The following is a 72,089-nucleotide window of genomic DNA, read 5'->3' as shown; positions in this document are numbered from 1 at the left end:
GAAGTTAAGTCGGTGTGCACCTTGTGTTCGACTCCGGTAATGGACTCGGGTATGGGGTGTTACAATTTTATTGGTATCAGAGCTACGGTTTAGTCGATTCTAGGACTACCGTAATACGTTTGGGTCTAGCTATACATGCCATTTTATGTGATTATTTGATAGTGTGGTGATTTTTGACGTTTGAATTTGTGTTTATTTATAGTAATGGATCCCGATCCCAACCGAGCGATAGCTGATGATGTGGAGAGTGTGGCGCCTGCTCCCGCACAAGGGACAGCGCCGGCGGACTCTCAACCTGTTGCTAGCAATCCGAATGATGAGGCTAGGCAAGCTTTCTATAGCGTGATGAATGATTGGTTCAACCAATACATTCGAACTAACACGGCTGTTCCACAACCTCCATTCCCGACTAATACAACCCCGCACCTACAATGCCTCCGTGAATCGACCAAATAAGGTCAAATAAGCCCCGATTGATAGAATCGAAAACACGGGCTCTTGAATTTAAGGCTACGGATAGCGGCGATCTTTGAGCAAGCTGAATTTTGGTTGGACAACACTATCGGGTACTCGATGAGCTATCTTGTACATCCGATGAATGCCTAAAGTGTACTATCTCCTTGCTACGCGATTACGCCTACTATTGGTGGAGTACTCGACTTATTGTGCCCGAGAGCAAGTAACTTGGGAGTTTTTCCAAACCGAGTTTGAAAAAGTATATCGATCGAGATTCATTGACCAAAAACGGAAGGAATTTCTTGAACTCAAACAAGGTTCCATGTCGGTTACCGACTATGAGCGAAAATTTGTGAGGCTTAGCCGACGCTGCTGAATGCATTTCTTCTGAAGTGATGATGTAAACGCGAAGATGGACTGAATGATGATATAAAGCGTATGTTGGCATTTTGGAAATCGAGAGTTTGTGGCTCTTGTCGAGCGGCGTGAAAAGCCGAGGAGCTCAATATGGAGAAAAGAAAAGTGAAGTGGGAGCAAGGGAGTTTCAGAAGAGGTCTTCGGGGAAGCCCTTCCCACAGTCATCAAAGAAATTTAGAGATGGCTTAGGCCGGTCTAGAGACACTTCGGGCTTTTCTAGACGAGATCGCGATCGACCCCCTGTGACCACATGAGTCACTTCGATCGCTAGTGTTGGAAATGATCGTCGAGAGAGAACGGAGTGCCAGTATTGTGGCAAATGGCATTCTGGAAGTTGTAGGTTCCGTGACCGCTCCTGTTACAAGTGCGGATCGATCGACCACTTCATTAAAGATTGCCCAAGGTTGTGCGAGCAGAATGTAGATCAGTGGGAAACCGGCGCTACCACTTGCTCGAGGTAGACCATCTAGAAATACGGGCAATGCTAGTGGTGGTCGAGAGGATCTAGAGATGCTACGACCGGATCCGAGGCTCGCGCTCTGCTAGGGCTTATGCCATACGCGACGTGAGGATGCTTTCTCGCCGGATGTTATTAGGTACTTTCACTCTCTTTGATACTAATGTGATTGCTTTGATTGACCACGGTTCTACTCATTCTTATATATGCGAAACCTTAGCATCCAAAGAAGACTTTACCTATTGAGTCTCTTGAGTTCGTAATTCGGTGTCAAATCCTTGGGTCGTTACGTCTTTGGTCGACAAAGTGTGTAAGAAATGTCCCTAGTAATTCGAGGTTCTGTTTTTGGCGGACTTGATGCTTTTGCCGTTCGATGAATTTGATGTTATTCTTGGGTTAGATTGGTTGACCGTGCATGATGCGGTTGTGAATGGCAAAAGCAAGACTATTGATTTGAGGTGCATAAATAACGAGATGATCCGAGTTGAGTCTACGGACTTAAAGGGTTGCCAATTGTAATATCATCAATGTTGGCCCGAAATATGTAAGAAAGGGTGCGAAGCATACCTTGCGTATGTACTTGATGATAAGGAGTTAGAAATAAAACCCGAATCTGTCTGCGGTGGTTTGTGAATACCCGGATGTTTTTCTTGAAGAATTACCGGGTTTGTCACTGTTCAGGAGATAGAGTTTGGTATTGAGCTTGTCACGGGACCACACTGATTTCGATAGCTCCGTATCGTATGGCACCAACGAATTAAAGGAGTTGAAAGCTCAGTTGCAAGAGTTGGTGGATAGAGGTTTTGCTCGCTTTGAGTTTTTCACCTTGGGGTGCACCGGTGTTGTTTGTGAAAAGAAGGACGGAACCATGAGGTTGTGCATTGACTATTGTCGACAATAAAGTGACAATAAAGAACAAATATCCGTTATCACGTGTCGATGATTTGTTCGATCAAGCGAAGAACCTCGGTGTTCTCAAAAATAGATTTGAGATCGGGCTATTATCGATTCATGAATCCGAGATTCGGACATACCCAAAGCGCCTTGAGAATGAGATATGGTCACTACGAGTTCTTAGTGATGCCGTTTGGGCTCACTAATGCCCCTGCGATATTTATGGATTTGATGAATCGGATCTTCAGACCATATTTGGATCGGTTCGTAGTTGTGTTCATTGACGACATCTTGGTCTATTCAAGAGATGAGACCGAACATGCGAGCACCCGAGATCGATGTTGCAAATATTACAGGATAAGCGGTTATATGCTAAGTTCAACAAGTGTGAGTTACGGTTAGAGAGGTTAGCTTCTTGGGTCATGTGGTATCTGTGATCGGGTATTAGAGTCGACCCGAGCAAAATTTCAGCCATACTTAACTGGAAGCCTCCAAGAAATATTACTGAGGTTCGGAGCTTTTTGGGACTTGCCGGTTACTACCGACGGTTTGTAAAAGGATTCTCGATGATAGCCACACCCATGACGAAACTGCTTCAGAAAGAGGTCAAGTTTGAATGGACGGAAAAGTGTCAGAAAAGTTTCGATCAATTGAAAACTCATTTGACGGAAGCTCCAGTATTAGTGCAGCCCGAATCTGGCAAAGAGTTTGTCATCTATAGTGACGCCTCCCTACTTGGGTTAGGTTGCGTATTGATGCAAGAAGGTCGAGTTGTGGCCTATGCGTCGAGACAATTAAAGCCACATGAGAAAAATTATCCGACCCATGATCTCGAATTGGCTGCCATCGTATTCGCCTTAAAGATATGGCGACATTACTTATTTGGTGAGAAGTGCCATGTGTATTCGGATCACAAAAGTCTCAAATATTTGATGACTCAAAGAGACTTAAATCTGCGACAAAGACGTTGGCTCGAGTTGTTAAAAGATTATGAGCTTGTCATTGATTATCACCCGGAAAGGCTAATGTGGTTGCGGACACCTTAAGCCGAAAATCACCGCTTGCTTTTACGAGCTATGAATGTACACTTGTCTATTCTACGAAAATCATTAATAGCCGAATTAAAGGCCAAACCATTATTGACTCATCAAATTCGTGAAGCTCGAGAAAGTTGACGATGAGTTGGTTGCAAAGCAATTTGAGTGTGTTCGGACAAGGAATCGGAGTTTCAAATTGATGATGACGATTGTTTGAGGTTCGAAGTCGTCTGTGTGTTCCAAAGAATTGAACTTATTTCGATAATTCGAACGAAGCCCATTGTAGCCGAATGGAAATCCACCCGGAGTAACGAAGATGTACAACAATTTAAAACGTCGGTTTGGTGGCATGGTATGAAACGAGACATCTTCGACTTTGTTTGAGATGTTTAATATGTCAACAAGTGAAAGCGGAACATCAAGTGCCTTGAGGTTACTTGACCGATCACGATACCCGAGTGGAAATGGGATCGAGTCACAATGGACTTTGTGTCCGGACCGCCATTGTCGACAAGTAAGAAGGATGCGATTTGGGTTGTTGTTGATAGGTGACTAAGTCACTCACTTTATCCCCGTCGCACGGATTTTCATTGGATAAACTAGCTGAATTGTACGTTTCTCGATTGTAAGATTACACGGGTACCGATTTACATTGTGTCGGATAGAGATCCGAGATTCACCTCGCGATTTTGGAAGAAATTGCAAGAAGCTTTGGGTACCAAGTTGCATTTCAAGACCGCCTTTCACCCCAAACCGATGGTCAATCCGAGTGGATAATTCAGATACTTGAGGATATGTTGAGATGTTGCATCCTCGAGTTCGATGGTTCATGGGAAGCGGTATTTACCTTTGATTGAATTAAACACAACAATAGTTTTCAATCAAGTATTAAGATGGCGCTTACGAGGCCTTATGGGCGTAAATGCCGTACATCATTGTTTTGGACCGAGCTCGGTGAGAGAAAAATTTTCGAGTGGATTTGATTAAAGATCTTGAGCAGAAAGTAAAAGTAATCCGTGAAAATCAAGATAGCCTCCGATCGTCGAAGTCATACGCGGATCTGAAACGAAAAGACATTGAGTATCAGGTGGGAGATAAAGTGTTTCTTAAAGTTTCGCCTTGGAAAAAGATACTCAGATTTGGCCGTAAAGGCAAATTGAGCCCGAGGTTCATCGGGCCATATGAGATATCCGAACGAGTCGGTCCAGTTGCGTATCGTTTGATTTTGCCCCTTGAACTTGAAAAGATTCACGTCGTATTTCATGTTTCGATGCTTCGACGCTATAGATCTGACCCGTCGTACATAATTAGTCCATCAGAGGTTGAAATTCAAGCCGATATGAGTTATGAAGAAGAACCGATTCGTATCCTAGCTCGTGAAGTAAAAGAGTTGCGAAACAAAAGGGTTCCGCTAGTGAAAGTGTTATGGCTCAAACACGGGATAGAAGAAGCTACTTGGGAACCCGAGAACTCTATGAAAGAGCGATACCTAAATCTATTTACGGTAAGATTTTTGGGACGAAAATTTCTTAAGTGGGGAGAGTTGTGACAGCCTTTAAAACGACCCTAGTCGGAATGTGGTTTCGGGACCACAAAACCGAGGCATAAAAATAATTTAAAATTTATTTTGATGCCTATAATGTGTTAACTCATGTGTGACATTTTGATGTTTTGATTTAGAGTTATAAATGTGAATTTCACTAGAAAGGACCTAGTAGTAAACTTTGAAAGTATGATGGGGAAATGTGTGATGACTAGTTGATCATGCATGCAAAAGTGAGGGTTTGCATGTCAAATTTCCCCATTTAAGAACTAGTGGCCGCCATGACAAGGGGATGGGCAAAACATGTCATGAAACATGTTTTGTAAGTGGGTTATGTTGGAATAAATAAAATAAGGAGTATGGAAAAAAAAATGTGTGTGTGAAGGCTTCTCCCCCTCCCCATTGCCGTGTGGGTAAGAAAGAAAACAAAAAAATTTGTTCATCCTTTTCATTCTCTCTTGACCGAAAATTCTAAGGAAGAAGAGGGAGTTTTGCTTCATGTTTGGTTTGGAAGAGGATTAGGAAGAGGTTTGGCTATACTTGCATCAAGATTAAGGTATGTTTGAGGTTGTGCCATGAGATTCATGTATGTTTTTAGTTGCTAGCTTGATGTTCTTATTAGCCCATGGTTCAAATCTTTGCTATGTCATGGGAATGATATTCGGCCAAGGTGGATGTTGTGTTAATGCCATTGCATGCTAAATATGAAGCTTGATAATGATACATGTGATGGGGGATTGAGGACTCTTGGATTTTCTTTTAGCATTTTTGAGTGAGACACTAAGTTCTTTGTTTAACCATGACCAAATTGAAATGGTATGGTGTTGTGGTGTATTCGGCCATGGTATATCCATAAGTATGATTCATGCATATTGCATGGTAGGTAAGATTTGAGCTTTGGATATGTGTTTATATTTGGATATAAGCAACTTGACATTCGGCCCTTGCACCTATATGTATATATGTTTGCACATGATGTATTGGTATGACATATATACTATTTCAAGGTATATATTTGCTTGTGATGATGTTTCGGTTATGAAGTTAATGATAGATGTGTATTGAGCTACAATATGTAATGCATTAGTTAGTAAAATGTATGCCATTCATGTGTGGTATTAAACATGTAATTGGCCTCAACACCAACATGCATAATCGGCCACATGAATGAGTACCTAGGTTGATGTGTTGTTCGGCCATGAGTAAGCATGTTGAAGGCTTTATCTTGACTTAGAAAATTCGGCTAAGGAAGAGTACTAACTAATGTGTTGAGTTTGATTCGTGATTTCCGTACATATGTGACTTTAAGGTCTAATGAATATATGTGGGCTAAGTACCTTGAATTCCTCTTTTCGATGCTCAAATGATTAAATCAATTTATTTGTTAAATTAAGCTCAATAGCAAAGGGGAGCTAAATCCGATAAAGGGAAGGAAAAAGTAGTCGAATAGCCGTCGAAATTGCTCGACCACGTCCGAGGTAAGTCTTCGAGTAATGACCCTACTTGAATTATATTGAAATGATTTGTCATATTATGGCGGATAGCCGAATGTGCGTAGGGACTACGTTGTAAAGTCAATTGAAATCATGCTCTTGTGTGTGGCTATTGAGCCGAAATCGGAAAGGTTTGATAAATGTTTTGTGTTTGAGCCTTAGTAACGAAAATGAAATATGGATGTGTCGTGATTATTGATATATGTGTACATGAGCATTTGAATGATACCCGGGCTAAGTCCCGAAGGCATTTATGCGAGTTGTTATATCCGGGCTAAGACCCGAAGGCATTCATGCGAGTTGTTATATCCGGGCTAAGACCCGAAGGCATTCGTGCGAGTTGATATATCTGGGCTAAGACCCGAAGGCATTTGTGCAAGTTACCAAATCCGGGTTAAGACCCGAAGGCAATTGTGCTTGTGGTTATATCCGGCTAAATTTCGAAGAAACTCGGTTTGAAGGTGAGCGTTTTGGTGCTGTAATAAATTCAATTAATATGCTCGAAAAACCCATACGAGAAGGTATGTTTACATGTGCATCGGAAAAGTCGATTCGTTTGAAATAGTGTTCGTTCAATCGACTAACGAACCTTCGGCTCTTAGATAGGTTGATACCTTGTGTGTGTTTATGATGATGAAGTGTGAAGTAAGTATGATTATGAGAATGTGTATTAATATGATTATGAGAATGTGTATTAATAAAGTGATTCATTTAGCTATGTGAACGTAATACTTTAGTCAAAGCCGATTTCATTACTTGAAACTTACTAAGCATTAAATTGCTTACCCCGTTGCTTTGGCTCTTTGTTTTCTAGATTTTGTTCGTTAGCATCGGATTCGGGATCATCGAAGTCGAAGTCATCCACACTATCAAAGCCCTTTTGGTACTCTTTATTTGAACTTTGGATATGGCATGTATAGGACTACTGTAACACCCCGTACCCGAGTCCGTTACCGGAATCGGACACAAGGTGCACACAGACTTAACTATTTTCACAGTCCATTTAGAAATTTCCAGACTAGCTGGTCACTGCGTCACTGTCGCCTTAAAAATCATATCTTGAGTTTCAAAGCTCGAAAATTTGTTTCGTAATTTTTCCCTGAAACTAGACTCATATGTACATCTAAAGATTTTTTTATAGAATTTTTGGTCAAGCCAATTAGTACAGTTTATTAGTTAAATTCTCCCCTATTCCAGGGTTCGACTACACTGACCTTCGTGCATTATGAATTGAATATCTCCTTGTACAGGGCTTTAATACTGATTCCGTTTGTTTCTATAGAAACTAGACTCAGAGAGGAATCTATACATATATGGCATGACTCCTAATTATCTCTGGTTAATTTACAATGAATTTCCAAAGTCAGAACAGGGGATCCAGAAACCGTTCTGGCCCTGTTTCATGAAAACTTTAATATCTCTTAACATATAACTCATATGACCGTTTCGTTTCTTCCATATGAAAGTAGATTCATCAAGTTTAATTTACATAATTTATTCACTATTTAATACCATTCCTAATATTTTTAGTGATTTTTCACATCCACATCACTGCTGCTGTCAGCATCTGCCTTTAAGGTAGGCTTTACCTATTTCATGATTTCCATGATTCAATTGGCCCTTTTTGCATACATAGCACAAAGTGTGATCATGATTAACCATTCCAATGGCTAATCGTTTCAAAACAATTCCATACCTCATAATGATCAACATACAAACGATTATGGTACTATGCTAAAACGATATATAAGCCATTTTCGCATGGCTATCCAAGTTTACACAAAACCGAAAGGTACATGACCTTCAACAAAAGGGTAGTCCTATACATGCCATTTCAAAGTTCAACCAAAATTGTACCAAAATGGGGGCTTTGATAGTGTGGGAGACTTCGACTTCCAAAAATCCCGAGTCCGATAGCTGACGAGCCAAAATCTATAAACTAAGAAATAGAGAAAACGGAATAAGTAATTTATGCTTAGTAAGTTTGAGCAAGAAATTCCAGCACAACAAAAGCATAGCATTCATAAAGCTAACGGATAATTTCATATGCACAAATTCTCAATATCCTACTCATTTCACATTCCAACCCCTATATTCATACATAAGGGATCATCTTAGCCAAATACCGGAAACTCATTACTCGACTAAGCGAATATTATTCGAAGGGAATTAACTAATTCAAGCACATACGAACATACCTCATTGCTGGAATTTTTCAAGCGTATTAACTGAAAATTTTACAGCAAGATCGCTCATTCTCGAATCACGTACCTTCGGAATTTAACCGGATATAACGACTCGCTCAAATGCCTTCGGACGAAGCCGGTTATAGTGACTCACACGAATGCCTTCGGACTTAACCCGGTTTAGTAACTTGCACAAATGCCTTCGGCTTAGCCCGATTTATTAACTCGCACGAATGCCTTGGATCCTAGTCCAGATATAGTCACTTAGCACAAAGCCTTGGGACTTAGCCCGGACATCATTCGAATAACCGAGCACAATTATCAATAAATTATGACACATTCAGTATTTCATTTTCATTAGCAAAACTCAAACACAAGGCACTTTTCACACTTGCAATTTCGGCTCAATAGCCACACACAAAGAGCATGATTTTAATTTGCTTTAAACATGATCTAATCAATTCAGATTTTAAGCTCTATTACTCAAGAACTTACCTAGGATGTCGTCGACGATTTCAATGGCTATTCAACCACTTTTTCCTTCCCTTTGTCGGATCTAGTTCCCTTTGCTCTTGAGCTTAATTTAACAAATAAATCGATTTAATCATTTGAGCATCGAAGAGGAATACAAGGTACTTAGCCAATATATATACTCATTAGGCATCAAAGTCGCATGTGTACGAAATCATGAATCGAACTCAACACATTAGTTAATATTCCTCTTAGTCAATTTTCTAAGCCAAGAATAGGCATCAATATGCTTGCCTCTAACCAAATGCATGCACACCAATTTCCCCTCATGTGGCGAATATGCATGTCCATGTTGAGGCCAATTATACACTTAATACCACACAAAAACAGCATACATTTTACTAACTAATGCATTACATATCGTAGCTCAATACACATCTCTCATTTACTTCATAACCAAACATCATCACAAGCAAATATACACCTTGAAATAGTATATATGTCATACCAATACATCATGTACAAACATATATACATATATATATGCTAGAGCCGAATCTCAAGTTGATTGTAACTAAACATGAACATAATTTAAAACACAAATCTTACTTTCCATGCAATGAGCATAAATCACACTTTTGGATGTACCATGGCCGAATACATCACAACACCATAATTTTGGCCATGATTAAACAAAGAACTTAATGTCTTACTCAAAAAAACTAAAAAAGAAAATCCAAGAGCCATCAATCCACCATCACATATATCATTAGCAAGCTTCATATTTAACATGCAATGGCATTAACACAAAATCCACCTTGGCCAAATACCATCCCCATGATATAACAAAGGTTTGAACCATGGGCTAACAAGAGCATCAAGCTATCAACTAAAAACATGCATGAATCTCATGGCACAACCTCAAACATACCTTAATCTTGATGCAAGTATAGCTAAACCTCTTCCTAATCCTCTTCCAAACCAAGCATGAAGCAAAATTCCTCCTTCCCTCTAGTATTTTCGGTCAAGAGAGAATGAAAATGGATGAACAAATTTTTTCTTTTCTCTTCCTCAATACACTGACAATGGGGCATGCATGAGACCATTTTTTCTTTTTCCATTTCTTTATTACCCATGCTCATTAATTTATTTTTTCACCCATGATTCACCAACAAAACATGTCTATGACATGTTTTGCCCATATTCTTTGTCATGGCCGCCATCACTTGTAAAAGAGGGGTATTTGACATGCAAGGCCATTGTTTTGCATGCATGCTTTAATTAGTCATCACACATTCCCCATCATACTTTCAAAGTTTTCTACTAGGTCCTTTCTAGTGAAATTCACATTTATAACTCTAAATTAAAGCATCAAAAATGTCACACATGAGTTAACACATATTATAGGCATCAAAATAAATATCAAATTATTTTTATTCCTCGGTTTTTGTGGTCCCGAAACCACATTCCGACTAGGGTTGTTTTAAGGCTGTCACAACTACCCTTTGTTGTTTTTCAAGTACGTTTTGTGATGTATGTGTGTACAGCCATGCGAAAATGGCTCGTAGAAGTGGAGTATGGCATTAGACCATTTGTGTTTATGTATGTATATATGGTTTCATGATGTGACTATGGACTGGAATGGAAGTGCTGGGCAATGATCAGCCTTTGGAATGGCTAAATATGATCATAGGTGAACCTATGTATGACAAAACTCTAGTTGGTCCATGGAAACCACGAAATAGGTAAAGTTCACCTGAAAACAGATGCTGACAGCAGCAGTGGTGTGGATGTGAAAAATCACTAAAAATACCAGGAATGGAATTAATTAGTGAATAAATTATGTAAATGAACCTTGATGAATCTACTTTCATATGGAAGAAACGAAACGGTTATATGAGTTGTATGTTAAGAGATATTTAGGTTTTCGTGAGACAGGGCCAGAACGGTTTCTGGATTCCCTGTTCCGACTTTGGAAATTCATTGTAAATTAACCAGAGATAATTAGGAGTCATGCCATATATGTATAGATTCCTCTTTGAGTCTAGTTTCTATAGAAACAAATGGAATCAGTATTGAAGCCCTGTACAGAGAGATATTCAAGTTGTAACGCGCGAATGTCAGTGTAGTCGACCCTTGTCACATGGGAGACTTTAACTAATAAAATGTACTAATTGGCTCAACCAAAAATTCTAGAAAAAAATATGTAGATGGAAATATGAGTCTAGTTTCAGGGAAAAATTACGAAACTGATTTTCAAGCTTTGAAGCTCAGGATATGATTTTTAAGGCGACAGTGATGCAGTAACCAGCTTGTCTGGAAATTTTTAAATGGACTGTGAAAATAATTAAGTTAAGTCGGTGTGCACCTTGTGTTCGACTCCGGTAACGGACTCGGGTACGGGGTGTTGCATTGTCAACTTTGAAGCTTGATAGTAAGTGCATTCTAGCCCCGTTTTTAATGTTCTTTACAATTTTGAAGTCCTCGTAACCCGATTTACCTATTTCTACCATTATTTTGAAGTAGGGTTCATGTTTAAAAATTTACCCATGTGTGACATGAATGTGTTTTGATGTTTCATGGTAGAAAATGGAAGTTTGATGTGTAATAAACAACTTTTACTAAGTGATTTTTCATGAAAATACCTAAAAAGGACCTATTTGTAAAAAGATGTAAAATGGGTAGTAAACATCTAATTTGATGAAAAATGTGGAATGATATGAGCATGTATATGGTTTGGCTAGGCTTGGGTAACAAAGAAATTGAATACATTTCATTTTACGAGCCTAGGGACTAATTTGTGAAAGTGTGAAACTTTAGGGGTAAAAAGGTAATTTTTCCATAATGTGATGTTTGGAATAATTTGAGTAATGTGAATATTAAGTAAGCTATTATAGATCAAGAAAAAAGAAGTACGAACCTTAATTGGGGAAAGAATAAGGTGTTTGCCGATTAAATCCTTATCTACTATTTTTGGTATCGAGGTAAGTTCGTATGTAAATAATGTAGCGTTATTTACACTTTAATTAATTTAATATCATATGAATTGTAATTTACTCTTTGAATGAATTCGACAAAGTTCGACAAGAGAGAAAATCCCGGTTGAAACTTAGGAATTAGGATGCAAATGTCATGACATTAGGTTAGTTGAGAATACGTGTAAGACCATATCTGGGATATGGCATCGATATGAGATTTCGTGTAAGACCATAGCTGGGCTATTGGCACCGATATGAGATCCCATGTAAGACCATATCTGGGATATGACATTGGTATGATACTATATGTGTGAGATATCCCGAGTATACTTTAGTAATCCAAGTGGTTCAACGGGTAACTTAACGGTCATGTTAAAGTTACGAAAGATTACGATATGTTGTGGAAGACAATGGTATGTTGCAAGTTGATACAGGTATGTACACAAAACTCATGCTTAATGAGCTCGATATGTGATGAACCCTCGATGTGGTGTGATTGAGTGAGTTATGATGTTAAGGTTTTAATAACATCTATGCTAATTTTGATTATGAAAGTTTACAATGATATTTATGATAATTTACTTCATATAATTATATGTTAAAGTGTGTTTATGATGCCTATTATTTGCGTAGGAACTTACTAAGCTTTAAAGCTTACTCCCTTTCTTTTTCCCTTGTCTTATAGTCTCACCAAGCCAGCTCGGGGATCGAAGACGGTAGGAAATTATTCACACTATCAAATTATTATTTTGGGTACTTATGATTTCATTATTTTGAGTTATGGCATGTATAGGGACTTGATCTTTGTTATGTGTCATAGTTGATTGGCCAAAAGTGTTGGCATATGTTGTTTGATAATTCATTTTGTAAATAACCATTGAAATTGGCTAATATTGGCTTAAGTACATATATATATATATATGCATATGATGATGTTTTCATGGATGTCTGAATTTGCATGGATTGAGTTGATAAGTAGGTGATGTTTGTATGTGACAGATGGTTGCATATAAATGATACATTGATATCTTTTTTATGGCTAAATTGGTTGCATGAATATACTTGGATTGGTGATGCTTGTTGTTGTGAAGGTTGATGCAAATAAGGGTGGCAAAATGGCTTGGTAAATAGCCTTATTTTTGTCCACACAGGTAGACACACGGACGTGTATTTAGGCTGTGTGTGACACATGGCTTGCCCTATGGGTGTGTGATCCAGCCGTGTGTCCTCTGCATTTTTGAATTTTAGCTTTGAATTGGCCACACGGGTAGAGACACGGCCGTGTGACTTAACTGTATGAAGGACACGGCCCAGGGACATGGGCGTGTGCCCAAGGCGTGTGTAGTCTACACCTATTTTATGAAAAATTATGCAAGTTAAATCACCTACACGGCCTAAGCAGACTGGCGTGTGACTTGGCCGTGTAACATTAAATTGTTAATGATGTCATAAACAGAGAGTTACACAGGTTAGGGACACGGGTGTGTGTGACCACACAACCTACTCACACGGGGGTGTCCTAAGCCACAGGAGCGTGTGACCCCTGTTTTGATGAAAATTTTCTAAGTTTTGGGAAACTTTTTTAAAGTTTTCGGTTTAGTCCTGAACCACTTTTAATGCATGTTTTGGGTCTCATAGGCTCGTTTAAGGGACGATACGAATGTTTTCGAAAAGTTTTAAATTTGAGTGGAAATTCATGTCTCAGTTTTGAACGTTTGTATGAGATTAAGTCCGGTAATGCCTTGTAACTTATTCTGGCGTCAAATACAGGTAAGGGATGTTATAGTTAAACAATATTTACAAAGTGATTTTTGATGAAAATGTCAAAAAGGGACCTAATTGTAAAATGTTGTAAAACGTGTGTTAAAATGTGATTAAATGGAAAATTTGGGTTGTCATGAGCATGAAAAAGGTTCGGCTAGGCTTGGGTAATGAAAAAATTGGATGAAATCCATTTTATGAGCCTGAGGACAAAAATGTAAAATGTCAAAAGCTTAGGGTAAAAAATGTAATTTTTTCCATAGTGTATTTTTGGGTTGAATTGAATAATGTGATGATTAAAAAGTTAAATTTGATATTATAGATCAAGAAAAATAAAGTTCGAGTTTAGACCGGGGAAAGAACAAGGTTGTGGACTAAATCAAACTAATAGCCGTTTTTGTAACCAAGGTAAGTTTGTATGTTAAATAAGCTTTAATATAATTGTATTTAAATGATTTAATATTGCATGAACTATATGATTGACTATGTGGAAGAGTTTAATTCTATGAACGAGTTCGACGACGATTCGACAAGTAAGAAATCCCGTTTGAACCTTAGGAATAGAGTAGGATACAAGTGACATGTCACTAGGGTTACCATGTGTTATGTGATTATCTGATCCGGGTGCTGGTCCTGTACATCTTACCGGTGGCTGAGTATACCGGCATATATTACAGTTACTCGACAGCTTGTGTGAGCAGCACCGTATAGCAATGTTTGGACTAACAGCTTGTGTGAGTAGGCCCGTCAATAGCTTTAGAGCGAGCAATTATGAGATATGAGGCTTAGGTAGCATTGGCTACATATGTGGCACTTAGCGTGCAAAATTCTCGAGTACCCGACATTATTATTCTGAGTGGTTCACGGGTATGTCAAATATGAGAATACGTGTAAGTTCATTTCGAGATGGTATAGGTATGTACTTTAAGTTATGATTATTAATTTGTGAAATGACGTTTACAAGGTAAGTTGGTGATGGAATGGATTATAATCATGAGAATTTGGTAAATTACATTATCTTATGTTATGTTATTTGCATGATTAATGTATGGTAAGGTTGCTTATTTCTTTCATACGAGCTTACTAAGCTATATAGCTTACTCCGTTTATTTTCCATGTTTTATAGTGTCACCAAGCTAGCTCGGGTTAGAGATTGTCGGAGATCGCCTCACACTACTAAATTTTTATTTTTGGTATCAATGATTTTAAACATTTTGAGATTATGGAATGTATAGGGACTTGGTCATTTTGTTATATGTGTCATTATGAATTTGGCCAAATGTATTGGCTTGTAATTGTCAAAGGTTTGATGTGACCTTTAGCCATATAACTTGGCTTATTTTAGTTGAATTGGTTGTAAGCTTATATATTATATATATGCATTCATGTGTCAATGCCTTGTTGGTGGTGTAGTTTATTAATGCTTGGCAAATGGTTGAGTGTGGCTTAATGGGTTGTTGATGAATGGTTAATATGGCTCATTGGTATGTTAGAAAAATCTAAGTAGAATTATACATAATGAAAGTATGTGTGTGGATGCCTTTGAATGTGAAATTGGCATTTTTGATTTGGCATAATGAAATGTCATGTATATTGTAGATGATGGTATCGCATTAACATGTTATAGTTATAATTGTGAATGTTTTGGTTGCTAAGTATGCGATGAATTGTGCCATTGAATTTGTGTAAGTGCAAGTGTAAATGAGGGTGGCAAATGGTTTGGTAAATAGCCTCTATTTTGTCCACATGGATAGACACACGGGTGTGTGTCTAACACACGGCCTATCCCATAGGCATGTGTTCCGGCCGTGTCTCTTGCACCTTAATTTTTAGAAATAGTATGTTCAGAATTGAGCACACGGGCAGAGACACGGGCATGTGTCTCAGCTGTGTGAGGGACACGACCTTAGACACGGGTGTGTGAAGTCTGCACCTATTTAATGAAAATTTAATTACCCATACGGCCTAGCACACAGGCGTGTGACTTGGCCCTATGACATTAATTTGTACATGCATTGCAAGTCAGAGAGTTACACGGGTTAGGGACACGATCGTATGACCCCTATTCATAGCAAAAATTTTCTAAGTTTTGTAAAATTTTTTTGAGTTGTCGGTTTAGTCCCGAACCACTTCCAAAGCATGTTTTGGGCCTCATAGGCTCGTATTAGGGACTTTATGGTTGAATGCAAATGATTTTTAATTTGGATGCAAATTATGACTTGAAATTGTACGTTTGCTTGTGTTGTAAGTCCTTAATGCCTCATACCTTGTTTCGGCGTTGAATATGGGTAAGGGATTTTGCATTTAGTGGCATCAGAGCTATGGTTTAGTCAATTCTCGGACTAACCTAGTGCGTGTAAGAGTCTAGCTATACATGCCATATATAAATTTTGATAGTGTGATGACTCCTGACAATATAAATTGTGTTTTCATCTAGTAAATGGATCCGAACCGAGAAGTAGCTGATGATGTTGAAAGTAATGCACCGGCTCCTGCTTAAGGGACAACGCCATCTGAAAGTAGACCAGTCATGATTAGTTAAGGAGGAGAGGCTAGGGAAGCCTTCTTCCAAAGGATAAATGAATGGTTTGTCGAGTTTGTTCGAACAAATCCGGCTGCCCAACATCCTCCACCCCCACCTAATCCTCAATCGGTTCTCATAGCTCCCCAAGATGTGGAATTAATTAGATTGAACAAGCCTCCAATTGATAAGATTTGAAAATAAAGGGTTGAAGAATTTAGAGCCAATGTTGACGATGATCCCAAGAGGACAGAGTTTCAGCTAAGCTCTTGCATACTGGATGAGTGCTTGAAATATGCTATAACACTACTGAGGGACTCAGCATACCAGTGGTGGAATACTCTTGTATCTGTGGTACCGAAAGAAAGAGTTACCTGGGGTTTCTTCCAAAAAGAGTTTAGAAAGAAATATATCAGTCAACGATTCATTGATCAGAAACACAAAGAGTTTTTAGAGCTAAAATAGGGCCGTATACCTGTGACTAAATATGAGTGAGAGTTTGTTAGGCTCAGTAAGTATGCTCGGGAATATGTTTCCACTAAGGCCATCATGTGCAAGAGATTTGAAGATGGGCTGAATAAGGATATCAGACTGCTAGTTGGGATTTTAGAATTGAAAGAATTTGTTGTGCTAGTCAACCGAGCTTGCAAGGTCGAAGAGCTGAGTAAAGAAAAGAGAAAGGCTAAGTTTGAGGCTAAAGACTCAAGAAAAAGACCGATGAATAAGTCATTTCAATCTTTGTCAAAGAAGTCGAGGGATTTGTATACTCGTCTGAATGCTTCAGTCACGTATCCCAACGGAGATCATGGGAAGCAGTATTTGGGTTCTAAAGCCCAAACTACATCAATAGCGAGCGTTGATAATGCTAGGTCTAATTGTAACATCTCGATTTTGGGTCTAGTCAGCATAGTGGTTTAGGGATCATAAATCCGACGTAGAAAAATTTATTTTTGTTATATTTTTATGGTCTACAATTTTATAGAATGATTTTGTGAAAATTTCTTTCAAAAATTTTGACGTTTGGGCACTCTGTAACACCCCGAACCCGAGACCATCGCCGGTGTCGGACACGAGGGGTTAACAAGCCAAGTTCACTTGTTTTGCCCATCCATTTGACATTTCCAGTCAGGCTGGAAAACTGCATCACTGTCACCTTAAAAATCATATCTCGATTTTCAAAACTCGGAAACTGGTTTCGTAAATTTTCCCTGAATTTAGACTCATATATCCATCTATGGATTTATTTCTAGAATTTTTGGTCGGCCCAATTGGTACAGTTTATTAGTTAAAGTCACCCATGTTACAGGGATCGACTGCTCTGACCTTTGCGTGGTATAACTTGAATATCTCTCTGTACAGGGTTTTAATGCTGGTGCCGTTTGTTTCTAATGAAACTACACTCAAAATGGAATCTGTACATATAAGGTATGTCTCCTAATTCTTTTTGGATAATTTATAGTAAATTTTTAAAGTTGCGACAGGGAGCCCAGAAACCATTCTGGCCCTGTCTCACAATAGCTTTAATATCTTTTAACATGTAACTCCTATGACCATTTCGTTTCTTCCATATGAAAATAGACTCATCAAGGTTCATTTACATAGCTTATTCACTATTTAATTCCATTCCTACGAATTTTGGTGATTTTTCACATTCACGTCACTGCAGCTAGCAGCATCTGTTTTTAAGGTAGGTCTTACCTATTTGGTAGTCTCCATGAACCAACTAGTCTTGCCATACCTAGCTTCATATATGATCATTTTAACCATGCCAATGGCTGATCATATGACCAACATTCCCATTTCCAAGCCATAGCCACATCATGACACCAAATATATACATACAAACCACAATTAGTCTAAGTTCATGCGTCCTTTTTCGAGCCATTTTCGCATGGCCGTACATATATACATCACAACATATTTAACCAACATGGGGTAGTCCTATACATGCCATTTCAAGTTCAACCAAGAATTTATACCAAAATGGGGGCTTAATAGTGTGGATGACTTGACTTCAACGATCCCGAATCCGATTGCTGTCGAGCGAAATCTAGAAAACTGAGAGCCAAAGCAGCGGAGTAAGCATTTTTATGCTTAGTAAGTCTCAAGGAATATAATCAACTCTAATTACAGCAATACATTCACATAGTTAAATGCATCATTTCATTAATGCACATTCACATAATCATACTTACTTCACCATCCCAACTCTTATGTTCATACACAAATAACGGCTTCATTAAGGCCGATAACTCGTTCCATCATAGGAGCGGATATTCACACGCTCTTACTCCTAGCGCAAAGCACACACCGCACTTACCTTGTCATTGGGAAATTTCACAAGTGCATTAGCTGAAATTTTCCAGCAAGCTTATAATTTTCAAATCACATACCTTCGAGTTTAACCGGATGTCGCTACTCGATCAATCGCCTTGGGACATAGCCGGTTATGGTAACCCGCACCAAGGCCTACGGGACTTAACCCGGATATCACGATTTGCACAAATGCCTTGGTCTTAGCCGGATAGAATGACTTCGCACGAATGCCTTGGTCTTAGCCCGGATGTAGCCACTAGCACAATTGCCTTGGTCTTAACCCGGTTATAATTTCCAGCATAATTGTCTTCGGGCTTAGCCCGGATATCATTCAATTTCTCATGCACACATACATCAATAATCATTGGACATACATATTTATTTTCGTTACTAAGGCTCAAACACAATTATAATCACTAACATAATCGCCTTGGGACTTAGCCCGGTATCATTCAATACTCATACACACATAAATCAATAATCAATACATCCATATTTCATTCCACATAATTCAAGTAAGGTCACTTCTTGAGGACTTACCTCGGATGTTGTCTAACGGCTTTTACGGCTATTCGATTACTTTTTCCTTCCCCTTGTCCAATTGTGGCCCTCTTAGCTCTTGAGCTAATTCAAACAAATTCAATTTATCAAAACCTCATTGTGCTAGCTTATGGCCGAATATGACAAGGAATTTAAATGGTCATATGGCCACCCTTTAGCTTGAATACACAATGGTCATGCACATTTTATACTACATCAAGCAATTCCATACAATTTATTCGAGCATCAAGGAAAAGCTAAGGCCTTCAATAGGCTACCCAAGGCGAATATACTTGTCCATGTTGAGGCCAATTATGCACTTAATACCACACAAAAACAGCATGCATTTTACTAATTAATGCTTTGCATATTGTAGCTCAAAACTTACAATATAGCATCAAGCACTCATATGTGTGCTAGGTAGAATGTGCTTACAATTTCACAATTATTCTTCAACATCTTCTTCTTTAAACAAACTTATTCATCACTTCCTTCATAACCAAAACATCATGTGCAAACATATATATACATATATGAGCATGGCCGAATTTCAAGGTGTCCATAGCCATCCAAAACACAAATTTTAACTAACATGCAAGAAGCATGAACCATGCTCATGAATGCATCATGGCCGAATATGACAATCATGCTCCTTTTCAACTTCAATCATGATAAAACAAAAAGAAAGCTCAAAATCTTACTTAAGAGTAGACAATCCATCATTGCATGCATCATCATCAAGCTTCACACTTAGCATGCAATGGCTTTATCACCATAACAACTTTGGCCAAATACCATTTCCATGGCTTAACAAAGATTTGAGCCATGGCTAACATGCACATCAAGTTAGCAACCAAAACATGCATGAAACTCCTAACACAACCTCATACATACCTTAATCTTGATGCAAACTTAGCCAAATCTCCTTCTAGATCTCTTCCAAACCAAGCATGAAGCAAAATCCTCCTTCTTCCTTAGTTTTGGCTCAAAGAAAGGATGAACAAAATTTTTTCTTTCCTTCTCTACAACTCACGGCAATGGGGGATTACCACACTCACACACATTTTTTTTTCATTTTTTATCACCCATACACCTTTGTTTATTATTTCACCCTAATGCACCAACAAAACATGTTTCATGACATGTTTAGCCCATCCTCCTTGTCATGGCCGCCACCACCTATAAAAGGGGAATTTGACATGCAAGTCCATTATTTTGCATGCATGCTTTAATTAGTCATCACACATTTCCTATCATACTTTCAAAGTTCATTACTAAGTCCTTTCTTGTGGAATTCACCCTTATAACACTAAATCAATCATCATAAAATGTCATACATGAGCACACACATATTATAGGCATCAAAATAAATTTTAATTATTTTTATGCCTCGGTTTTGTGGTCCCGAGACCACCTTCCGACTAGGGTCAATTTTGGGCTGTCACAACTCTCCCCACTTAAGAAATTTTCGTCCCGAAAATCTTACCGTAAATAGGTTTGGATATCGCTCTTTCATAGAGTTCTCGGTCTCCCAAGTAGCTTCTTCTATCCGTGCTTGAGCCATAACACTTTTACTAGCGGAACCCGCTTGTTTCACAACTCTTTCACTTCTCGTGATAGGATACGAATCGGTTCTTCCTCATAACTCATATTAGCTTGAATTTCAATTTCGATGGACTAATCACGTGCGATGGATCGGATCTATAGCGTCAAGCATCGAAACGTGAAAGACATCGTGAACCTTTTCGAGTTCGGGGCAAAATCAAACGATATGCCACCGGATCGACTCGCCGGATATCTCATATGGCCCAACGAACCTCGGCTCAACTTGCCCTTACTACGAATCGAGTATCTTTTTCCAAGGCGATACCTTGAGAAACACTTTATCACCCACCGATACTCGATATCCTTACGCTTCAGTCCGCGACGACTTTCGACGATCGGAGGCTATCTTCAGACTTTCACGGATTACTTTCACTTTCTGCTCAAAGATCCGTAATCAAATCCACCCGAAAATCTTGCTTTCACCGAGCTCGGTCCAAAACAATGGTGTACGGCATTTACGACCGCATAAGGCCTCGTAGGGTGCCATCTTAATACTTGATTGAAAGTCGTTGTTGTAAGCGAATTCAATCAACGGCAAATACCGCTCCCATAAACCACTAAACTCGAGGACGCAACATCTTAACGTATCCTCAAGTATCCGAATTATCCGCCGGATTGACCATCGGTTTGGAGGTGAAAGGCGGTCTTTGAAATGCAACTTGGTACCCAAAGCTTCTTGCAACTTTTTCCAAAATCGTGAGGTAAATCTCGGATCTCTATCCGACACGATGGAAATAGGCACCCGTGTAATCTCTGTCGAGAAACGTACAATTCAACTAATTTGTCAATTGAAAAATCCGACGTCGGGGACAAAGTGGGCCGACTTAGTCAATCGATCTACCACGACCCAAACCGCATCCTTCTTACTTGCGACAATGGCGGTCCGGATACAAAGTCCATTGTGACTCGATCCCATTTCCACTCGGGTATCGTGATTGGTCAAGTAATCTGAAGGCACCGATGTTCCGCTTTCACTTGTTGACATATTAAACATCTCAAACAAAGTCGGAGATGTCTCGCTTCATACCATGCCACCAAAACCGACGTTTCAAATCATTGTACATCTTCGTACTCCCGGGTGGATTGCCATTCGGCTACAATGGGCTTCATTGAATTATCGAAATGAGTTCAATTCTTTGGAACACACAGACGACTTTTGAACCTCAAACAATCGTCATCATCGATTTGAAACTCGAATCCTTGTTCGAACACACTCGGCTGCTTTTGCGCCAACTCGTCGTCAACTTTCTCGAGCTTCTCGAATTTGATGTATCAATAGTGGTTTGGCTTTCAATTCAGCTACTAACACACTATCGGATCGAGCAGACAAGTGCACGCTCATCGCTCAGAAGCGAATAATGATTTACGACTCAAGGCATCCGCAACCACATTTGCCTTTCGGGTGATAGTCAATGACCAGCTCGTAATCCTTTAATGACTTGAGCCAACGTCTTTGTCGCAGATTTAAGTCTCTTTGGATCATCAAATATTTGAGACTTTTGTGATCCGAGTATACATGGCACCTTTCACCAAATAAGTAATGTCGCCAAATCTTTAAGGCGAATACGATGGCGGCCAATTCGAGATCATGAGTCGGATAATTTTTCTCATGTGACTTTAATTGCCTCGACGATAGGCCACAACTCGACCTTCTTGCATTAATACGCAACCTAACCCAAGTAGAGAGGCGTCGCTATAGATGACAAACTCTTTGTCGGACTCGGGTTGCACTAGAATTGGGGCTTCAGTCAAATAAGTTTTCAGTTGATCGAAACTTTTTTGGCATTTCTCCGTCCATTCGAACTTAACATCCTTTTGGAGTAAGCCGTCATCGGCGTGGCTATCGTTGAGAAGCCTTTTACAAATCGTCGGTAATAACCTAAGCAAGCCCCAAAAGCTCGAACCTCAGTAATATTTCTGAGGCTTCCAATTAAGTATGGCTGAAATTTTATTCGGTCGACTCGAATACCGATGCAGATACCACATGACCCAAGAAGCTAACCTCTCTAACCGAACTCACACTTGCTGAACTTAGCATATAATTGCTTATCCCGTAAAATTTGCAAGACTAACCGCAGGTGTTCAAAGCATGTTCGGTCTCATTTCTTGAATAGACCAAGATGTCATCAATGAACACGACTACGAATCGATCCAAATATGGTCTAAAGATCCGATTCATTAAATCCATAAATATCGCAGGGGCATTAGTGAGCCCAAACGGCATCACTAGGAACTCATAGTGACCATATCTCGTTCTGAAGGCAGTCTTGGGTATGTCCGAATCTCGGATTCGCAATTGATAATAGCCTGATCTCAAATCTATTTTCGAGAACACTGAGGCTCCCTTTAGTTGATCGAACAAGTCATCGATACGTGGCAACGGATATTTGTTCTTTATTGTCACCTTATTAAGCTGACGATAATCGATGCACAGCCGCATGGTTCCATCCTTCTTTTTCACGAACAACACTGGCGCACCCCAAGGCAAAAAACTCGGGCGAGCAAAACCTCTATCCACCAATTCCTGCAACTGAGCTTCCAACTCCTTTAATTCCGTTGGTGCCATACGATACGGAGCTATCGAAATTGGAGTGGTACCAGGTACCAATTCGATGCCAAATTCTATTTCCGAACAGTGGTAAACCCGCAATTCTTGGAAAACATCCGGTATTCACAAACCACGCAGCACGATTCGGGTTTCTTTTCGATTCCTTGTCATCGAAAGCACGACGCAAGGTACGCTTCGCACTCTTTTCTTACATATTTTCGGGCCAACATTGCGATATTACGGTTGGCTTAAACCCTTTAAGTCCGTAGACTTAACCCGAATTATCTCGTTATTCGCGCACCTCAAATCGATAGTCTTGCTTTTGCAATTTACGACCGCATCGTGCATGGTCAACCCATCCAAACCAAGAATAACGTCAATTCATTGAACGGCAAAAGCATCAAGTCCGCGGAAATAAGAACCTCGAACACTAGGGGACTTTTCTTGCACACTTTGTTGACAAGCACGTAATGACCCAAGGGTTTGACACGAATTACAAACTTAGTAGACTCAATAGGCAAAGTCTTTTTGGATGCTAAGGTTTCACATATATAAGATTGAGTAGAACCAGGTCAATCAAAGCAATCACATTAGTATTGAAAAGAGTGAAAGCACCGTAATGACATCCGGAGAGGCAGATCCTCGGCGCGCAGATGGCATAAGTCCTCGCAGGAGCACGAGCCTCAGATCGATGGTAGCATCTCTAGATCCTCTCGACCGCCATCGAGATTGCCCATATTTCTAGGTGGCCTACCTCGGCAATGGTAGCACCCGAGTTTCCACTCGACTCACATTCATTCAAGCATCCTCGGGCAATCTTTCCTAAAGTGGTCGGCCGATCCACACTTATAGCAGAGCGATCACGAAACCAACAGCTCCCGAATGCCATTTGCCACAATGTTGACACTCCGCCTCTCTCGGCGATCATTTCCACCATCGGCGATCGAAGTGACTCGTGTGGTCACAGGGGTCGATCGCGTCCTCGTCTAGAAAAGCCCAAAGCGCCTCTAGACCGGTTCACATCATCTCGAAATCTCTTGATTGCTGTTGAAGAGACTTTCCGAGGACCTCTTCGAATTCTCCGGTTCCCACATCGCTTTTTGTTTCTCCTTTCTAAGTCATTCGACTTTACAAGCTCGCTCAACAAGTACTACGATCTCTCGATTTCGAGAATGCCAACGAACATCCTTATATCATCATTCAGCCCATCCTCGGCGTTTACACATAATAGCCCGGACGAAATGCAATCTCGCGTGTATCGGCTAAGCCTCACAAATTTTCGTTCATAGTCGGTAACCGACATAGAACCTTGCTTAAGATCAAGAAATTCCTTCGCTTTTGGTCGATGAATCTCGATCGATATACTTTTTTTTTTTGAACTTGGTTTGAAAGAATTCCCAAGTCACTTGCTCTCTAGGTACCACGAAGTCGAGTACTCCACCAATAGTAGGTGGAATCACGTAGCAAGGAGATGGTACACTTTAAGCACTCATCGGTGTACAAGATAGCTCATCGAGCACCGGATAGTGTTGTCCAACCAAAATTCAGCTCGTTCGGCATCATCATCATCCGTAGCTTTAAATTCAGTGGCCCCATGTTTTGAATCCTATCGACAGGGGCTTACTTGACCTTATTTGGTCGATTCTCGGAGGTATTGTAGGTCTTGGGGTTGCATTTGTCGGGAATGGAGGTTGTGGGACAGCCGTGTTAGTTCGAATGTATTGATTAAACCATTCGCTCATCACACTATAAAAGGCTTGCCTAGCCTCATCATTCGGATTGCTGGCCATAGGTTGAGAGTCCGGCGCTGTCCCTTGTACGGAGCAGCGCCACACTCTCCACAACATCAGCTATTGCTCGGTTGGGATCGGATCCATTGCTATAAACAAACTCAAAGTCAAATTATCAGAAATCACCACACTATCGATTCATCATTTAATGGCATGTATAGCTAGACCCCAAACACCTCACGGTAGTCCTAGAATCGACTAAACCGTGGCTCTGATACCAATAAAATTGTAACACCCCGAACCCGAGACCATCGCCGGTGTCGGACACGAGGGGTTAACAAGCCAAGTTCACTTGTTTTGCCCATCCATTTGACATTTCCAGTCAGGCTGGAAAACTGCGTCACTGTCACCTTAAAAATCATATCTCGAGTTTCAAAACTCGGAAACTGGTTTCGTAAATTTTCCCTGAATTTAGACTCATATATCCATCCATGGATTTATTTCTAGAATTTTTGGTCGGCCCAATTGGTACAGTTTATTAGTTAAAGTCACCCATGTTACAGGGATCGACTGCTCTGACCTTTACGTGGTATAACTTGAATATCTCTCTGTACAGGGCTTTAATGCTGGTGCCGTTTGTTTCTAATGAAACTAGAATCAAAATGGAATCTGTAAATATAAGGTATGTCTCCTAATTCTTTTTGGATAATTTATAGTAAATTTTTAAAGTTTCGACAGGGAGCCCAGAAACCATTCTGGCCCTGTCTCACAATAGCTTTAATATCTTTTAACATGTAACTCCTATGACCATTTCGTTTCTTCCATATGAAAATAGACTCATCAAGGTTCATTTACATAGCTTATTCACTATTTAATTCCATTCCTACGAATTTTGGTGATTTTTCACATTCACGTCACTGCAGCTGGCAGCATCTGTTTTTAAGGTAGGTCTTACCTATTTGGTAGTCTCCATGAACCAACTAGTCTTGCCATACCTAGCTTCATATATGATCATTTTAACCATGCCAATGGCTGATCATATGACCAACATTCCCATTTCCAAGCCATAGCCACATCATGACACCAAATATATACATACAAACCACAATTAGTCTAAGTTCATGCGTCCTTTTTCGAGCCATTTTCGCATGGCCGTACATATATACATCACAACATATTTAACCAACATGGGGTAGTCCTATACATGCCATTTCAAGTTCAACCAAGAATTTATACCAAAATGGGGGCTTAATAGTGTGGATGACTTCGACTTCAACGATCCCGAATCCGATTGCTGTCGAGCGAAATCTAGAAAACTGAGAGCCAAAGCAGCGGAGTAAGCATTTTTATGCTTAGTAAGTCTCAAGGAATATAGTCAATTCTAATTACAGCAATACATTCACATAGTTAAATGCATCATTTCATTAATGCACATTCACATAATCATACTTACTTCACCATCCCAACTCTTATGTTCATACACAAATAACGGCTTCATTAAGGCCGATAACTCGTTCCATCATAGGAGCGGATATTCACACGCTCTTACTCCTAGCGCGCAAAGCACACACCGCACTTACCTTGTCATTGGGAAATTTCACAAGTGCATTAGCTGAAATTTTCCAGCAAGCTTATAATTTTCAAATCACATACCTTCGAGTTTAACCGGATGTCGCTACTCGATCAATCGCCTTGGGACATAGCCGGTTATGGTAACCCGCACCAAGGCCTACGGGACTTAACCCGGATATCACGATTTGCACAAATGCCTTCGGGTCTTAGCCCGGATAGAATGACTCGCACGAATGCCTTCGGGTCTTAGCCCGGATGTAGCCACTAGCACAATTGCCTTCGGGTCTTAACCCGGTTATAATTTCCAGCATAATTGTCTTCGGGGCTTAGCCCGGATATCATTCAATTTCTCATGCACACATACATCAATAATCATTGGACATACATATTTATTTTCGTTACTAAGGCTCAAACACAATTATAATCACTAACATAATCGCCTTGGGACTTAGCCCGGTATCATTCGAATACTCATACACATAAATCAATAATCAATACATCCATATTTCATTCCACATAATTCAAGTAAGGTCACTTCTTGAGGACTTACCTCGGATGTTGTCGAACGGCTTTTACGGCTATTCGATTACTTTTTCCTTCCCCTTGTCCAATTGTGGCCCTCTTAGCTCTTGAGCTAATTCAAACAAATTCAATTTATCAAAACCTCATTGTGCTAGCTTATGGCCGAATATGACAAGGAATTTAAATGGTCATATGGCCACCCTTTAGCTTGAATACACAATGGTCATGCACATTTTATACTACATCAAGCAATTCAATACAATTTATTCGAGCATCAAGGAAAAGCTAAGGCCTTCAATAGGCTACCCAAGGCCGAATATACTTGTCCATGTTGAGGCCCATTATGCACTTAATACCACACAAAAACAGCATGCATTTTACTAGTTAATGCTTTGCATATTGTAGCTCAAAACTTACAATATAGCATCAAGCACTCATATGTGTGCTAGGCCGAATGTGCTTACAATTTCACAATTATTCTTCAACATCTTCTTCTTTAAACAAACTTATTCATCACTTCCTTCATAACCAAAACATCATGTGCAAACATATATATACATATATGAGCATGGCCGAATTTCAAGGTGTCCATAGCCATCCAAAACACAAATTTTAACTAACATGCAAGAAGCATGAACCATGCTCATGAATGCATCATGGCGAATATGACAATCATGCTCCTTTTCAACTTCAATCATGATAAAACAAAAGAAAGATCAAAATCTTACTCAAGAGTAGACAATCCATCATTGCATGCATCATCATCAAGCTTCACACTTAGCATGCAATGGCTTTATCACCATAATAACTTTGGCCAAATACCATTTCGTGGCTTAACAAAGATTTGAGCCATGGCTAACATGCACATCAAGTTAGCAACCAAAACATGCATGAAACTCCTAACACAACCTCATACATACCTTAATCTTGATGCAAACTTAGCCAAATCTCCTTCTAGATCTCTTCCAAACCAAGCATGAAGCAAAAATCCTCCTTCTTCCTTAGTTTTGGCTCAAAGAAAGGATGAACAAAATTTTTTCTTTCCTTCTCTACAACTCACGGCAATGGGGGATTACCACACTCACACACATTTTTTTTTCATTTTTTATCACCCATACACCTTTGTTTATTATTTCACCCTAATGCACCAACAAAACATGTTTCATGACATGTTTAGCCCATCCTCCCTTGTCATGGCGGCCACCACCTATAAAGGGGAATTTGACATGCAAGTCCATTATTTTGCATGCATGCTTTAATTAGTCATCACACATTTCCTATCATACTTTCAAAGTTCATTACTAAGTCCTTTCTTGTGGAATTCACCCTTATAACACTAAATCAATCATCATAAAATGTCATACATGAGCACACACATATTATAGGCATCAAAATAAATTTTTAATTATTTTTATGCCTCAGTTTTGTGGTCCCGAGACCACCTTCCGACTAGGGTCAATTTTGGGCTGTCACACACTCAATTTAGTCAAAAGGACTAAATTATAAAAAGTGCAAAACTTGAGTTCTCTAAGCTAGAGGTGTCTAATTGTTATGAAATTTTAAATTGGAGGTCCTTAAATGGTAATTAGACCATTGGTTAAGTTGTTGGACAAAAATGGACATGGTTAGGTATGTTTCTAAAGTTTTTTATTTAGGGTATTTTGGTAATTTGGTAATTAAATGAATTAAAAAGCCAAATTAAAAGCCAATTTTTGTCCATCTTCCTCTCGTGGCCAAATTTTACAAGGAGAAACTATAGGTAGGGTTTTTCAAGCTTCCAAGCTCGATTGTAAGTCCATTTTAGCCCCATTTTTAATGATTTTTATGTTTTTGAAATCCTCATAACAAGATCTATTGACATAATGAAAGTTTAAATTTGTACCCATGATGGATATTTATGTATTTTTATGTTTAAGTGTAGATTATACAAGTTTGATGTTTGATAAACGACTTTTACTAAGCGATTTTCGATGAAAATGACCAAAAGGACCTATTTGTAAAAGTTATAAAATAAGTAGTAAAAGTGTGATTTAATGGAAAAAATGTGGGCTGGTATGAGTACAATAAAGATTCAGCCAGGCTTGGGTGATGAAGAAAGTTGATGAAAATCATTTTACAAGCTTAGGGACTAAAATGTAAAAATGTGAAACTTTAGGGGCAAAAATGTAAATTTTGCCATAATGTGATTTTGGGCTGATTTGAATAGTTTAATGATTAAATAAGTTGAATGTGATAATATAGATCAAGAAAAACAAGGTTCGAACCTAGAACGGGGTAAAAATAAATATTTGACGGTTAGGTCCTTTTTGCCATTTTTATGTTGAGGTAAGTTCGTATGCAAATAGTGCATTGTTTTAATTATGTTTTAAATGTTTTATTATTGCATGAATTGTGATTAACCCTTGGACGTATTCAACAAAGTTCGACAAGCGTGAAATCCCGATTGAACCTTAGGAATAGATAAGATACAAATGTCATGACATTAGGGTTACTGAGATTACATGTAAGACCATATCTGGGATATGGCATTAGTATGAGACTTCGATAAGACCATATCTGGCATATGGCATTGATATGAGATTTTGTGTAAGACCATAGCTGGACTATTGACATCGATACGGGATTACATGTAAGACCATATCTAGGATATGGCATTGGTACAGTACCGTAAGGTTATCAGATTAGGGGTGCTGGTCATGTATGTTCTACCGGTGGCTGATTTTTTTGACATGTGTTGTGGTTACTCATCAGCTTGTGTGAGTAGCACCGTGTAGCTATGTCTTGACCGTCAGCTTATGTGAGTAGACCCAGTGATAGCTCGAGAGTGAGCACTTATATGAGATATGAGAGAGAGATGGTTTTGACCATGTATTGGCACTTAGTATGCGAGATTCCTGAGTATTTGATATTATTCCAAATGGTTCAACGGGCATAGTGATGATATGAAAGAGTAAGAGATTGATATGTAACGGTACAGGTATGTACATGAATTATATGAGAATTGGATCTATGAGATTTGTGAATTCATGTCTAACTGTGTGATTGAATATGTATTAGGCTTTTGGATCAAATTGAGTTGCATTTTGCTATGTTTATTTAATTAAATTGTGATTAAATGGTAAGTTGAGTTTTATGTTATAGGAACTTACTAAGCTTAATAGCTTACTTTGCTTACTTTTTCGTGTTTTATAGTGATTCAAAAGCTCGCTCGAATTAGAAGTTTTTCGAGTACTTTGTTTTTCCCCTTTCTAGATTCGAATTTCATTTTTCTTGATCTATGTAATATCAAAATCAACTTATTTAATCATCTCTCTATCCAATTTAGTCCTTATTTCACAAAATCACAAAATCATGAAATTCAACCACAACCCATGCTAGCCAAATTTCAATTAGGTCCCTAACAGCCCATATTTTTCACTTATTTCACATTTTAAACACTAAATTATTTGCATTTTCACTAAAATCACTTAACAAAACTTGTATATTTATCAACAAACATTCATAATCTATCAAGAAACTTCAAAACACATGCTTATTCATCAATGGATACATCCAAAAGCTTTAACAATTTTGCAAAATAGTCTCTAGGCTAGCTGACCTAGTTGCAACAATCTCAAAAATATAGAAATCATTAAAAACGAGACAAAAATCGTACCTTAATAGACAATGGAAGCTTGGCTGATCGAAAAGCCCTAATAATGGCTTCAATGCTGGTAAAATTCAGCTAAGGATGATGCTAATGTGATAAATTTTTGTTTTGTTTAATTTAATTAACCTTTAATTACCAAATACCAAAATTAACCTTAAAATTAATTGAAAATTTCAATTATGCCAAACCGTTATTAGCCACTAACATATTAATGGGCTATTTAATTCTTAAGTATCTTTACTTTAAGGTTCTATAGCTATTTGATACCTTTAGCTACTAGAACTCAAGTTTTACACTTTACGTGATTTAGTCTTTTTTATCAAATTAAGCACTCAAATGATAAAATTTCTAAACGAAACTTTCACACAATCATTCAATCATGCTGTAAACATTAGAATAATAAAAAAAATTAATATTTTGACCTCATTTTTGTGGTTCCAAAACCATTGTTTCAATTTGACTAAAAACGAGTTGTTACACATGAAGGCTGCTTAAGTACCAAGTCTTTCTCAACAATCCATCCTAGACATGTTCATTCCCATTACCACATCACTTCACTTTTAGCTAATGAAGAGGCATTGAGCTTATTTTATTCATGCTTGCAATATCTTATTCATTATGTAAAAGCAAAATATTAACTATGGAAGAAATATAAATGCCTAAAAATAAATAAATGCTAAGAAAAAGAAATTTCCCCCTTTTTATTTGTTGAATCAGCTTCTGGTTCAGACTTAGTTGATGACTCATTTGAATAAAGTATAACCATACCTTAGCCACTAGATTTAAATATTCCCTTCAACAAGAATGATTATCATACTTTCTTATAATCCACTGGGATCCCGAATTTGTAACCACATTAAGAACGTATTCAAGAAAATCCCAATCGATATTTGTCATCATGGCAGATTACTCATCCTCTTCAATATCATGTATGTTAAAAAAATCATTAATAGATTTAGAAGTAAGTGGTACCTTCTTTTTACGAACAAGAACTTTAATAGTGTTTGGTGTGGTCAAGTTGGCATAAAACTCTAGCACTAAATCTTTATCCAGGGTTGATTGTGCATCACAGAATTGCTTCCAATTTAAAGTATTAATTGTCTTCTGAAGTGACAATGGCATAATCATCTTTCCACTGCTCTTCAAATTAAAACCTTTTTTCGGCATCATGGGTTGAATCTTAAAGATAGAATCAAATATTTCCCTTGCTTCCTCATCTTGAATCACAATTGGATTCTCGGTAGAAGTACTGGAAGATCTAGTTCTTTTGCGAGACATGGTATTTTCCTAAAAGATAGGCAAAAGGAAAAAAAAATTGACAATGTGTGGTGGCTGAAGGTTATGGCGGTGATGGAATTGCAACAGCGACAAGAGTGTGGTAGCGTGGGGATTGCGAAGACGAAAACGTTACTCTGACAAGAAGATTTCGATGGCAATAGGATAGTTTTACAACAGGAAGGGAGATTTTGGGGAGATCCTTTGGGATTTGAGGCTAACGACAAGAAGAAAGAAATAGGTGGCTAGGGTTTGAAGCTAATTGCTTCAAATGGTGTGAGGAATATGATGGTATAAAATGGGTTTATATAGTGGTAAATTAAGGTAAACTTATAGCAAAACTTTAACTACACAAAGATGCTTGGATGACAAGGTAAAGAGGGAAGGGAAAAGCTCTAACACCCCTTACCCGAGTCCGACACCGGAGCTGGGCACAAGGCATTACCTGGCTTAAACGCATGCATTCAATCTTTTCTAAAATGTAAAAACTAGGTTAAATTAAAACTTTCCTATCATAGTCTGTTGATTCCTAATATGGGCTTACGAGGCCCAAATTATACTTTGGAAACGGTCTAGGATTAATTCGGTCGTTTATGAAAAATTTGGAAAATGTCACTTGGAATAGGGCACACGCCCATGTGGAAGGGCAACACGCTCGTGTGGCCTTATTGACCTGGCCATACCAAAGGACACGCCCGTGTCCCGAGCCCGTGTGAATTAAATTATAAATTCGAACCTACAGGGATTTTCACACGGCCATGACACGCCCGTGTCTAAAAACCTTAACATTCTGCTTCTGACGTCAACAACAAATTAGGGCACACAGCCAAGCCAAACGCCCGTGGCAAGAGACTGTGTCCTCTACACGGCTGAGACACACGGCCGTGTCTTTTCCCGTGTATTTACTACCATGCATACTGACTTGTAAAATTTGAGGTACAGGAACACATGGTCGAACAACACGCCCATGAGGCTAACCGTACGTCACACACAGCCTAGACACACGCCTGTGTGTCTAACCGTGTGGACGATATAAGGCTATCTACCAAGCCCTTTGCCACCCTGAAACAAAATATAATACCAACCATCATACCAAAGTCTAGCATGACATCATTTCTGGATCGAACAACCATAACTAAGATCTCTACCCATTTCACATATGATTAAGCAACCAATTCATGCATTTTACTATCCAACATTGAAATTCCCATGGTCAACCATACCAACAATTTCTCATTCATGAAAGACCTTTTTGTATTCATAAAATAACTTTCAATATTGGTCATTTTCATGGCCTTATACAAAATGAGTCAAATACTAAAGTAAGCCAACACATTTGGCCCCAAAAAAATGTGACACTAAAACAAAATTAAAAGATCCTATACATGCCATAATCAAAATAAAAGAACTAACTATAATAAGTGCTTCAAATGATAGTGTGACTAACTTCTCCGACGTAGGCAATGATCTACGAGCTACTTTGCCAGCACTATAAGAAAATGGAAAGGAAAAGGGGTAAGCATAAAGCTTAGTAAGTTGCATGAAAATAAACATCAACGATTTATCATACAACAATATGCTCATAACATTTCATAGCTTGTCCAGGAATACAATAAATAGACCTAAGTACAACTTCTCTCATTTTGATATATTGAGGAATCATCTGTTAAACTATTTGGAATATTACAGGAAACTCAATGACCCCAAACATGGGATAAGATGCCGACGCCATGTCCCAGGCATGGTCTTACACTGGCTAGTACATTAAAGTCGATGCCGTGTCCCAGACAGGTCTTACACTAGCTTTCATATATCGAGGTCGATGCCATGTCCCAGACAAGTCTTACACTAGCTCTCATTTATCAATGTCGATGCCATGTCCCAGATAGGTCTTACACTGACACATAACAAGCTGACGCCATGTCCCAGATAGGTCTTACACTATCTTGTATATCCCGAGGCTAATGCATGTCCCAAACATGTCTTACACTAGCTCTCATCTCAATGCCGATGCATGTCCCAGACATGTCTTACGTTGGCTCACATACCACCCAATGTCATGGTACGAATATCCAAGTCTATTCCAAATGTTCAACCGGAGGTCTTTACTACATTAATTTCTTTACATGCATTCTCATAATCACAATCAAACAATTTATGCAGTGTCAATTCAATCATACATCATAGCAACATAGTTGTGTTATTAACATACAACTTACCTCGGATTACAAAATGTAGGTGACTAGACGATTTACTCTACATGCTTGGCTTTCCCCCTGATCCAAGTCTGGTTTTCATGTTTCTTGATCTAAAATAATAAAAATTCACTCATTTAATCTCTAAATAAATTTAAGCAATCATAAGTTCACATTTTTGACATTATGACCATTTTGCTCTTAGACTTTCACAAAATACCCCTAGGCTCGAAAATCGATTTTTATCAAATTTCTTCAAGTATTAAGCCTAGCCAAATCCTTTTTACTCTTATAGTGACCCAGAATTCCCATTATTACACAACATTACTCTCTATTTTTGTAAACTTTACAAAATGGTCCTATTAAGGTTTTCATGAGAAGTTCTTTCACAAAAGTTGTTTACTACACAATTAAGATTCATTTTCTTCCATAAAAACTCAGTAAACATCATAAATTCTTTCATGGAAAATCCCTATACTATCAACCATTTTGCAAAATGGTCCCCCTATTAGCTAGCTCATGCCATAAGGGTTCTAAAAGTACCAAAATTGTCAAAAATAGGCATCTAAATCACTTACTTGAGAGAGAGATGAATGGATGAAAGTTCAAGCTTCCAAAACCCTTAGAGTGGCTAAAAATTTTGGTGAAGGAGAAAGGAAAAATGAAAAAGATGAAGGCTAGTCTCTCAGGGTATTATTTTATCATACAATAGGTCATCAATTTACCTAACCATTTGACCCATTGATTTTCTTGTCCCTATGGCCAGCCATGCCTCTTTAAGGGGGTTTAATTGCACTTTAAAGGCCTAGAATTATGGCTCTCTATCTATTTAACGCCTTTGGCTAGCAAATTGCAAATTTTTCCCTTTATGCGATTTAGTCCCTCTTCACAATTAGGTTCACAGACGTTAAAATTAATTCACCGAATTTTTCATGCACTAATATAATCATGATATAACACCAAAATAATAATAAAATGATTTCCCTAACTTCATATTTGTGGTCTTGAAACCACTGTTCTGACTAGGCCTAAAATTGGGCTATTATAATTTCCCCCTTAGGGATTTTTGTCCCCGAAAATCTTACCGGTGAATAGATTCGGGTATTGGTCTCTCATGGTCTCTTCGGGTTCCTACGTGGCTTCCTTGACTCCATGTCTATGCCACAAAACTTTCATGAGTGCTACACTCCTATTCCTCAATTAATTAACCTCCCGAGCCAAAATCTTAACCGGCTCTTTAGCATAAGTCATATCCGGCTAAATCTCAACCTCAGTTGGCACAATCACATGCGAAGGATCCGATCTATATCAACATAACATGGATAAATGAAACACGTCGTGAATCTTTTCCAACTCTAAGGGCAAAGCCAATCGGTAGGCAACAGGCCCTACTCTCTCGGTTATCTCATAAGGTCCTATGAAACGAGTACTCAACTTGCCTCTTTTACCGAATTTGAGGACTTTCCTCTACGGGGACACTTTCAGAAACACCCTCTCACCAACTTGAAACTCAATCTCTTTTCATTTCAAATCAGTGTAGGATTTCTGTCTATCCGTAGTGGCCTTCAAATAGTTGCAAATCACCTTAACTTTCTCTTCGGTTTCTTTGACTAAGTCAAACCCGTGAGTCTGATTTTCTTTAAGTTTGGTCCAATATAAAGGCGCTCGACACTTGCATCCATATAAAGCCTCATAAGACACCATTTTTAGACTTGACTGATAGCTATTGTTGTAAGTAAACCCTACCAATGATAAGTACTTTTCCCAACTGCCTTGAAACTCGAGAACACAACACCGCATCATGTCTTCTAAGACCTGAATCACTCTTTTCGACTGACTGTCGGTTTGTTGGTGAAATGTCGTACTAAAATTCAGTTTTGTTCCCAATGCCTCTTGCAACTTCTTCCAAAACCGCGAGATAAACCTCCGAAATCTATCCGAAATAATCGACAAAGGTACTCCATAGAGTCTCACGATCTCGAAAACATACAATTTAGCTAATTTCTCTAGGGAATAGTCAGTATGCACTGGTATAAAATGTGCCTACTTTTTTAATCTATCAACAATGACCAAAACAGAATCCTTTTTCCTTGGCGTCAAAGGCAACCCTGACATAAAATCCATGGTTACAAGGTCTCATTTCCACTCGGGAACCATCACAGGTTGAAGTAAACCCAAAGCTACTTGTTGTTCGGCTTCAACTTGTTGACAAATTAGACACTTGGAAACAAATTCCGAAATGTCTCTTTTTATTCCCGACCATCAGTACATTTTCTTCAAGTCGTTATACATTTTCACACTACCCGGATGGATAGACAAGCAACCACTATGTGCTTCTCGTAGAATCTTCTGAATAGGCTCATTGTCCTTAGGCACACAAATCCTATCTCGGTACATCATACAACCGTTGGTACCAATACGAAATTATGATCCATTTCCTGTCTCGCACTGGGCCATCTTAGCTTGCAAATCCTTGTCACCTTTCTGAGCCTCACAAATCTCTTGAAAAAACATAGGTTTAGCTCTCATCTTAGCTAGAATTGAACCATTATTAGTCACGGTCAATTCAGTATTCATAGCCCTCAAGGCGAATAATTATTTCTTACTTAATGCATTGGCGACTACGTTTGCCTTTCCGGGGTGGTAGTCAATCACCAACTCTTAATCCTTTATCAAGTCCAACCATCTTCGTTTCCGTAGATTCAGCTCATTTTGAGTCATCAAATACTTTAAACTCTTATGGTCAGTAAATACTCAGCATCTCTCGCCATACAAATTGTGTCTCCAAATTTTCAACGCGAACACAATAGCAGCCAACTCTAAATCGTGCGTCAGGTAGTTTTTCTTATGTGGCTTCAGTTTTCTCGAAGCGTAAGTTATGACCTTACCTTTTTGCATGAGTACGCACCCCAATCCATTCAAGGAGGCGTCACTATATACCACAAACTCTTTTCCCAGTTCTGGTTGCACTAAAACTGGGGCTTCAGTTAACAAAGTCTTTAGTTTCTCGAAACTATGCTAGCATTTCTCTGTCCATTCAAACTTGACATCTTTTCAGAGTAGCTATCATTGAGATCCCATTTACAAATCTTCTGTAATACCTAGCCAAACCCAGAAAGCTTTGAACCTCTGACACATTCTTTGACAGTTTCCACTCAACGATAGCCTAGATCTTGCTCGGGTCAACTCTAATTCCATCACCTGACATAATGTGTCCTACGAATCTGACCTCTCGGAGCTAAAACTCACTTTTACTAAACTTTTCATACAGTTGCTTATCCCTAAAAGTTTGCAAAATAGTTCTCAAGTGTTCTGCGTCTTCACTCGTATCTCGAGAATAAATCAATATATCATCGATAAAAACCTCCACAAGCTTATCCAAATACAGCCGAAAAATGCAATTCATCAAGTCCATAAATACCGTAGGGGCATTTTTTAAACCGAAGGGCATGACAAGGAACTCATAGTGCCCATACCTTGTCCTAAATGCGGTTTTCGGTACATCTTGCTCCTTTACTCTGAGTTGGTAATAACTGTACCTTAAGTCTATCTTGGAAAACACGGTGACTCCTTTCAATTGGTCAAACAAATAGTCGATCCTTGGAAAGGGGTACTTTTTCTTCACTGTCACTTTGTTGAGTTGTCTGTAATCTATACATAACCTCATCGACCCGTCTTCCTTTTTCACAAAGAGTACCAAAGCAACCCACAGAGGATAGCTCAGTCTCGCAAAACCTTTATCCATTAACTCTTGTAACTGGACTTTTAATTCTTTTAACTCCATTGGAGCCATCCTATATGGAGCAATCGAGATGGGTGCAGTACCGGGAACTAACTCAATCCCGAATTCAACTTCCCTCACTGGAGGCAATCCGGGTAATTCCTCCGGAAACACATCTGAGAACTCACATACCACTGGTACTGACTCGATCTTCAATTCAAATGCTTGAGTATTTAATACAAAAGTGAGATAAGCTTCATATCCTTTTTCTCAAATATCTTACTGCCGACATGTACGATATCACCACAGGTAAGTTATCTGTTCTACCTGATTCAACCCGAAGAACATCCCCGCTTTCACACTTCAACTTAATAACTTTTCTCCCACAGTCTACCACAACACCATGAGAAGTTAACCAATCCATCCCAAGGATTACATCAAATTCTTAAACGGTAATAACATAAAGTTAGCCGGAAAACAATGACCTCTAATTGTCAAAAGGCAATTTCTACATACTTAGTCAACTAACACATGTTTGCCTAACGGGTTGGACACTTTTACCACAAATTCAGTAGAGTCAACTAGCATGTTCATACGGAGTATCAATTCCATACAAATATAAGAATGGGTAGACCTTGGGTTAATCAAAGCAACAATAGATATATCATGGATAGAAAAGGCATCCATAATCACATCAGGGAACTCTGCATCTTCACTGGCATGTATAGCATAAGTCCTTGCAGATGCTCTGCCCTTGGACCTCACAACAGAATCTTTAGGTGCACCTCTACTGCTAGCCCCACTTCCCAGGTTCTTATGTGGTCTACCCTTTGAGGGAGTATTACCCGATCTCATACTTTGATCCTTATCTTTCTCAACCATCTTGGGACAGCTACGAATAAAATGGTCCAATGACCTATATTTAAAGCAGCCTTTTTCATTACCTCAGCACTTACTGAAATGACGTCTGCTGCACTCTGAACATTCTAGTCTTTTGGGCAAGCAGTACCAACACTTGCGATAGAAGTGGTTTTGGCTTTTGTTACCACGTACTGCTTATTCTTACTCTTGCTCGAGAACCCCACTGACACGTTTGATCGAGTAGGAAACTTTCTCGATCTCTTGGATGAAGTTTGATATGATTTTCCCATCTATCTTTTTTTGATTCAGGAGACTCAATGTCAACTTTTCTCTTCTCTTTGGCCAATTCTTCCGCCTTACAAGCTCTCTCGACAAGTACCACAAACTTCCTCAACTCTCAAATACCAACTAATAAACAGATGTCTTTATTCAGACCATCTTCAAACCTCTTGCGCATAATGGCTTCTATAGATACGCATTCTCGCGGTTATTTGCTGAGCCTTACAAACTCACGCTCGTACTCAGTCACCGTCATACAGCTTTGCTTTAGCTCAAAGAATTCTTTCCTCTTTTAATCTATGAACCTTTTACTAATGTACTTTTTACGGAACTCCTCCTGAAAGAAATCCCAAGTTACTCTCTCTCTCTCTCGGTACCACTAACACAAGGGTATTCCACCATTGATAGGCCGAATCTCGTAGGAGTGACACTATACACTTCATACATTCCTCTGGCGTGCACGATAATTCGTCAAATACCCTAATGGTATTTTCCAATCAAAACTCGGCCCTCTCTAGATCATCATCAATATTTGCTCGAAATTCCTGAGCCCCATGCTTACGAATTCTATCTACTGGAGGTTTCTCTCTTCTAGCCATTTCTGCTCCTTGAGGAGCTATATGAATAGGTTGAGGAATTAGGGGAGGTGGGGGAGGTGGAGTATTCGGATTCACAAGAATAAACTCCGAGTACCAAGTATCCATCAGATAGGGTAAGCTTCTCTAGCCCCTCGCCTTGACTCATTATCACAGGCCCACTATCAACTGGCACGGTCCCTTCAGCGAGAGCCGACGCATTACTTTCCATGTCATTCGCCATAGCCACATCAAGATCCATTTACTATATATAAAAACACAATTTATTGCACCAGGAGTCACCACACTATCTATAAACAATTATGGCATGTATAGCTAGACTCGCAATCATGCTATGTTAGTCCTATATTCACTAAACCATAGCTCTGATACCACTAAATGTATCACCCTTACCTGAGTCTGAGATTGGACCTGGGCACGAGGTATTACCTGACTTAAACGCATGCATTCAATCTTTTCTAAATGTAAAAACTAGGACAAATTAAAACTTTCCTTTCATAGTCTGTTGATTCCTAATATGGGCCCACGAGGCCCAAATCATACTTTGGAAACGGTTTGGGATTAATTCATTCGCTTATGAAAACTTTGGAAAATGTCACTTGGAACAGGGCACACGCTTGTGTGGAAGGGCAACACGCCCATGTGGCCCTGTTGACTTGGCCATGCCAAAGGCCCGTGTGGTTCACATGGTCTAAGCATAAGGGGACACACTTGTGTCTCGAGCCTGTGTAAATTAACTTCTAAATTCAAACCTACAGGGGTTTTCACATGGCCTGATACACGCTCGTGTCCTTCACATGGCCATGACACGCCCATGTCTTAGCCCGTGTCTAAAAACCTTAAGATTTTATTTCTAACGTCAGCAACAAATTAGGGCACACGGCCAAGGCACAGACCCTTGGCCAGAGACTGTGTCCTCCACATGGTTGAGACACACGGCCGTGTCTCTACCTATGACTTTACTACCATGCATACTGACTTGCAATTTTGAGGTGCAGAGAACACACGGTCGAACAACACGCCCATGGGGCTAACTGTGCGTCACACACGGCCTAGACACACACCTATGTGTCTACCCATGTGGACGATATAAGGCTATCTACCAAGCCCTTTGCCACCCTGAAACAAAATATAATACCAACCATCATACCAAAGTCTAGCATGACATCATTTCTGGATCGAGCAACCATAACTAAGATCTCTACCCATTTCACATATGATTAAGCAACCAATTCATGCATTTTACTATCCAACATTGAAATTCCCATGGTCAACCATACCAACAATTTCACATTCATGAAAGACCTTTTTGTATTCATAAAACAACTTTCAATATTGGCCATTTTCATGGCCTTATACAAAATGAGTCAAATACTAAAGTAAGCCAACACATTTGGCCCCAAAACAATGTGACACTAAAACAAAATTAAAAGATCCTATACATGCCATAATCAAAATAAAAGAACTAACTATAATAAGTGCTTCACATGATAGTGTGACTAACTTCTCTGACATAGGCAATGATCTACGAGCTATTTTGCCAGCACTATAAGAAAATAGAAAGAAAAAGGGGTAAGTATAAAGCTTAGTAAGTTGCATGAAAATAAACATTAACTATTTATCATACAACAATATGCTCATAGCATTTCATAGCTTGTCCAGGAATACAATAAATAGACATAAGTACAACTTACTCATCACCATCCAATGTAATTTATATAGCATATATTGAGCCCACATCTCATACATTTAAAGTAGGTACCTGTACCACTCACCACATGGTCATAACTTCTCTCATTTTGATATATTGAGGAATCATCTGTTGAACTATTTGGAATATTATAGGAACTCAATGACCCCAAACATGGGATAAGATGTCGACGCCATGTCCCAGACATGGTCTTACACTGGCTAGTACATTAAAGTCGATGCCGTGTCCCAGACAGGTCTTACACTGGCTTTCATATATCGAGGCCGATGCCATGTCCCAAACATGTCTTACACAACCTCTCATCTTTCGGTGTTGATGCCATGTCTCAGATAGGTCTTACACTGACACACAACAAGCTGACGCCATGTCCCAAACAAGTCTTACTCTAGCTTGTATATCCCGAGGCCGATGCATCTTTTTTATTAAGTGCTAAATTGATGTATCTTTTTTAAATGTGGGTCTCTATGTTGCTATTAGTCCACATGGTTAATGGATGGACATAAATGGGCTTATATTACTGGAAATTTAAATGTGTTTATAAAGGTTATAATGGTAATTAGTAAATTACATGTAAATTAAGTAAAAAATTCCAAAATTTCATTTATTTCATCCATTTTCCATGAAAATGGAAAGAATAGATAGGTTTTAAAGCTTTGGAAGTTACGGCACACACAAGGCTTAACTAAGGTATGAGTTTTGTTCAGTTTTTGATGATTTCTACGTTTTTGTAATCATTGTTAAGTGTGCTAGCTAGCCCATGCTTAAATTCATGAAATTTTTGATGATTTGATGAGATGCCATTGATGAATTAATGAATTTTGTGATGTTAAATGGTGAAATATGAAAGCTTGGTGATAAATAAACATGTTTTGTATTGTGATTTTTGAAGAATTTGCTTATTATGGACTAATTTGTAAAAATGAGAAATTGAGGGTTTGAAATGTGAAATAAATGAAATATATGGACACCAAGGGACTTAATAGATATTCGGCCAAGCTTGTGTTTAATGGGATTATGTGAATTTTGTGTATTTGTGACTTAGGGACTAAATTGAATAAATGTGAAATTATAGGGGCTAAAGTGTAAAAATACCTAAAAATGTGTTTGTGGATTAAATTGAATGTGTTGGTGTTTAAATAAGTTAATTTTGAATACATATAGATCAAGAAAAGAGGAATTTTGACCTAGATCGAAGCAAAAATAAAGTGCTCGATTGATCGACTATTATCGTCATTTTTACGTCTGAGGTGAGTTCGTGTATAACAAATATGGTTTAACTAATGTTTATATGTGTTGAAATGAATAGAAATGTGACTGTGAAGTGTGAGTATGTGAATTGTGGATTAAATATATGAGGCAATAAGTGTGCGAATAATGAAATAGCTACGCCTACTAAAATGGCACTGAGTGTGTGAGATTATAACAGCGTTGACTGAGTAAATGGCACTATGTGTGTGACGCCAATATAAATTAGGTTTAATGTAATGCCACTAAGTGTGCAATATTATTATAGCTTCGGCTAATTAATTGGCATTAAGTGTGCGAGTTCATTGAACGTTTAAGGATGATTGAAGGAATCAATGCATCAAGCATTGAAGTGATAAATGTGATAGATAAGAACGTGATGGTACAGGTATGTATGGAACCTATGTGGTTGATGATATTGAGTATGAAATAGATGAAATATTTGGTAAATGAATAATGAAATGAGTTGGATTGAATAGCATTATGAATGCTTATTATAAGTTTAAAGATGTGGTGTGAAAGTAAGATATAGTCTTGTGTAAAGATACGTAATGTGAGGAGTTGTATCAAGTGTTAGTTAATTGATTGAATTATATTTAGTTGATGAGTTAAATCATGAACTTACTAAGCTTTAAAGCTTACTGAGTGAAATGTTCTCTGTTTTATAGTGTTATAAAGCTAGCTCGGAGTCAGGGATCGTCAACGACTTAATCACACTATCGGGCATCTATTTTGGTACCATTTTGAGATTTGTATATATGGTATATGGCATGCAGAGGCTAGTGTTATCTTGATATGTTTTGAATTGTAATTATAGCCATGAGATTTGGCCTGTAAATGTTGATATGTATGGCCTTTTCAATTGGTCTAAATGGTGTGTTTGAAAAGTATGTTATATGATGTATATATTGTTTATGTGATGGCTTGATTATGAAATGTTGAAATGGCAAGATTTGTGGTATCAAATAGTTGATAAGATGATGAGTTTATGCATTGGAACTTATGCAAGTTGTAATGATTTTTGGCATATGGATTGGGTATGCTTTGGTGGTGAAAATGGGTAATGATTTGGATGGTATTAATATGACATGAAATAAGTATAAAATGGCATGTTTTGGTTGTTATAAGACATATTGGTATGATGCTATTTTGGTTGTTATGTATACTTGAGATTAGGGTGGCAAATTGACTTTACAAATGGCCTATTTTTGTCCACACGGGACTGGCAGAGATACGGGCATGTGTCTCAGCCGTGTGGGACACACAGTCATGTTACACGGCCATCTGTCCCTTGGGGTAGTCCTACATTTTGAAGTCAGTTTTGAGCGCGGCCTAGACATGCGGGCGTGTGGTCGGCCGTGTGACCCAAGTCAATTTTGACCATGGCCAAGACACACAGGCATGTCTCCTACCGTGTGGAACAAGTCAGTATGTATGCCTTGCTTTGCCACGGCTTAGACACACAGGCGTGTCTAATGCTGTGTGAGGCACACAACCTATTCACACGAGCATGTGACCTTTGTAACTTAGAAAAATTATTTAGCTTCGAAAAATTTTGTATAAGATCAATTTAGTCCCGACCCCCTTTCTAAAGCATTTTTAAGGTCTCGTTGACCTTCTAAAAGGACTATATGTGTATGAATAGCTATGATATGATGGTGTATGACTTTTTTTGTGAAATGATTGTGAAATGTTTCGATATGTCTGGTAATGCTTCTTAACCTTAGTCCGGTGATGGATACGAGTTAGGAGTGTTACATGTTGTACTGAAAAATTAAACTGAACTAGGAAAATAAACTAATTAGTACTTGGGCCAAATTGACCCTTTTTATTCAAAATAAAGAAAATTAAAATTGCAAAATTAAAATTAAAAACTTTTGGATTACTTAGAAAATTTTTTCTCAAAAAATTACATCAAATTAATATCCCAAGAAAGGTTGGAGGGGTCACAAACGGTCCCGCTTAAGTTCTAATCTCCTTAGACAGACTTAATTTAATGTATTAATTCAAGAAGATAATTTCTAAGTATGCCCTTTTATTAAAAAGAAAAGCATAAAACTTAAGGGTCTATTAGATTGAACAACGTTTCAACTCGCTCAACTTCACCTTCTCAATAATGTTTGAGACATTGACCATTAGCCTGAAACGTACCTCCACTACTGCCGTACAATTTAACAGCTCCATATGGATAAACTTTGTAGATGGTATAAAGTCCTTTGTATCGGGATTTTAGCTTTCCCAGAAATAACCTAAGTCTTGAATTAAACAACAACACTTTCTGATCTTCTTTGATTTCACGAGGTTTTATACGACTATCATGCCATCTCTTAATCTTTTCTTTTACACATCTTGGCATTCTCGTATGGAAATAACCTCAACTCCTCCAACTCGTCAAACTGTAACATTCTTCTCTCACCAGCTTGCTTAATATCCAAATTTAATTGTTTCAATACCCAGTGAGCTTTATTTTCCAACTCAAGTGGCAAATGACATGCCTTTCAGAAGACTAACCAATAAGGAGTCATTCCTAAATGTGTCTTAAAATTTGTTTGGTAGGCCTATGGAGCATCATCAAGCATCTAAACCAATCTTTTCTATTAGGTCGCACCACCTTCTCAAGGATTCCTTTGATCTCATGGTTTACCCCTTCAACTTGTCCATTTGACTGTGCATGATAGGCAATGACAATATTTTGTTTCACATCATACTTGTCAAGCAACCACTTATGCCATTTATTTACAAAATGTGATCCTTTATCGCTAATTATAGGTTTAGGAGTCCCAAACTGTATAAACACATGCTTATGTAGGAATCGCATGACTACCTTAGCTTCATTGGTTGGGTATAATTTAGCTTCAACCCACTTGGATACATAGTCGATGGCCACGAGGATATACCTATTACCATAGGAATAAGGAAACAAACCTAGAAAATCGATACCCTATACGTCAAATAATTCTACCTCCAAAATGTTTGTCAATGGCATCTTGTTCCTCCTTGATATGCTTCCAGTCCTATGGCATCTATCACAATTTTTCACATATGCATACGCATCCTTGAACACTATAGGCCAAAATAATCCTGCTTGTAAGATGTTCACTGTAGTGCGAGAACCACCAAAGTGTCCCCTACTTGGAGATGAATGGAAATGGTACAAGAGCTCATCAATTTCACTTCCATCTACACATTTCCTGATTATGTTATCTACACATTGTTTAAACAAAAATAAATCCTCCTAGAAATAATACTGACTATCATGAAGGAATTTATTCCTTTTTTGGTATGTCATTTCTCGAGGAATTGTTCCACATGCTAAATAATTCACATAATCAGCAAACCAAGGTGTTTCTTGAATTCGGTTTACCTCAAAGATATACTCATCTGAAAAATTCTCATTGATAGGAACAAATGAATGAGTTACCTCATTTTGTTCCAACCTCGTCAAATGATCGACTACTTGATTTTCAACACCTTTTTTTGTCTTGAATTTCAAGGTCAAATTCTTGGAATAAGAGTATCCATTGAATTAGCCTCAGTTTAGCATCTTTCTTTATGAGTAAGTATTTAATGGTCACATGATCGATAAAACTGTAACTTTGGTAACTATAAGATATGAATAGAACTTGTCAAAAGCAAAAACTATAGCAAATATCTTTTTCAGTTACCATGTAATTGAGTTAGGCTTCTTTCAAGGTTTTACTTGCATAGTAGATAGGGTGAAATACTTTTTTCCTTTTGTGACCCATCACAGCTACAACAGCAAAATCATTTGTGTCACACATCAACTCAAAAGGTGAGTTCCAATCAGGTGTAACAATTATTAGAGTTGAGATTAACCAGCTTTTCAACTCTTCAAAAGCTTCCAAGCATGCTTTGTCAAACTCAAAAAAAGTGTCTTTCTCTAACATCATACACAAAGGTTTAGAAATTTTTGAAATGTCTTTTATAAACCTTTGGTAAAATCTGGCATGGCCTAAGAAACTCCGAACTCCTTTCACACTAACTAGAGGTGGTAATTTTTCAATCACATCCACCTTTTCTTTATCAACTTCAATTCCTCTTTTGGAAATTTTATGCCCTAGGACAATTCCCTCCCTAACCATAAAATGACATTTCTCCCAATTAAGGACAAGATTTGTCTCATTGCATCTTTTAAGTACCTTATCCAAATTACTCAAACAAACATCATAAGTATTACCAAAAATAGAAAACTTATCAATGAAAACCTCAACAAAATTTTCTACCATATCAGTAAATATTGACATTATGCATCGCTAAAATGTAGTAGGTGCGTTACATAAATAGAAAGGCATTCGCCTAAAAGAAAATGTACTGTACAGGCAAGTAAAAGTGGTTTTGTGCCAATCTTCTTGGGCTACAACTATTTGGTTATATCCTGACTATCCTTCTAAAAAATAGTAATATTCATTACCTGCTAGTCGATCTAACATCTGATTCATAAAAGGCAGCGGAAAATGGTCCTTCTGAGTTGCTTTGTTCAATTTTCTTTAATCAATACAGATTTTCCAACCCGTGACAGTTCGTGTTGGGATTAACTCATTACTTTCATTCTCGACAATCGTGATTCCACCTTTTTTTAGTACACATTATACCAAACTTACCTATGAACTATCTGAGATGAGGTAGATAATTCCCGCATCTAATCATTTGATCACTTCCTTTTGAACTACCTCTTTCATGATAGGGTTGAGTCTCATTTTCCTATGAATCCTAGCTCTTTCGCCCTCCTCTAAGATAATTTTATGCATACAGAAAGAAAGGCTTATACATCAAATATCAACTATGGTCCAACCGATTGCCTTTTTAAATTTCTTTAAAACTTCGATCAGTTGCTCCTCTTTGTGTTTGGTTAATTCAGCTGAAACAATCACAAGAAAAGTAGAACAGTTACCTAAATAAATGTATTTTAAAATGGGAAGGAAGTACCTTAAGTTTGAGTTTGGGTGGTTCCTCAATTGATAACTTTGGTTGTGTAAATTCCTAAATATCCAATCCTAATGGTTCAAACCATGTTGGTTGAACATAATTCTTCAAATAGGCTTCCATCAAATCCATGTTTTCATTACATTTTTCATCTTCCAATGGCTTAGACCATAAAGTTTTCTCTAATGAGTTTTCAAAATTGTTCTCCCATTCTATAGAAACTAAGGTTTCTAGCTCCTCCATTTCTGAACATTCCTTCATTGGATCAAGAAATTTCAAGCTTTAAGAACATTAAATGTTACCTGATCATCCTGAACTCTCATCATGAGTTCTCATTTTTTCATGCCTATCAATGTTCTTCCCGTGGCTAGGAAAGGTCTCCCTAGGATGATCGACACTTTCTTATCTGCTTCAAAACCTAAGACAATGAAAGCAATAGGAAAAATGAATTTATTGACTCTTACCAAAACATCATCGATCTTTCCTTCGGGGTTGTTAAAGATCGATCTACCGATTGAAGTGTCACAGTAATGGGTCGTACTTCGCCTATTCCCAACAGTTTGAAAATAGACTTGGGTATCAAGTTGATGCTCGCTCCTAAGTTGCACAAAGCTTTACGACATTAAGATTCTCTGATATTACAAAATATAGTAAAGCTTCCAAGGTCCTTCAGTTTCGGAAGAAGCTTGTTCTGTATGAACGCACTACACTCCTTCATTAAAGCGACAGTCTCATACTCATTAAGTCTTTTCTTCTTGGACAGGATGTCTTTCATGAACTTCACATAATTGGGCATTTTCTCTAAAGCCTCCACCAATGGATGTTGATGTGAAGTTGCTTTAGAACGTCCAAAAACTTCTTGAATTGCACCTCTTGTTTCCTCTTATTTGGTTGGAACTTTTGAGGATATGAAAGTGATAAAACTTTGGGTTGGACTAGAAAACTTTTCTAAGGAGATAAATCTGCATCTAAAGAATATGTTAGTTTTTCAGAATTCACTAGTTTAGGTTTTACCTCATCAGACTTTGTAAGTTCTAGCTCAACTGGTGTAGGAATTTCAACTGTTGGTTGACTTCCCTCCTTCTCAATGCGTTCATCTTCAATCACAACCTCCTTGGGTTCCAAAGTCTTACCACTTCGTAAGTCAACTACTTTGTAATGTTCCTTTCCCAAATTGCTTATATTTTCTATATCACTCGGTAAGGCTCCTTGCGATCGGTTATGAAGTTCGACAGCTAATTGACCCATTTGGTTCTCCAAATTTTTCAGTGTTGCTTTTTGGCTTTGGATTAAAGCGTCATTCTTCGTCATGTATGCCTTCAACAAGTTCTCCAAACTATTGGATGACTCAGCTTGTTGTGGTTTTGGAACTTATTGATTGAACCTTTAGGATTGGTTGGGTTTATACTGTATGTAAGTGTTGTTCAGTCTATTTCCTTGGTTACTCCAAGAAAAGTTTGGATGGTTGCACCATGAAGGATTGTAGAAGTTGGACTGTGGCCCATATCCACTTTTATTTTGGTGTTCGTTCCCTATGTAATAAACTAACTAGGGATTTGGTGGACAATTCTTGAAAGGATGACCATCCCTACAATATACGCAGGAAACAACATCAAATTAACATGGTGATTGAGTTGCAAAATTATTCAAACCATTAGCAGTAAACTATTTCAACATTGAAGAAATAGAAGATACTTGAGCTGAGATGATGTAAGTGCGTCCACTTCGTGCACTCTGGCTACTCATCTTCCCAAAGTTGCTTGATTTGTTAGCCATTGATAGTTGTTACTAGCGATCCTCTCAATGATCTTGTAAGCCTCATTATAAGACTTAAACAAAATCGCACCATTTGCAGAAGCATCTACCATCAACCTTGTATGTGCGTTGAGGCCACTATAAAATGTCTCCAACTAGATGCACTGTGGAATCCCATGATGAGGGCACTTATGAAGTAATTCTTTGAATCTCTCCCATGCTTCGTACAAAGATTCGTTGTCCAATTGTTGAAAAGTGGTTATCTAATTTCGTAACTTAGCTTTTTTGCTAGGTGGGAAATAATTAACCAAAAATCTTTCTACTAATTCTTGCCATATAGATATTGAACTTGGTGGAAATGAATTAAGTCATGCTCGTACTCGATCTTGCAACAAGTATAGAAACAACTTCAACCTCAATACGTCTTCAGTCACATCGGCTATCTTAAACAAATCGCTCACCTTCATGAATAATCGAAGGTGAAGATGTGGATCTTCCATGGGCATTTCACTAAATTGGACCACCATTTGGAGCATTTGAAACATCACTGGTTTCAGTTCAAATTGCGGTGCCTCAATCTCCAGTCTCCTAATTCCCAACTTTAATTCATTGAAGAGTGGCGTAGCGTACTGTCTTATGGCACAATCCCTATCATCAGCAATAAGGATTGGATTGTGAACATGATTGGCTCTATTTCATTGTCCATCATTTTGATTTCCAAGGTGTATCTCGGCTTGTCTTTGAGTTGATCTTTCATGTCTTCTTTGTCTAAATGTCCGCTCAATCTCAAGGTCTACAGATAATAAATCAATAATTCAATCTATGCTCATAAAATCCTAAAAATAAAATCAAAAAAATTAAAGAATACAGAATAAATTAGTAAGGTTAGAAGTGAGATAAAAATGAAATAATAACCAAATTGAAAATAATAATATAACAAAAATGATTATGGCAACAATCCTCGGTAGCGGTGCCAAAAACTTGTAACGCTCAGTTTGTGCAAGCGTACACAGTCTTTATCAAGTAATAAGTAAGTAAAAGAGTTACCGTCTCCACAGGGACTGTGTATGTTAACCAATATATTGCAAAATCAAAGTTAACAATTTGATAATAAAAACACAATATCTTGAGTGATAGGTGATTAACTAAATTAAATTATCTAGATGCAGGATTGATCCCTAATGCAATTTAAACTAAATGCGAAGTATGAAATGAAATGTACAAATGAATTTATCAAAAACACAAATTTCAACAATCAATAACATGAATAGGCTAGGATAATTACATCAGTCGACTTAGCTTATTTTTATTATGCTTAACAGTGTTCAAAAAATTATTCCATGGCAACTCGATCTTTCATGAGTTTGGAAACCAAATTAAGTTCTTTCAGAATATTTTACTTGGTAAACCATGCATTTTACTTATCATATTAAACTAAGGGTTTCTTAGGATTCATGTGAAGTAACAGGGATGGATTAGGTTTGAAATAGTTTAATCACATAAACCTAAAAACTGTGCATGATAATAGAGCTCTTTAAAGTTATTATAAACCTTTAATTTAGACGGGTTAGGATCTAAATTAAGTATGCACATTTCAATTATTGTTTCCACTAGTCGTCGTTTGGTTAGGATCGCTTAGCTAATTCTAATTCATCCAATCACATATGAATGAAATACATACTTGAGTTTAATTGATAACATGAACGACTGAGGCACAAACACTATAGACATGATTTAAACAAACTTCATTAAATAAATGCAATCATCCTAGCTAAATGGAATTAAGCTATCACTGTTGATGACAAGATAATAAAGCACATTGCAAACATGATTAAAATCAAAATAACAAAGTAAAGGAAGAATAAACTCTGTCGAATCAGCAGTCTCATGAACTCTGATTGAAGATGTTTTCCTTTGATCCTTGTATTGCTCCTTTTTTAATGGCTCCTCAAGGTGGTCGACCAAGAGAATAATATTATCAAGGTTTTTGGCTAAGGAAGAAAATATGGGATGCTACCCATAAAAATAAAGAGAGGAGATGAGAGAATGAATGATGATTAAGAGATGTGAAGAATGAGGGATGTAGGGATGAGGGATTATTGAAATGGGAAATAAGTGGGGGAATTTATACTTGAAGTAAATGGTAGAGTTTACTAAAAATAGGTATTGGAATCCCTCTATTTTCTCCATTTGTAACTCCCCTTACCCGTATCCAATGCTAGGATAGGGTTTGAGGTATTACCAGACTTAAACATAGACATTCATACAAAACTGGGCCATAAAATTTGGACTAAATCAAATTCATCCAATCACATGCATATTGTACCTTATACGGGCCCACGAGGCCCAAAACATACGTTAGGAGTGGTTCGGGACTAAACCAAAAACTTTTGGAACTTTTACTACACTTAGAAAATTTTCATACTTTGAAGAATCACACATCCGTATGGGTAGGCCATGTGATCATACACACGCTCGTGTGGCTTGGGACACGCCTGTGTCCTCAACTCATGTAACTCTCTGTTTATAACGTCATGCAAAATTTGGGGTCACATGACCAAGTCACACGCCCGTGTCCTTGGGGCCTTGGCCTTCACACGGCTGATACACACAGCCGTGTTTCTGCCCATATGGCCAAGAAAATGGCTATTCACGAAGCCATTTGCCACCCTCATTTGTACACTCACATGCACACTTTCAATACCACTTAACATGGCACAATTAAGCTACCAGCACAACCATAATCAAGGCTTAAACATATCAAAACAATTATTTACTGTTCATAACAAAACTATCCACTTGAGTCACAGTCACTAAATTATTTATATCTTGAGCTATAGAAATCTAAATTAAGATCCGCTTGATTTTTCCGAAACTAGACTCAAATATCTTCCTACCATAAAATGTTTAGAATTTATGGTTTAGCCAATAAGTACAGTTGATTCTTCAAATTCGTCCCTATAACAGCCTAGTTTTTAGCTAAATCAGAACAGTGGTTTTGGGACCACAAATCCGAGATTTTAAATTTATTTTAAATTTATTTTTAGTGTTTACAGCATGTGAATATATATGTGTGAAAATTTTGTGTGTTAATTTTATCGTTTAAGTGGTTAATTTGAGAAAAATGACCTAATCGCGTAAAATGCAAAAGTTGCATGCCATTAGTTAAAAGTGTCTAGTTGCTATGACTTATTAACTGCAAGGTACTTCTAATGTTATTAGACCATAATTAAGGTTAGTGGACAATTATAACCATGGTTTAAGTGATTTTTAAGTTTAATTAGTAAGGTTAAATTAGTAAATCAATAATTAAGTTAAGTAAAATAATAATATGGTATCATCTTCATCACTTGCTATTCTCCACCGAAAATAAAGGTTTGAGTAGCCATTAGAGAGCTTGAAGCATTCTGCACTTTCAATTGATAACATATCAAGAAAAGAGGAGTTCAGATCGATATCGGGGAAAAACTAAAGTTACCGACTAAATGATTCAATTTGCCATTTTAGTATCCTAGGTCAATTTGCCATTTTAGTATCCTAGGTAAGTTCGTACGTGATAAATGTTGTTACAATTACGATGATAAATCGACTATGTTTGGCACTTAGTGCGCATTTCAAAATAGCTTCGACTATAAATAGCACTTAGTGTACGAATTGGAATAGCTTCGGTTATATGAGGCACTAAGTGTGTGATACCGAGATAGCTTCAGTTTAATGTGGTGGCACTAAGTGTGCGAGATCGTTATAGCTTCGGCTAATCATTGATGCACTAAGTGTGCAAGCTCTTAAAGCATTGAAAGACTTTTGAATGAATCAATGTGTTAAACAAAGAAGTGAGAATGAAAAAAATAAATAGGGGAAAATTCAGGTATGTACGATACCTATGTGGTAGTTGAGACTATGTGTATGAAATTTGATGAATTTATATATATATATATATATTAAATGGTTATGGATTAGAATTGAATGATGATATAAAAACTACTAAGTATTTACTAATTGATGTTTTGTATATTATGAATTGTTGAGTATTTTGGTACGAACTTACTAAGCTATGAAGCTTACTGTGTGTTAATTGTCGTTGTTTTATAGAGTATCGAAGCTAGCTCGGACATCAGGGATCATCGGGAATCATTATCACACTATCGAATCAACTCGTTGGTACTTTGAAGCTTTGTATATATGGTATATGGCATGTATAGGCTAGTGTTATTTTGGTATGTTTCGAGTAATGGCGTTAGTCATGTGATATGGCTTGTTAATGATGTAAATGTTGGTGTGGATATGACAATTTAAGTTGGCTTGAATTATGGGTTTAATATGTGATATATGAGATGTATATAATGCCTTATGTGTTGTGCCTTGATTATATAATGTTGAAATGGTAAATTTTGTGGCATGAAATAGTTGTTGATGAAATGCATTTAGAAGTCATACAAGTTTAATGATTTTGGTATATTTTAGTTATGGAATTGAGTAGTTGAAATGTTGTGTAAAGATGACATAATATGTGTATAAATTGGTTGGTTTTGGTTGCTTATAAATGTCTTGAAATGGTACCATTTAGGTTGATTTGTATGCAAGAGAAAATGGTGGCAAATTGGCTTTGCAAATGGTCTATTTTTGTCTACACGAGAAGAAACACGAGTGTGTGTCTCGGCCGTGTGCGACACACGGCTATGTTACACGGCCACGTGTCCCTTAGGGTACCCTTTGAATTAAAGTTAATATACCCTACAGTTTTGACACGACATAGACACAGGGGCGTGTCTATTGGCCGTGTGTGGCACATGGGCTGGCACATGGGCATGTGGTTGGCTGTGTGACTCAAGTCAATAACCTCCCTTAGATTTCACACGGTCTGGCACACAGGCGTGTCCTCGGCTATATGGTACAAGTCAGTATGTATGCCCTATTTTCACACGGCTTGTGACACGGGCGTGTCTAGTGGCCGTGTGCTTCACAGGGGCGTGTGACCCTGTAATTAAAGAAAATTTTTAAGTTTCTTAAAGTTTGTAAATGTTATCAGTTTAGTCCAGAACCTCGTTTTAGCATGTTTTAAGGTCTCGTATGACCTTATAAGGGATAGTGCGAATGTTGTGAATAGTTTATAATAATTAATGCAGTAATGTATTTGAATGATGTGTATTATCTGGTAACGTCTCATACCCTATTCTGGCGATGGATACAGGTTAGGGGTGTTACAGTCCATGTTCTGCTATTTGACAGTTTCGATCTTTCTTCACTAAAAATTAAGTATCTCTTAGTACAAGATTCGGATGATTTTCTAGTTTATTTCTCTTGAAATTAGACTCATTAAGAAATTAAACATATAAATTTAAATCCCCAAGTATTTTTATACAATTTTTAATGATTTTCCAAAGTCAGAATAGGGGAACCCAAAATCATTCTAATCTTGTCTCATAAAAATTCAAGTATCTCATAAAATGAAATTCTTTTGCTTGCACCGTTTCTTCTATTTAAAACTAGACTCAATAGGATTTAATTTAATATTTTATTCAACCTCTAATTTGATTTCCACTATTTTTGGTGATTTTTCAAAGTTATACTACTACTGTTGTCCAAATTTGTTTTAATGCTAATTTTACTCTTTCATGATTCCCTTGTACTAACTTTCATTAACATAACATTATGAACCACATTACACAATGACATTGGCATAGGTATATGAGTAACTAATATACTTGCAAACCATTAGACAATATAAGCCAATTTATATGGGTACATACGAAATCAAATCCTTATTCATTACAAGCCAATACATTTGGCCATATCATAATGACACATACACAAAATGACTAAGTCCCTATGCATGCCATAGACTCAAAGGTTTGTGTTTATTTACCCAACACGATAGCTTGATAGTGTGATAGAATCTCTAACGATCTCCAACCCGAGCAAGCTGAATAAACCTATGAGAGGTAGGAAAGAAAAAGGGGTAAGCTATATAGCTTAGTAAGTTCATATGCAAAGAAATAACAACTTTTAACATTCATTTACTTTATCCTTCCATAAGGGTATTATTATTACAATTTCCATTAAATCTCATGATTACCACTTACTCATTCATAATGCTTACTCTTTTATCTTACAAACACCAATTGTATGTCTTGGCATTAGACTAGCAACCATAATCTCCCCATTATAGCATATCAAATTATTAACAAGTTATTTCAACTCACTTAACAACATGCACATCATTTACGAGAAATCATAATTTCAACATCTAGATAAACAATCTTTCACATATCTATAGCTCACTTCTCTCTATGTTTTCATAATGACTTTAATCGACGATTATGCTTATCTTTCCTTTTTCTCGTATCCATTAAATCACAGTTTAAGTATGTACATCGTACTATATCACAACTCAATTAGGCTCATAAGCCCAACACATGATTATTTTCAAATCTTATCATGCATCCATTCATCATAAATGTAGATCATTAGTCACAAGATTATTAATATTTCACAAGCATAAATTTCTCGTATGCATTCTTACCACATATTCATAGTATATCGAGTCTTTTACTCATGAGTTATAAGTATGTACCTGTACTGACTCATAGCACATTCTCATATTTTCTCATCATTGAATTACTTGTCAAATAACCCACTGATTTACCCGTTGAACACTTAGAATACTATCGGATACACAAAAAGCTTGCACAAAGTGCTTCATACGTAGTCACATGCTACCTCATATCACATATAACACATTGCTCGCTCTTGAGCTAATAACAGGCCTGCTCACACAAGCTGACAGTCAGGAAGTAACTACACGGGCTGCTCACACAAGCTGATAGGTGCCCAACACACATGGCGGGCAACCCAGCCACCGGTAGGACGTACATGACTAGCACTCGGATTCACATAGTCACATATACACATAATCTCAGGAGCTCATAAACACATAGTTCCCAGTAACATGTCACATTATATCCTAGATTATTCCTAAGGTTCAAACAGGATTTTTATCGATATCACATATTTGTCGAACTCGTTCACAATGTCATTCTCATAGACTATAACATCGTTCATACACTTGTCATAAGACCTAATCGTCAAATACGCATTTTTCCCCCGTTCTAGGTCCAAACCTCATTTTCCTTGATCTAAAATATCACATTTAGCTTATTTATTAGTCACATTATTCATTATGACCCAAAAATCATATTATGGAAAAATTATATTTTTGCCCCAAAAACTTTATTGTATTTACATTTTTACCCCTCGGCTTGTAAAATGAAATTTATTCAATTTCTTTGTACTTTAAGCCTAGCCGAACCATTTTCATAACTATAACAGCCTACAATTTCCACTATAACACACTTTTACTACATATTTTATAACTTTTACAATTTAGTCCTTTTAAGCATTTTCATCGAAAATCACTTAGCAAAAGTTGTTTCTCCAACCATAAACATGCATAATCTACCATTAAACATAAAAATGCACAAATTTTAACATGGTTCAAACCCTATACCTTCATCAAACTCAAATAAATGGTAGAAATAGGTAGATCTTGTTACGAGGATTTCAAAAACGTAAAAATCATTAAAAACGGGGCAAGAATAGACTTACAATCGAGCTTGGAAGCTTGGAAAACCCAAGCCATGGTTTCTTCATGTAAAATTTGGCCAAGGAAGAAGATGGAAAAGAAATTTTGGCTTTTATTTTGTTTTAAATTCATTTTAATTACTAAATGACCAAAATGCCCCTAACTTAAAAATATTCTATTTCACCTATTTCATGTCCATTTTCGTCCAAAAAATTAACCAATAGTATAATTACCATTTAAGGACCTCCAATTTAAAATTTCATAACAATTGGACACCTCTAACATTTAGAACTCAACTTTTGCAATTTTTACAATTTAGTCCTTTTAACTAAACTGAGTGCCCAAACGTCAAAATTTTCGAACGAAATTTTTACAAAATCATTTTGTGAAATTGTAGACCATAAAAATATAATAAAAAAAATTTTTTCCTCGTCAAATTTGTGGTCCCAAAACCACTGTTTCGACTAGACCCAAAATCGGGTTGTTACACCATTGCTTGGCAAGCCATTTTATGGAAGAAGATGCATGATGGTTCCTTTATTTGAGCATAGAATCATGCTAAATTTAGGCATGGGTTGGACGATTTCAAGGGCAATCTTTTTGTTTTGATTTCAAATGATTTACAAATGTAGGGACCTTTAGTAAATATCCCAAAATAGATTTTTGAGCAGCCAACATGCTTCTGCCGAATTTGGGCTAGACTCCCCCTTATTAGACGGTTCTATAACCCATTAAATAATCAGACTTGTCCACCATGTAGCATCATTTTAAATGGGTCAAAATAACACATTATTGACCCATTTAGCATGGTTTTCCCATCCAACATAGGAAATACATAGCTCATATTCATGCAACTTTATAATAAGCTCTGTATTGAATCAACTTCATGGTCCCACTTCATAATTAAGTATAATACATTAATAAATAACATGAAATAATTTAATTTATGCACAAATTTGCTGAAATAAAGCACAAATTTGCATATTTTATAAATTCATGTTCATTATTAAGGTTTAAGCAAAATTCACTAAATTAATTATCAAATACTTAAGATTTGTAACAGCCCATTTTCAATGAAATTGGAACAGTGGTTTCAAGACCACGAATCTGACCCAAAAATATGATTTATTTTTATTTTATTATATGGTCTGTAATATGGTAGATATGTCGTGTGAAAATTTTGATATGAAAATTTTATCAATTTAGGGCTTAATTACGAGAAGGACTAAATTTCATAAAATGAAAAAGTTAAATTCTAGTAGCTTAAGGATCAAATAGCTATGGAATTCAAAACTTAAGGTCCTCATATGGTAATTAGACCATTAAGAAAAGTATGCAGATTTTCTTGGTGACTCATCCATGGAATTATAGAAAAAGGGCAAGGACTAAATTGGAATTTAAAATAATTAAATTAATTAAAAGATGTTAAAAGAAAATATCATCTTATTATTTTCATCTTTGACCTAAAATTTTATGGAAACCCTAGGAGAGAGAGGGGAAACTTTTAAGGCTTAATTGGGTAAGTTTTCATGTCCCATTTTTATTAATTTTGGTATTTTTGAAATCGAGATAGCTTAATCTCTCTATTTGAGGGATTAATTTTAAATGTTATCAAGGTATGAAAATGATTCATGGATGTGTTATGCTGAAAATTAGAAATTTATGGTAGAAAATGAAAGATTATTGATAGATAAACAGCTTCTACAAATTGATTTTTGATGAAAACAGGATTTAGAGACTAAAATGAAAAGTTGTAAAATTTGATGAAAAATTCTAAAATTTTGTATAACACCCCTTACCCGTACCCGAGGTCGGGATAAGGTACGAGGTGTTACCGGATAAACATACAAACATTAGACTAAAATACAGGCCATAAAATTTCATTCATATTTCAAAATGTTCATTCACTTACACATAGTCCCTTATTTGAGTCTACGGAGCCCAAAACATACTTTAGAAAGGGTTCAGGACTAAACCGAGAACTTACGAAAATCTTGAAAATTTGATGCTTTAAGGTTCCACACGCCCGTGTCCCAAAGTCGTGTTCCATACACGGCTGAGACACATGGTCGTGTCTCTTCCTGTGTGGAATATACCTAGGCTATTTTCCAAGCTTTGGTCAACCTTAATCTCTTACACACTTATACATTTACACCAAGATTATCATCTGACCAAATATCTTCAGCTTAATCATCAAGCATTTATATTTAAAGCTAGATCATATCTTTATAAAATACCAAATTCAGATGCGTATAATAACATGTTTGCCTGAAACATTTCAATTCAACTCCATATCCAACAAGCATTACATTGAGACTAGTCATATATATATATATACATGTCATGATACATATCATTCTCTTTCTGTTTTCTTATAAACACATATCATTTATTTCATTATATCAATATTTTATATACCATAGCTTCCATGTATTCCACATATATTTATTTTCCTCCTCCTCCTCTCCATTCCACATCCTTAATGTATATAGCATTCTTGTAAGTACGATTTCACAATTTACTAATAAATGCTCACATCAAACAGTCCACACGATTCATAGTCACTTACTTATTTATAATTCGAGCTACAGAGATCCAAATTAAGATCCGTAAATTTCCCCTGAAACTAGACTCACATATCTTTACACCATAAAATTTTCATAATTTTTGGTTTATCCAATTAGTACAGTTTATTCATTAAATTTTCCCTGTTTCACTTTTCGATGATTCGACCTCTCTTCACTAAAAATTAATTATCTCACAAGATCAGAACTCGGATAATGTCTTGTTGATTTATATTGAAAATAGACTCATTAGGAATGTTAAAAATATAAGTTTAAGCCTCTAATTATTTTTATCCAAAATTTTGTAATTTTCCAAAGTCAGAACAGGGGATCACGTAATCATTCTGAACCAGTCTCACAAAAACATAAATATATCAAAATATAGAACTACTTTTCTTTCTATGTTTCTTTTATATGAAAATAGACTCATTAAGATTTAATTTAATACCTCATTCAGTCTCTGATTCAATTTCTACTATTTTTGGTGATTTTTCAAAATCACATCACTGCTACTGTCCAAAACAGTTTTATTGCTAATTCACTCTTTCACAATTTCTTTGTATTAACCTCATTTTAACATACATATCACAAATCATTTTCACCACATTTCATACATCACAAGTATAGGCCCATGATTACAAGGTCACCATAAAATCATCCTCATGTATAACTTACTTGTTTATAACCTCACCACATCCTGGTCACTTAATGAACACATCATTCACATAATCAAGTTCCCGCACTTATTCATCACAAAACTCACAAAGCAATACATAGGGAGTCTTCCGTTGAACACTTTGGATCAATCCTCGATACTTGGTGGTTTCAGCACATAGCTCCACCCATCATAGAGTTCGGCTCTCTTGTACAGATGGTGAACACTCAGTACCACCCATGTGACCTAGCCAGTTTATCTCATAGCTCTCTTGTCTACATGGTGTCCTTCACCTGGAACCACGCATGCGACCTAGCTACATATATCCCGTAGCTCTCTTGTACACATGATGTGCACTCAGCACCATACATGTGACCTAGCTACATACTATCTGTATCATCCAATCTTTCCGAAGGTTCAACCGGGATTTCTCTCTCTTTTCCAACAATTTCACCAATCAAGTAATTATCCACAAACATATTTCCAATATTATTATAAAATATCATAATACAAGTAAAATTGATGTATTACTTACATATAAACTTACATCTCATTTAATATCAAGGTAATAACATTAAATTACACATCGCCTTATTAAAAATCATATGAACTTACAATTTCCCAAAATATCCATAATCATAGAAATCACATTTATGTATGAAAATTCAATGCACTTCATGTACCATAGACATATTTTTAAATCAATTCATAAATGGGCACCATAAACATTTAATTTAACATAATTCAATTAATTCACTAAATTTAACTTTCAAATATAAATTACAGCATTATTGTTTGTATTATTATTCCACCAACTTACATACTTTCAACACCTCGGCAATCATAGTAAATATATCAATTTTACATTGAAACATGCATAAATTAATGCTTATTATACATATGAATTTACCTCGATACTAAAATGGCCATTTTACCAACTTTCCCAATTTTCAATTTTTCTCTCATTCTAGGTTCAAATCTCGTTTTTCGAGATCTAAAACATCATATTTTACTTATTTAATTAATGTACTATTCAAAACAGTCCTTAACTCAAACTTTAGAAAAATTACAATTTTGCCCCTAAACTTTTGCATATTTACACTTTTGCCCCTAGGCTCGGGAATTAAAATTCATCCCTTATTCTTATGTTTTATGATATGCTGATAACTTTTCCCTTCTATGGCAACATCAAATTCTCACTCTAACATATACTTATGACTATTAGGTATTTTTACCGATTAAGCCATTTTACTCGTTTTCACTCAAAACTGAGTAGCACAAGTTGTCTAACATAATTTAAAACCTCATATTATATTATAAAACAATAAAATAAACACATTTCACCTATGGGTATTTTTCCAAATATGAACCCTAGCTTAAATTATTGCTAGAATAAGCTCAATCAAATTACTAGGATTCCAAAAACATAAAGAACTTGAAAAACGGGGTTAGAACGGACTTACTATTGAGCTTGGAAAGCTTGAAAACCCTAGCCATGGCTTCCCCCATGCTAATTTCGGCCTCCATGAGAAAGATGAGTCAATTTTGGCTTTATTTTCCCTTTTTATTTCTTTTAATTACCAAATGACCAAAATGCCCTTCCTTACTAAACTTTCAAAAATTCCATCCATGTCCAATTTTTGTCCATAACTTAGAAATTGGTCAAATTCTATTTAAGACCTCCTAGTTAATATTTCAAAGCAATTTCATACTAGAAACTTCTAGAATGCAAGTTTTGCAACTTATTCAATTTAGTCCCTAACTTCAAACTGAGCACTTTATGCATAGAATTTCTTCACGAAATTGTCACAAAATAATGAAATCATGTCATAGACCTCAAAATAATCATAAAATAATTATTTCTATCTCGAATTTTGTGGTCCCGAAACCTCTGTTCCAACTAGACCCAATTTTGGGCTATTACATTTTGTGGATACATGTGCTGGAAAATTTGTAATAGGGCTTTGGTTAGGCTTGGAATAGGGAGTAATTTGGACAACTTTCATTTTCCGAGCCTAAGGACAAAATCAAAATTTATAGAAAAGTTAGGGGCAAAATGGTAATTTTTTCTAGGACGTAAATTGTGTCCATTTAAATATGAAATGTATGAAATTGATGGTTAAATTCATTTATATAGATCTGGACAACACTAATTCAAGGTTAGATTGAGGAAAAGAAAAGATTTCAGATTAGTAGACTTTTATGTGAACAAGTATTGAGGAAAGTTCGTGTAACTTAATCCGGCATGTAAATATGTTTAATTAAATGTTGTGTTGTATGGAATGTGATTTATATTGATGTACATTACTTGAATGCTATCATGAGAAATTTGATACTTGCTTGAAAATGGTGAAAAATGGGTTAAGCCCCGATTGGATGTTGAATTTCGATGATTGTATTTGATTTTTCGAAACAAATAGGGTCCTACATTTTTTGCGAACGGGATTTAGCTAGGACAGGTAATCCTAATGACCTTGTTATAAGAAGGATTTAGCTCGAACGGGTAATCCCAATATAATATCTCTCAAGTATACATTATGATTAGGGTTTAGCCTGGACTGGTAATCCTAATCAAGCTCCTCTGAGCATATGTTATAAAAAGGATTTAGCCTAGATTGGCAATCCTGTTATACAATATGTGGCTCGAGAGAGTGTTTATTGGTTAAGTGCCCTAAGGGGTGACCTCAATAAGAATTGACGGAATAATGAATCGTACACCTCGAGTGTACTACTTAAGCCTTCATCAGAATTTTAATGATTGAACGGGCATAGAACTCTTGACATGGTATCAGAATTTTGAGATAAAATGAAAATGACTTGAAAGAATATTGCTTGATGAGCTCATCTATGTTACTTGATTGATATGGATATTTTGGTGACTAACATGTTTGATTGAATGTATGTGATTAGACAATTTAGCCAAATGGGTGGAAACATAACTTTAAAATCTAGGCATAAAAAGTTTAGTTTCTGTTATACAAACTTACTAAGCCTGTAATGCTTACCCTATTTTGTTTTCCCCTGTTTTATAGTACTCGAAAGCTCGTGAAGGTTGGAAGATCATTGAGTCTTAGAAGTGATTTTCACCATAAAAATTCATATACGAACTTATTATTATATCAACTAAACTCACTTTTAACATTTTGGCCAAATTGCACTTTAGTCCTCAAACTTTTCAAAAATTGTGATTGCTCATTTCATCACGTTCTCACTTCCAAAATTTTTTTCATTATTTCTCATATATGAAGTCACTTTATTTTCCTTAAGAATTCTTTTATCTAATAAAATTTCCAACTTTTCTAAAAAATTCACTATATCCGTTATTAGAATAATGCCACATTTCTGATCGAAAAGTTTTGGATGTTACAAGTGAAACCTAGAATCTTTAGGAATTTTAATAAGCGATGACAAAGGAAAAAACCAACCTTTCATGCGGGAGTCTTGAAACGAGTGGAATTAGGGTCCTTGGAAAGAAAAATTGACGATGGTGATTTACACACTACAATAAACTCCTTTCCCATTTTCTCCACTCTCCAGCCAATTTTCCTATGCCACATAATATGTATGTAACAACCCGAAAGTCAGTGGTGTCGGAAAAATATAGTTTTAGGATTCCATTTCCATAAACTGAGCTCATAAATATTATTATTAAATATTTACAAAGTTATTTTAGAAGTGAATTGAATTTTGGATTAGTAATTTGGCTGAATTAGCTACTAAATAAGGTTTAGGGACTAAATCATAAAAGTTGCAAAAGTTAATTGCTATAGGTTTTAATTGCTAAATGACTAAAATGGTAACTAAGACAAAGCTCAATTTGGCAATTAAACCATTTTAGTTTGGATAGTGGACGGCTTGGTGTTATTTTTAATTATTATATATTCTTTTATTTATTTGTGAATGATGCTATAGACTTGTCTTCTTGGGAGGCTCGGTTAATTTAGTTAATATAGAATGAAAATTTAACCATTCAAATTTTATTAAATAGGTAGAGTTACTTGGAGTCTTGATAGGAAGGATCTGCTATGTGCAAGCACTACGTTATATGAATTGCTATAATTATATGCCGTATTGACTAGATTGGGGTGCATAAAAAGAAATGCCATGTTAATAAGAATTTGATTGTATTTATTTACGAACTTCTTGTTCGAGATAGCTAATGTGCATGTGAATTTTAAAGCAAAAATGTAGAGAATCTCTTGATAATAATGAGGAATGCTCGGCGAATAAAAAAAAGGGTGATTGAGATGTGGGAGACAAAGTTCAAGGGGATTCGTAGAATGTTATATTTGAGATTGATTATCGAACTAGAGGACTAATTTGAACACAAATGAAAATTTGTGTAACTTAGTGATTATATGAATTGATATTGAATTTGGTTGGAATGTATTATGTTGTATAATGAAATAAGAAGATCTAACTTAATCAAATCATGGAAGAGCAAAATGTTTCTGTTAGAATTAAGTGACCCAAATTCTTATTTAAATAAAATACGATGGAAAATAAAATAAAAGTAAAATCCATATAGAACTAGACTTCTTTTATTTTATTTTAGAATAAGGTTTTTAAACCTTATTAAACTTTATCTATTTTATATTGATTAAGATAAGGTGTTTCAATCGTACTAGAATATGGCTTTACAAGCCTATAAATAGACATAGTCTATTCCTCTTGTATTGGATTCAAAATTTTCGACATAGTGAATTTTCTTCTCCTCTGCCCGTGGTTTTTTCCCGAAACGGTTTCCACATAAAATTTGTGTGTTCTTTATTTTTATTTTATTTTATTTTATTTTTTTCTCAAATTGGTATCAGAGCTTCCAGGTTATTCATCTCGATCACGATAATGGCGTCTTTGAAGTATGAAATTCCGCTGTTAGATCGTAACACCAGATTTGCATTATGGCAAATTAAGATGCAAGTAGTTCTTGCACAGATGGATCTGGAGGATGCCCTGCTAGGGATAGATAAGATGCATTCGACATTAACAGATGAAGAGAAGAAGCGTAAGGATCGAAAGGCGTTAACACAATTACATCTGCATTTGTCCAACGAAATTTTATAGGATGTGATGAAAGAGAAGACTGCCGCTGCATTATGGAAGAGGCTAGAACAAATATGTATGTCAAAAACTCTAACAAGCAAGTTGCATATGAAGCAGCGTCTTTATGCTCATCGTTTGGAGGAAGGTGCATCTGTACACGAACACTTAACAGTGTTTAAAGAAATTCTCTCAAACTTGGAGGCCATGGAGGTTCAGTATGATAAGGAAAATCTAGGTTTGATTCTACTTTGTTCGTTGCCCCCGTCTTATTCAACCTTTAGAGACACGATTTTATATAGCCGCGAGTCTCTCACAGTTGATGAGGTTTATGATTCTTTAACCTCGTATGATAAGATGAAGCATCTTGTGGTTAAACTCGACTCTTAGGGAGAGGGTCTCATTGTTCGTGGGAGACAAGATCGGAATGCTGATGATGATCGTGGTAGGACACAGGAACGGAATCCTCGTGGTAAACTAAAAGTATATCGAAGTCTTCAAACAGAGGTAAAACTTGTAACTTCTGCAAGAAGAAAGGGCGCATTAAATCTGAGTGCTATAAGCTACAAAATAAGATTAAAAGGGAGGCTGTGAATCAAAAGGGAAAACAACCAGAAAATTCCGATGAAGCTAATATTGTAGAAGATTACAGCGATGGTGAACTTCTAGTTGCTTCTATCAATGATTCTAAAGTAAACGAGGAATGGATACTTGATTCAGGCTGCACCTTCCACATGAGTCCCAATCGGGATTGGTTTACAACTTACGAAACAGTGTCTGAAGGTGTTGTTTTGATGGGAAATAATGCTTCATGTAAAATTGTAGGTAGTGAACTCAATGAAGACCTTCAAATCAGCACAGTATTTTGTGACAGTCAGAGTGCCATCTTTCTTACAAAAGATCAAATGTTTCATGAGAGAACAAAACACATTGATGTTCGGTATCATTTTGTTCGTGATATTATTGCTCGGGGTGATATTGTTGTAAGCAAAATTAGTACTCATGAAAATCCTACAGATATGATGACTAAGTCACTTCCTATAACCAAGTTTGAGCATTGCTTAGACTTGGTTGGTGTTCATTGTTGAAGTTAAACCCTTAAGGGGTTTTATGGAAGAGGTGGAGAACTTGTTTATTGAAAGTTCGCAATGAAGAACTTGTTCATTGAGAATTTGTGTCAAGGTGGAGATTCTTAGAATTAAGTGACCCAAATTCTTATTTAAATAAAATACGATGGAAAATAAAATAAAAGTAAAATCCATATAGAACTAGACTTCTTTTATTTTATTTTAGGATAAGGTTTTTAAACCTTATTAAACTTCATCTATTTTATATTGATTAGGATAAGGTGTTTCAATCCTACTAGAATATGGCTTTACAAGCCTATAAATAGACATAGTCTATTCCTCTTGTATTGGATTCAAATTTTTCGACATAGTGAATTTTCTTCTCCTCTGCCCGTGGTTTTTTCCCGAAAGGGTTTCCACGTAAAATTTGTGTTCTTTATTTTTATTTTATTTTATTTTATTTTTTTCTCAGTTTCACTAAACACTTTATGGACAGCAATGGTAGTACAATATGCAGAAGAACAAAAAAACAAGCCCTTGGGGCCAAATAATTAGGGAAGAGCTATTAGGCTCGAAATCGATTGAAATGTTAAAATGAAAGGAAACATATGAGTTTAATTGTGATGATAATAAATGATATGTTAGAAGTGTTAAAGTATGCATGAATGTGATAATGATATATGAAAATGATTATGCATGAATGTGATAATGATATATGAAAATGATTAAATGTTGTAAGTTTGAAATGCAAGCATTTATTTATGACATTGGATATCGAGAGTAAGTATAAAAAAATTGTGAGTCGACTAATAAACTGAAGAGCCAGTGTGATAAGATGAGGAATGAATTGTTCAATGACGTAATGTAATGAAACATGGTTACATGTTACAAATTAATTAATTGCACAACTCGGTTTAGCATTATGATAATAATATGAAATATTTGACAATTTATTTTAACTATTGATTCACTAGTGATTTATGTATGTATATATATAAATGTGTTGAACAAGAGTTGGTTATAAGATACACTTGTATTGATTAACACAATAAACATTGAAATTGTATACATTTTGATTATTGCTTATATTATTTGATTTGACTCATATCAATAAACTGATCTTTATTACTTAACGCATAGTTTTTGTTTTTCATGCGCAAGTTAGGTTCAATTTGAGATCCCGACTATTTACTTTAACATCCAATCAAGATCCTGAACTCAACAATGTTTGTGTAGTTATATTTTTTGTTGATTAAAAGGTATGTACCTATTAGATTATGCAATGTTAGTTAATGAATTGATTAGATGAATTAAATTAAATGGTTGTTTTACACATTTAATGCATGTTTTGAATGAATTTGATTAACTAGTGGTATAATTCAAATGTAAATGATCATAGTCGCTCTAGCGACAAATGTGGCATCCTGTAGCTCGGACCCAGTGATCGAATCAAGTGTAGAGTGTTACAATGTATATCAAGGAAATGAACAGAGAAAAAAAAAGGGAAAAAGAAAAAAAAATTACCTAAGAACAAGTGGCTTTGACAACGAGGCAGAGGATGAAACCAAGGAGGCAACATATGATGGTGAAAACTTTGAAAGAAACACCAGTTTTACTGCCCAATTCGAAGCTTCGAAAACTAGTGCGAGATCAATACGTGAGACAACCACCATTGTAGGCATTTTGGGGAAACTCTAAAACAAAGGGAATTCATGCAAGGGATTGAGTTGAGAGACAAACTTGATGGAGATGAAAGACTTCAAAAATAGATTTTTTTGTGAACATCAAAATAAGAAAGATTGATTTGAAAAAGTAACGGATCAAGAGATTAGAGGGAAAAATTAGGGATTCAAGAGAAAAATATGAGGATTCATAGGAATAGAAGCTAATGTTTAATTACTTTACAAGAAATAGGGATTGTAGGGATTGTAAGTATTAGAATTTTGGAAAAAGAGTGAATTAAGGACTAATTTTGATTTTGAATAAACAAAGAAGATTTGAGAGAATAGGAGAGTGAGACCAGAAAGAGGAAAAGGGAACATCTCAAGACAGAAAGGACTAACAAAGGAAGGATTGACATTTTTGTTTTGATAATTGGAAGAGGGGAATGGGATTGTTTGATATTGAATCCAAACTCTCATACCTCATTTTAATTTGGGTTTAAAGTGCTATTAAAAGAAGGATCATTATAGGCAAATATATTTCTGTTGGGAAAGGTAAAATAAACCAAAGAATTACCGACACTTTTTTGAAGCGTCAAAAAAATAATGTCGTTAAAGTCATGTTATTCTGCGATGACATTTAGAATTTTTAATATTTTTTCCTCAAAAACATTTTCATCATAAGATAAAAATAATTATAAATCATATTGAAAACAAAATTACATATAATTTATAAAAAAAGTCAACATAAAGAGAAGAGTTTATACCCACAATTTAACTTTAATTAATTTATATAATATCATTAATGCGTTATATATATTTCACAAGTTTTTATTTTAAATATGAAATAGGCATGATATTCTGAATTTTGTTTTGTTTCTTTAAATGAAAATATTCAGTTTTCAACGCTTAATACGTAAATCATGTGTAGAAGAAATTTCTATAATTTGCGGTCTTTTAAATTGGAATCTTTCATAACTGCGGATTAGAGGTAGGGCAAGTTAGGGTTTTTCTTTCTATAGATATGATGAACCCGACAGTGGTTGACGTTTGAAATTTGAAGGATGATCCGATTTGTTGCAATAATTTGAAGGGCTTTTGTGTCAGCCTTTAACTGCTGTTTGGGTGATAGGAATTAAGATCCTGACGGTAAAGATAGGAAACAATAGAAGTAAAAAAAATGGTGAATTTTGAAATGGAGTTCTAGAAGTGTCTGAAAGCCCAATGAGTTTAAAATTTGTAGCTAATCATTAGAACTTTTATGGTTAATTCAGTTCAAATATTTGCTTAATTATGCCATTGTGTCTGATAGTTGTAAGATTAGTTAGAATGATAACTTTAAATCCCTTGCCGGACATGCTATTAAAGATGACAAATTGCAAAATGGTTATCAAATATTTCTAGCTGTATGGTTAAAAACTTTCGCCCCATACTCCCTCCTTCCCTATAGTTATTTACTCTTGCACTTTAATTCTATCATATGATTATTTTCTGTTATTTTATTGTAAATGTACGCATGAATGCCTGCCGTTGATATTAATACTTATCAAATAACAGAAAAGAATAATGGTGAATGAAAAGGAACTCTTACGGAAGGTGAGTACACCCTGCATGTGTATGTTTATTTTTACCTCTCGTGCATGTATTATTATATTGTATAAGAATTTATTTTGAAAAGAAAAATGAATTAATTGAGACTTATATTTTAGCAGAACAAAATAAAATTGTGTTTATACAACCCCAAAAACTTAAGTCGCAATTAAGTTAAGAAGAGCTGCAAAACCCACAAGACCAAGCGATAACGTGTTAAGCATACAAAAAATAATACAAAAACAATGGCCCTTGCAGGTTTCGAATCTACGATCTTTGCGTTATTAGCATGACGCTCTATCCAACTGAGCTAATAGGCCACAATTTTCAGGCTCTTCTTTTGTTTTACTAGCCATTTTTTAGGCTCTTCTTTTATTTCACTACTTCTCTAAACAATCTTGGTTTATGTTCACCCATAATTTTAAAATTGAAAATTTAAAAACCTGAAAGAAATCTTATGCGCAATAAGCGAAATTAAACTTAGTATCCTTTCACAAAAATTTAATTTAATTTATTATTTATTTTGTTATAATCAAATACATGTAAAAATTATAATTTTAAGGACTAATATGCTTATAAGCCTATAGTAAAGGGATTCATCAAGTGGCTTAACTAGGTTGTGTTAGTTGAAATTTTTATAGATATATATTTATAGGTTGTGTTAGGGGTTCATAATTCTAAATTTGAAATATTTATATACTAAATTAAATTTAAATTTATATATTCAATGAACACCCTCGAGCTGCATGTGTATATTTTGTCTTGTATTAAAGTGTATATATAGAGAGATGGAGGATTGAACCTAACAGGTGTAGCACCTCCCCTTTCGTGCGTTCATCTATTATAAAAAACAAATGTAAAGCAAGGGCGCGACGCTGTAACACCTTTTCCCGTGTGTATATATATATATGTATAAAAAAATTATGATAAAAGAAAGAGCCTATGGATAGTACCCATATGCATGTATGCATACTTGTGGAGTATGCCTCGCATTTCAGACGAAACAAGATTAACATCAAGACGAGGAAGAGCCAACGTCTTGACGACAAGACATCAATGTCACGACAAGAAGATTTGTCATGTCTCGATGGTGCGATGAAGGATGTCCCGATGAGGAAGTATGCCACATCACGAAGATGCGACGTGTTCCCCACTAAACCAGGTTTCTTCTCCTAGATAAAGTTTGTTATCTTTTCCCTGTTGAACTTTTATAACTCTAGGATATTCTAAGCAGATTAGCTATGAATTTTAGCCTATAAATAGGCTTTTAACATTCCTAGGGAGTTTGATTCAACAACATAATTCAGAGAGAGTTTGTGGAAATTTCGGGAGAACTTTATATTATTTCGGGTTCGAGTTTGTTTGGTTCTCTATCTTGTACTCCTCTTTTGACTTTTACTGTTTTAGTGAAGTTTTCTTTACCCATGGTTTTTTATCCTTTTCAGAAGGGATTTTCCATGTAAATATTTGTGTTCAATTTTCTCATTTTTCGTTCTTGTTCACCGCAGAACTCGAGTTTACCCTTACAAAATGGTATCAGAGTTTGATTCAGTTTTTGCATTCAACCCCTTCAAATATCGTAATGAGATACGATCTCAATAAGTTCGATGGGATTATAAATTCCAATTTATGGCAAGTTCGAATGACAACAATTCTGGTTCAGAATGGTCTAAAGAAGGCCGTTATAGGGCAAAGGTTCGTGGATGTGAATAAGAAAAAATAGGAGGAGCTTGATGAGAAGGCACTGTCAACGATTCAGTTGTGGCTCACTAACAATGTATTGTAGGAGGTAGCCTTATGGAGGAAATTGGAAGCCTTGTATATGACAAAGTGTTGGAGCGCCAGTACATTTCGTGCTGCAGCAGAAAAAAATATTCCAGCTATTATCACTACAGGAAAATAGGGCTTTAGCGCGGCGTTTTTAGTGGCGTTTGGATAAAAAACGCTGCAAATATTATATATTAGTAGCGTTTGCAATAAAACGCCGTAAAAAACTGAGCAATAGCGGCTTTTTTAGTCCAAATACCGCTAAAAACTGAGCAATAATGACGTTTTTGGACCAAAAACGCCGCTAAAAACTGAACAATAGCTGCGCTTTTGGAAAAACGCCGCTATAGATCAAGGTTTTAGCAGCGCTTCTAGAGCTTTTGGAAAAACGCCGCTATAGATCGAGGTTTTAGCGACGCTTTTAGAGAAACGCCGCTATAGATTGAGGTTTTAGCGGCGCTTTTGGAGAAATGCCGCTATAGATCGAGGTTTTAGCTGTGCTTTTTGAAAAATACCGAAAAAAAGTAATTTAGTTTATGGGTTATGTTTTAGTGTTTAAGGCCTAGAGTTTAGGGTTTGAGGTTTGGAGTTTAGAGGTAAATATGGTAAACTACTTAACTTGTGTATCTCAATTTTTTTATAATATAAATCTATATAAGATAAATATAAATTATTATTTTAAAAATATATATATCAAAATGGGTTAAATCCCAAAAGTATACATGAACAATGGTTTAGTGTGCAATGGGTAAAATCCCAAAAGCATAAATTATGAACACGATTATTGATATAACATCATTTTATATTTATATATTGCATACATAAATATTTATATTTATTCAATATAAAAATATATTATGTATTTATTTTTAAAATGTGTATGAT

The 72,089-nt window shown here is 36.5% G+C and overlaps 1 protein-coding gene and 1 non-coding gene across 2 annotated transcripts; one reads left to right on the top strand and one right to left on the bottom strand.

Moving 5' to 3' along the window:
- Nucleotides 1–48,145: 48,145 nt before the first annotated feature.
- LOC108468539 (uncharacterized) lies at nucleotides 48,146–48,834 on the bottom strand. Its single transcript, XM_017769418.1, has 2 exons — nucleotides 48,538–48,834; nucleotides 48,146–48,403 (listed from the first exon to the last, which is right to left on the bottom strand). The coding sequence occupies exons 1-2, from the start codon at nucleotides 48,832–48,834 to the stop codon at nucleotides 48,146–48,148; spliced, it is 555 nt and encodes a 184-aa protein (XP_017624907.1).
- Nucleotides 48,835–49,449: 615 nt separating this feature from the next.
- On the top strand, nucleotides 49,450–49,556 carry LOC128280113 (small nucleolar RNA R71). The gene has a single exon (XR_008270295.1). It is a non-coding gene; the product is annotated as a small nucleolar RNA R71 (small nucleolar RNA).
- The last annotated feature ends 22,533 nt before the right edge of the window (nucleotides 49,557–72,089 follow it).

This window comes from Gossypium arboreum, chromosome 8 (assembly GCF_025698485.1).
Source record: "Gossypium arboreum isolate Shixiya-1 chromosome 8, ASM2569848v2, whole genome shotgun sequence".
NCBI classification, from domain to species: Eukaryota; Viridiplantae; Streptophyta; class Magnoliopsida; order Malvales; family Malvaceae; genus Gossypium; species Gossypium arboreum.
This window is presented reverse-complemented; position numbering and strand designations above follow the sequence as displayed.

Excerpts from the sequence above, each read along its gene's own strand:
- LOC108468539 (XM_017769418.1), bottom strand. The coding sequence starts at position 48,834 with ATGACGAAGAATGACGCTTTAATCCAAAGCCAAAAAGCAACACTGAAA. Across the intron at positions 48,404-48,537 it reads AACTTACAAAGTCTGATGAG|GAAACAAGAGGTGCAATTCA; the intron begins GTAAAACCTAAA and ends ACCAAATAAGAG.